At 31.8% G+C, this 72,089-nt stretch overlaps 6 protein-coding genes and 1 long non-coding RNA gene across 7 annotated transcripts in view; 4 read left to right on the forward strand and 3 right to left on the reverse strand.

The window, feature by feature from the left end:
• Positions 1-4,138: 4,138 nt before the first annotated feature.
• On the reverse strand, positions 4,139-12,272 carry LOC11426980 (histone-lysine N-methyltransferase EZA1; the record flags this gene model as incomplete). Its single annotated transcript, XM_039827938.1, has 14 exons — positions 12,234-12,272; positions 11,888-11,995; positions 10,938-11,209; positions 10,642-10,803; positions 10,434-10,518; positions 9,609-9,749; positions 8,820-8,867; positions 8,673-8,741; positions 7,785-8,035; positions 5,148-5,271; positions 4,712-5,070; positions 4,502-4,592; positions 4,363-4,410; positions 4,139-4,270 (listed from the first exon to the last, which is right to left on the reverse strand). Coding segments are annotated over exons 1-14 (1,929 nt in total), but the record flags the coding sequence as incomplete, so codon positions are not given.
• A 1,039-nt stretch (positions 12,273-13,311) lies between these two features.
• Positions 13,312-22,858, reverse strand: LOC11435941 (cyclin-C1-2). Its single transcript, XM_003622816.4, has 10 exons — positions 22,752-22,858; positions 22,370-22,465; positions 22,180-22,286; positions 21,408-21,447; positions 20,777-20,821; positions 20,190-20,308; positions 19,960-20,074; positions 18,248-18,298; positions 15,568-15,715; positions 13,312-13,662 (listed from the first exon to the last, which is right to left on the reverse strand). Exons 2-10 carry the CDS (start codon positions 22,399-22,401, stop codon positions 13,570-13,572), a joined length of 750 nt encoding a protein of 249 aa, XP_003622864.1. The 5' UTR covers positions 22,402-22,465; positions 22,752-22,858; the 3' UTR covers positions 13,312-13,569.
• A 3,367-nt stretch (positions 22,859-26,225) lies between these two features.
• On the forward strand, positions 26,226-31,381 carry LOC112416237 (uncharacterized). The gene is made up of 2 exons (XR_003006528.2): positions 26,226-26,357; positions 31,064-31,381. It is a non-coding gene; the product is annotated as an uncharacterized lncRNA (long non-coding RNA).
• A 5,481-nt stretch (positions 31,382-36,862) lies between these two features.
• On the forward strand, positions 36,863-38,468 carry LOC11426979 (uncharacterized). Its single transcript, XM_003622815.4, has one exon. The coding sequence runs from the start codon at positions 36,952-36,954 to the stop codon at positions 37,510-37,512; it is 561 nt and encodes a 186-aa protein (XP_003622863.2). The 5' UTR covers positions 36,863-36,951; the 3' UTR covers positions 37,513-38,468.
• Positions 38,469-52,595: 14,127 nt separating this feature from the next.
• LOC25498406 (nuclear transport factor 2) lies at positions 52,596-57,808 on the forward strand. Its single transcript, XM_024771468.2, has 10 exons — positions 52,596-52,739; positions 53,125-53,184; positions 53,452-53,589; positions 54,116-54,392; positions 54,488-54,759; positions 54,982-55,159; positions 55,283-55,404; positions 55,496-55,555; positions 56,081-56,144; positions 57,002-57,808. The coding sequence occupies exons 2-10, from the start codon at positions 53,143-53,145 to the stop codon at positions 57,391-57,393; spliced, it is 1,545 nt and encodes a 514-aa protein (XP_024627236.1). The 5' UTR covers positions 52,596-52,739; positions 53,125-53,142; the 3' UTR covers positions 57,394-57,808.
• A 7,035-nt stretch (positions 57,809-64,843) lies between these two features.
• Positions 64,844-68,123, reverse strand: LOC25498407 (galacturonosyltransferase 8). Its single transcript, XM_039827784.1, has 3 exons — positions 67,785-68,123; positions 66,028-67,278; positions 64,844-65,376 (listed from the first exon to the last, which is right to left on the reverse strand). Exons 1-3 carry the CDS (start codon positions 67,938-67,940, stop codon positions 65,101-65,103), a joined length of 1,683 nt encoding a protein of 560 aa, XP_039683718.1. The 5' UTR covers positions 67,941-68,123; the 3' UTR covers positions 64,844-65,100.
• A 3,685-nt stretch (positions 68,124-71,808) lies between these two features.
• Positions 71,809-72,089, forward strand: part of LOC11432673 (cell division cycle 20.2, cofactor of APC complex) — a 3,116-nt gene continuing 2,835 nt past the window's right edge. Inside the window, exon 1 of the mRNA XM_024769465.2 lies at positions 71,809-72,089. This exon is cut by the window's right edge and continues 222 nt beyond it. Within this exon, the coding sequence (XP_024625233.1) occupies positions 72,018-72,089 (72 nt within the window). The 5' untranslated portion in view covers positions 71,809-72,017.

A 72,089-nucleotide genomic window follows, 5' to 3' on the forward strand; every position in this document is an offset into this window, starting at 1 on the left:
ACCGTTCTTTTTATTTTATTTTTTCTTAAATTAAATTTCAAATCAATTTTAACTCTACTTCAAGATTATTCTCTTTCAATATAAAAAATACAAACCAATTCTTATTTGCCACTTGCTTTTACATTTTAAAACTTTTTTTCAAAACTAATAAAAAAACATACAACCAATCAAATGTCAATTTCTACCCCGAACTACGAGGTTTTGATCCCTTATGGGTACGTAGGCAGAGGACCATGTCCTTTCAAATCAATAAAAAATGTAGATAATTAGGTCTCACTTTCTTTTTCTTTTAATCATCACTTTAATTCCATTTCTTTTAAACAAAGCAAGTTTATATCACATTAATTAAATAAAATCAAGAGGTTCCCGTAGAGTACTACGGACATAAAGGGTGCTAATACCTTCCTTTTATGTAACTAACCCCCGAACCCTAAATCTTTTCAAATGGGGTAGTTTGAACTTTTTCCCCTTTTCTTAATAAAATTAAATGTTCAGTCGTGAAATAATTAGTGAGTCAAAAGCTAATCAAATAGCATTGATCTCCGAAAAATGACGCGACAATGTGAATTGGTTATGTTTGGATACACTCGTTTAAAAATGATTCTTATGAGTTATGTTGTTTGGATAATTTGAATCAAAATTGATTTTGAACATTAAATGACCAAATTACTCTTTTAATTGTATTTAACAAAATTTCCATTCTCATTTTAGATAAACCTTTTTTTTTCATTAATTATTTTTTAAGAATTCATTAAGTTTTTTTTTTTTCACAACAAAAGAAATACTACCCAACCCAATACATTATGCGCATCTCTTTTGTTTTCCCAGAACTATCTACAATGATTCACACCTTTTATATCTCAATAAGTTTCTTCTTCCTCCATCTATCCATAATTTCCTTCCATTCTCTCATTAAGTTTCTTCTTCATCATCATTTCTTCACCCTTTATCTTTGTTATGGCCTTCAATTTAGATAGGAAAATTCATATTTGTGTGTTGGAGTGCTGGATTTGGGTATAGTGAATGATAAAGTTATGGGTGATTTGGTAAAGAGAAATTGAAGGCTTGAATTTAAGGGTAATTAGGTAAGTACCTGCCACTTGAGAAATTAAAGGCTGAAACGTGGTTTTCATCTGCCGTGAATTCCAGCTTCAAGAAAACTGCATTTTGGAGACGTAAACGCGTTTCAGAAACTTGCTTTTTTGTCATCCAAACAGCATGGAAATGAGCAAAACCGCATTTGTCAAAAGTAAACCACGTTTGGAGCCCAAAAACGTGGTGCCAAACAGGCACTTCATTTATTTTCTTATATTTATTTTTCATTTATAAAAAATATAGCTACGTGTGATAGTTTTGTGGGATCCATTAGATGGAGAAAAGGTGAGGACAGGAGGACATGGATTTTACAATCTTTGTTTTGAATCTCATATATTTATTTGTTATCCTACACGATCCTCGATGGAAATGGAAAAATGAAAAATTGAAGATCATCTCTATCCTCGATGGGTTTGAGTATTCTCACCTCGTCCCCACAATGAAATCATTTTTTAATATGTTTAAATGTAATTTTGATCGCTCTATTTTCAAATTGTTAACTTTTGATACCTTTTTTCAAAACCAATTTTCTCATCCTTCTGGTTAGAAAGTCAACAAAAATTGTTGGTCCTCATCCTCTTTAGATGATGTGGCAAGCTAATTAATGATATGGATCTTATGTGACATTGTCTATGTGACACATTTGTTGACACATCATTTCCACTTCATTAAAATTTAAATATAATCATAAAATTCAATAACAAATTAATATTAAAATAAATAAAAAAATGATTAAAACCCTAAACTGTTCTTTTATTTCCAGATTGAAGACAAAAAAATCTCAAATTAAAGAACACAACATATCCTTCAATTTATCAGACCAAACACACACATTCATATCTTCTCCACTGCATGACTAAGGATCTGTTCCATATCCATAGTCAAGTAAAGATAAGAGTTTTGGTTGTGTTTTATTGTGTTTAAGATTAGATTCGTTGAAGGATTTATGGAAGAATACTATTCATTCTCCTCCACACACAAAAAAAAAAAAAAGTCTTCCGATTCTGAAATCTAATGAGAGTGGTAACTAGTAACAATGTGCTCAAGTTCCATGTATCGAAATTGAAGAATCTGTTTATGTGTTCTTCAATTTGGGATTTTTTTTCTCTTTAATTTGGGAATAAAAGAGGGTTTCTAATTTTATTCATCAATTCTTTTTTTTTTTTTTAAATTTTAATATTAATTTATTATTTAATTTTATGATTATATTTAAATTTTTATGAAGTGGAAATGATGTGTCACGTAGACAATATCGCATAGGATTCACGTCATTAATGAACTTGCCACATCATCTAAAGAGGAGGGGGACCAAAAAAAGTTGTTGTCTTTTTAACCAAGAGGGATGTGTCAAAAGTTGTTGTCATTAATAGGATGGAAGTCTAGTAGTTTCCTTCTAGACTTATAAACTAGAGTATCCATGTCTCTAGACTTTTCTTTGTAATCGATATTTTTAGATATTTCTAGTTTGTAATGTAGAGTACGTCTTTCTAGAGTAGTATAAATAAGGTTCGCCACCAAGTGTTCAGGCATACTCAAGTATTCAAAAATTCAAACATTCAAATAATATAAATATAAACTTTCTTTGAGAATATTAGAGAGTTTCTATTTTCTCTACCTCTCCTTTTGACCCTGAGCATTGGCATCATAGCTAGTTATAATACCTCATAGTTGAGTTTGAGCGAAAAAATCAACGGCAGCAAGTTATCCCTTCATGGTCCGACTACAACAAGCTCGCGACTCTAATAGAAACCGACGGTAAGCTCTCTGCTCTACCCAGATTAGCTAAATCAACACTTAGTGGTAAGCCAACCTCTCGTGGATAATGATCTAACTCCACTATACATACATAATGATGTTCAAGCTCTTTTTCTCCTCTTAACTATGCATCATTATCCACACGACTAGATCACCAACAATTGTCTTGATTGAACTTGTCAACAAAGTATGTACATGCAATTTTCAAAATAGTACTCAAGTAACACCATCTTGTATCTTGGTTCCAAAACAGTAGAAACTCGTTATATTCTAGGTGACACTCCAATATTTATCAAATTCATTCATTTAATGTAGGGTCAATAGTGTTTTAACCCCTGCAATATAAATCATTTTCGGGTTTGTCTCCTGTAAAAAAAAATTGGTTTTCGTCGTTGTAAAATAATATTTTTTAGGTTTTGGACCTTCATGAAAAATTTTGTCTAGTGTAATTAAGCAAATTTTGATTTTCCCCCTAGTAATTTGAGAAAATTTCAGTTTACCCCTACCATATCATCGATTTTGTACAGTCAGATGGCCTAAGGGGTATTTTGAAACAAAAAATTTAACTTGCATAAAAATTTAAAATTTTAGCACCAACAACATAACAAAAGACATCATCAATAAATTCTGATATAAATATTAAACAATTCATGTGTTGATTTCCAACAATTAACCTTAATAAATCTTGCCAGCAAAAAAAATCCTTAATAAACCTAGATAAGACAAGTACTTCCCATAGGATGTCAAAACATCCTTAATAACCCTAGATATGTTTTTCTCTGTGACTGTAGATGTAAATTACTCAAATTTCTTGCCTTTGCCATGAGAATTTGAAGATTCTTTTTTCTTGGAAGCATTTTTATTGGCTTCAAGAAACCATGATGGTGCTCTTTGGTTTTCCGTATAATTGTAATCATAGAAAAGTTCCTCACCAGCTTCAATGCGTTCCTTGGCAAATATGGCTACACGATAGTCTCCACCAACAAACATACCCTATACAAAAGGTAAATCATAATTCATTATTCGTCCCATATTATAAATCATTTTAGCAAATAAAAAATTGAGATAATGTGTTTCATATATCTTACAAAAAAGAGTTTGTAGATTACCTGTGGATAACAATTGGGTTCTGATGAGTGGTTTGCAAATTTTAACTTGTCACCCTTGCGATAAGCATCAATACAATACTGAAGAAAAAAAAAATGATAGTAGCGTTAAAAAGAGAAAGTCTAAAGAAAATGATAAAATAGTAGCATAGTGAGAGAAAATATAAGTGATATGAGACACTTGCCTTATCATCCACGTCAAAAAGGAAAGAGAAGTTCTCACGTTCATACAATTTACCACGTTTTTCTGCTTCTTTGTGAGAGATTAATTCACCTGTGTACTCTCCTAAATACTCATTTTTGTTGACGGAGTTCTGAAATAATTATAAATGAAAAAAGTGTTTTAAAGAGTGTATATTGAGAAGAGTTTCTTTTTAATTGTTTTAAGACAAACAAGTCACTATACCTTTAAGAAGGCTCCCCATCCAGCAACATCAGATCTTGCTAAAAGAATCTAAAAAGTAAAGATAAAAGTATGAGAAAATAATGGATTCATGAACTAATTATATATAGATAATTAACTTAAAGAGCAAAATAATTATTACCTTTTGTTTATTTTTCCCCAAAAGAAGATTCATGTTTTCACATTGACCATCACCACGAGGAATTGGCCCTTTAAACGTATCATCGCCACAACTGTATGCAGAATGCAATACTTAAATTTATTATAGTAAAAATTTTGCTCAAAATAAGAAGAAGAAAAACCCTACCAAAATATAGCTTTCAATAAAATTCTATAGTAAAAAATAAATTACCTGGCCCAACAATCTTTACAGACATCTGGGTCACATTCCCGTTTTGCTGCAAAACATGGACATTGTCGAGTTCTGCACTGACTTTTAACACAAAGACATCCTCTGAATCGGTATCTGCATTGCTTGTCACACCCGCAATATTTCTCACAACATGATCCTTGAAGAAGACAAGGACATTCTTTCTTCGTACACATTCCTTGACACTCACAAGGTGTATAGTGAGGCTTATAAGGTTCAGTATCCCCAGCAATCATTCTTTTTCCGCTAGATCGGATGCCTCGAGACTTTGACAAATATCCGGACTTCTTGTTTTTCCCTTTTCTCCTACCTCTCTTGGAGCTTGATGGCCCCTCATGGTCCTAGAAAAATCACTCTTAATACAAAAACAATTTGATGCAACGTGGATGGATATAGAGGACTGAGACATTATACTCACATTATACTGTGCAACAAATGTTCCATTTTCATCTGTAGATCCATTTGGCATCTCTTCACGCATGTATCTATCTATTTCCATGCATGTCTTGAAGCCAGCAAGTAAGTTCCGATATATAAGGCAACTGCAGATCATGAGTTACATATGAGATAAAAACATATGAAATGGTTCAACTACATAAACCAAACATGATACTCATAACAAGTGAATTTACTTAGAACTTAATTCTTTCAACAACAAATAAAATAAGAATAATATACAAATATATAAGCAGATGCCTGATATAAATATTTATTGAAAAATTGTTCAATGCTTTTAACGAAAGAATAGAATTTAATATGCTCATAAAAATTAAATTAAATCATATATATGATAAGTGCTAGGAAGTGTTAAATTCATGATATATTTTAGGCACTTCTGTTACTTGTTTTGCAAGTTATTGAGGGAAAAGCCGAGAGATAAGTGATTATTTCCCTTTTACGCTTTATCTATCTTACTTCACCCATTTGCGCAGGATTTGAACTCAAGACATCAAGCAAAGAGCAAAAATGAAGAAAAGTACAAAGAGGCTGAAAAATGAAGATCACTCGCCATGGCGAGCTTCAAAGGCGAGCAATTCCAGGGAGCACCAGTTTTTCATTCGCCCTCAACTCGCATGGCGAGTGGAAGGCGAGCATACTCGCCATGGCGAGTGGATGTACTTGCGAGGCGAGTTAGGGCAGTCTAACTCTTCACAGATGACGTGGCACAAACCCAATGGTGAAGGAACCTCAACTCGCCATGGCGAATGAAGGAGCTCGCGAGGCGAGTTCATGCAGAATCAGAATTCTATAAATAGCCCACTCAACCATTTCATTAAGGATCTTAGTTTTTCATACTTTTCATGTTATAATATTTCTAGAGAGAGATAGGGTTGTTCTTCATAGAGTGAGAGTGATAGAAAGTGGATTCTTCATATTTTGTTGAGAAATCACAAGTTGTAATGAATCTTTCTTCTTTCAATTCATTCTTGCAAGGCTTCCATGACAATGAGTAGCTAAATCTCTTTTGTTGGGATTAGAGGTACTTGATCTTAGCTTAAACATGTAATCTTTTGATCTATAAATATATGGTTCTAGCATTTGATTTGATATTGATGTTATTCTTGCACTTTAATGTTTATCTTTAATTTAATTGTGATTGAGAAATACTTTTGAATCTAGGTTTAGAATAACCATCTATCAAAACATAGGTTCTAGACATGGAATCGATGTTTTGATAATCACCTTGTGTATCCAAACCTAAAGTTTTCTTATCATTCAATAGATTGAGAAATCATCGATTGAACGATAAGATCGACTCTTGAATCATTCAATAGTTTGAGACATCGACAATTGAGTGATACAATTGATTTCACAATATTGTTTGGACACGAATAGTGTTGTCGAGGGATACGTGATAATATCAAAGAAAAGTTAGAATCCATGTATGGTCATTAGGTTATGTGTGACGCTTGATCAAGGAACTCTAATCCTAACAAGTTTTACGCCCTATTACTCTCAACTTTTACTTTTGCAATTTAGTTACTAAAACAAACAAACAAATTATCTTTTAACTTAGAATGATATTTGGTGTCGAACGGTCCGCGATATCGCACTAGTCCCTGAGGAGACGATACAAATACTTACTATAGTTTGATGCAAAAGTACTACATCAATATAATATAAAGTTTTAGGAGTTTGGTTGAATCTAACACAACTACAAAATTGATATCTCAAGTGTAAAGAATTGCTCAAAATATGTCTCATCTAACGTGAGACTCTCAACACACCACTCTCATGCAGAACACACTTCATTAGGAACAAGAGTTGTAAATCTAAAAGAATGACCCATATGGTCTTATAGGAAATGATCCAATGAAGAATGGATAGTCTTTACCACCATCTTAGAGTTTGAGTTAGACTTAATTCAAACCTATAGAACTTACTTGTAAGATGAGTGATATCTATCGTTGTAAATACTAATTTTCTCACTAAATATAGAACACTTTTCTAATTTTTCCCAAAAAACTTCTAATTAAGTTACATATTTGTTTGTAATCAGTGATAAATATTACGACGAAAATATTAACTAATTTTCTTTTCTAAAAGGTGAAATTTGGAGACAATTTCAATTGTCGCGAAACCCTTTTTACTCAATGAGTCTTATATTAAGGGACTTAGGTGGTATTGTTCATTTCATATCTCATTTAATATAAAATTCTCAAATGCGTTCACTATAGGACCGAGATTCCTTGTTATCACTAATTGTACGCACTCACACATTTAGTAACTACGTCACTATTTGATCGAAATCAAACGGTTCATATTTCGGGCACAGTAATTTTAATTTTTAAAGAAAATCAAAATCTGTTTGATATTTGAACTACCCAATCTCAGTGAGACGGTTATGCAATCATCGACTGCATGAATGTTGGCAATCAATCACTGCATGGAATCTAATTTCTTCATTATGAGGTGACAAATCAGTCCATCACCTCTGCTGAAGTTGTTATCATCCAAGAATTATTCAAAATAATTTAAAATTTTCAAATAATAATACTTAACAACAAATTAAGTGCTACTAAGTGTGATGTGAAAAATTAATAAAGATCGATACCTGTTTTTTCCAAACATCTCTATTCCCTTTAAACATATATCTTTCTCCAAAGGTTTCCATTCTATGATATTATGCATCTTATCATCTTGACCTTCCATTGAGTTGGATAATCGCATCAATTCTATTTTATATGTGATTTCCTTTGAATTAGAGGGTGCCAATATCTCATCTACATTCTCCATTGTTTGAATTTCATTATCCGAAAAAGACCCAGAAGTTGAACCTTCTGATGAGATATTGACATCCTTTATCTGCAAATAGTAAATATAGAATCATTCATCTAAAAAAAATTGGAAAGCAAACATCATTAAATAATTACTAAAATATAGTATATTAAAAAAAACTTATCTTAGAGGTGGAAATTGAACTTTGATTTTTAGTATTAGCTAGTCTCGCAAACAATTAAAAATTTCAAAAGCAATAATATATTTTGGGTCCATACTCAGAAATACATTATCACCAAGGATTTGAATGAATTTTTGCAGTAATGTTTAGAATATTATAAAAATCTCTCTTAAAAAAATAGAATTTTAACAAGATATAAATTAAATATGAATTTTTAAGTCTCAAACACATAAGAATTCTATAATGTAATAAACTTAATTGTGCAAAAAAATTCAAAATTTTGAATAATACATCTAAGTTAACTGAAAAACAAGGACAAAAAAGGGTAATGCACAATTTTTAGCGGATCAAAAATCGAAAAAAAAAATTATAGAAACTAAAATGAAAAGTTAGAATATTTATATGTATCAAAAATATAATTAACCTTAAAAAATTTAGAAAATGTATTATTTTTTTTTTTTTTTTTGAAGGGATGATTTTTTAAATTTGAAATCAAAACAAAGAACATATTATTCTCAAACAAATGAGAAGAATAAATAATACCTTAAGGTAACAATGATCTCCACATACTTCCCTCTCACCTTTTGGTTGCCAAATTGGTTGCTTTTCCCTCTACAAAGTAAATCTATATATTAATTTACTAATAGAAACACAAATTACAAGAAACAAATGTAGAAAATTTCTCCTTACCGAATATATTAATGGTTGAGAACATCCGTGTAGAGGACAATCAAAGATCTGTTGAAGAACATTAAAAAAGCGTAAACACCCAAGATGTTTGATATTAAACACAATAATAATGTTTCATAGACACTCATTTTTCTCATATATATATATATATATATATATATATATATGCAATACTAGATTAATCAAGTGTAAAAATATAGTTAATTAAGGGGTAGTTGATAAGTTAACTTATGAGGGGGATGATTTCTAAGCTAGTTTATAGGTGATAACGAATAAGTTAAATGATTGAATTTATAGTATTTGATAAAATTAACGGTTGAATTAATTTAAAAATATGAAATGACATAAAAAAATGTGCATTTAATTAATATCTAATTTTCAATTAAGATTGCAGGCGTAAAATGGATATAAAAAGTCATAATTTTTAATCTCAAAAACTTTTATAAGCTCATGAAAATGAATTATAAGCTCGTATAAAAATGACAGATGTCAAACGACTTTTTTTATCATACCAACATATAAGTTATAAGTCATAAGATCAGTTTTATATCTTACCAAACAGACACTAAATTATTGATTCAATCTCCACATTTGAAAGTTGTGGTTAATTCATTTAACCGAATTAACCATAATTTCGACCGTAAATTGAATTAATATCTACTCGACTGAATAACCATATTTTTCAATGTGATTAATCTAAGGTGCAAAAAAAAAAAATGGGTGTACATTACTGCAAACATAATGGCTATGACAATAATTGTGAAAAGATAGTAGTATTTTAGTATTTACCAAGCAACGACGACAGAAAAAGTGATCAAAAGTACTTAAAGCCTCACTCAAACTTTTATCCAAACATAGGCCAGAATTAGATGCATTTTCTCTTGAATCTTTAGAAAGCATGCTCTTTTCTTTGAGATATTTATACCTCTCCTGCATAAAAAAAAAAAAAAATTGATTGAGGTTAATTATATGATAACACTTGGTTAGTACAATTTATAAGAAACAAAACTACAATTCATCATGACTAAGGAAAGATATTGATTTCATTTAATATATATATTTCTAAGAATTTAAATTAATTCTACGAATAACTCTATTAATTACTCATACTTCAACCAACTTACTTATATATTTTCTCTCCACAAAAACAATGTCACACATGAACTTTAGCATTTAATAGATTTGAAAAAAAGATCAATATATCTTTTAAAAAAAGGACTAGAGAAATAAAGAATTTTTTTAACAAAGAAATAAACAATTTTTTTTCTCACCATAAGGATGATAGAGATAGAGAGAGTATTATTATGGAAAATGTTAACAAGTGCCCTAAGGATTGTTTAAGAATCTAAAAATAGTAATTTTTGCTTTGGAAATTGTACGGTAATAACTTCAACAAGTGTTTGACTTATATTTTCAAGGCATAATTTCTTTTTATGGATTTTTTAAACAATACCCTGAGAGCATTTGTTAACGAGACCTGTTATTATTATATCAAGAAAACTTAAATAGTACCGGTAAGTCTATGAGATCAGCCATATTTTGCAATCATTGTTAAGGTTAACAATTATATGTCATTAAATTGCATTATTATGTCCCTATATTATTAAATTTTACCTCAATTTCTGCAGTGGTACCTCCAATATAGCTTTGAACGATACTCAACACTTCATCGGTTAAACAGTATTCCTCAATTGCCATCCTGATATATTCATATAAATTAAATTATAACATGAAATATTGCAACTGTGAACCTAGCTCTTATTCACAAATAAATATAAACTTTTAAGTTTAAGTATAGTAACACGTTTAAATTTTGATTTACCATAGAAGTTTATCTTCACCATAAGAAAAGTCACGTTTAACTTCTTTGTTCTCTTGGACCTCTTCATCGGTATCACTGCATATCATTGTTTCACCTGCATGTTGATCGTAATATATGTTTCGTCTTGCAGAAAAGGCATCAGCTTTCGTCATTCTCTCATTTCTGTTTTGTGTGAAAGATTTTAATAAAGCAACACAAAAAATGACACATGCATTGATCAATATATTTAGCATTAAATGTATACTTGAAAGTGGAATTAATAAAAGAATAAACGTGTATTTGAAAGTAAGACTTACCTAATCAAGTGTAACCATGTTGTATAATGAGGTATCTTTTCAACACGTTGTAATCTGAAAGTTTTCTTAAATGATACATCATGAACAACATGAAGGTATTTATTTCCCAAACCTCGTGGGAAACGATCGTACATCTCTAATGGATGTTCAATTTTTAATGAATGTGTTTGAACATTATCCTTCCCAATTATTGATGAGTCATATCTTGACACTGTTGTCATGACCTTGGAAAGTTCACATTGGAGATTCTTCTCATTTATCTGAAGTTTCTTCTGAGAAAATATATTCAAGATTAAATCAAAGCTAAACAAGATTAATAAAAAGAACCCTTATCCATATTGCATATAGAACTAGAGGAAATAAATTTGAACAAGAAATAATAACGTCCCTCCGCCAAAATACCACTAATGTTAAAAACAAGAAAATGGAAGAGTTCTTCATGAAACCCTAATAACCAACTTGTAACATAATTTAATTTTGACAAATCGTTCTCAGCTTTAGAATTTTTCAATTGTCTTCCAAAACATAAAGAGGAACTCGAACAATAATTCGAAAGAAACAAGTTAACTTAGCACTAAGTATATAAATGTCACCGGTAGATCAACTTGATTTCCCTCGATTTACGTCGAAAAAAATCTATAACAAACATACCACTAATGTTAAAAACAAGAAAATGGAAGAGTTCGTCATGAAACCCTAATAACCAACTTGTAACATAATTTAATTTTGACAAATCGTTCTCAGCTTTAGAATTTTTCAATTGTCTTCCAAAACATAAAGAGGAACTCGAACAATAATTCGAAAGAAACAAGTTAACTTAGCACTAAGTATATAAATGTCACCAGTAGATCAACTTGATTTCCCTCGATTTACATCGAAAAAAATCTCTAACAAACATCATAGCACAAAACTAGATCATTTTAAATAATCGGCTACCCAATTGAACTCACTTGAACTGTTTCCATCCGCTCCTTTTGGATCTTTTCTTTTAACTTTTTTATCTTGTTCATCAAGATTTGAGGATCTTCAATCGTCGCCTCTCCCTGTTGTTCCTGTCCCTGAAATAAAATATCACTAATACATAACGAAAAAACAATAAAATACACGATTTACACCAACAACCGGAAGAATAAATTTTTTGGTTACCACCCTTCTCGATCTAATCATAAACAAAATAATGTGCAATCGTTTGAGTTTAATTTTGAAAAATTGTTACCATATAAATGAAAAACTAAAATGAAAGGGAATTAAAGAAAAGAAGAGATCAAAAGTCGGGGAATGAAAACGAAAACAAACTCTAGGTCTAGAGGCAGAAGTTGCGATGTTAGACGCCATCGATGAATCGAGAATGGCACAATGTAACTTCGATAAAAACAAGAAGAATATGTGAGAGTGATAACAGAATGAAGAAAACAATAACGCTCATATATGAGGTAGAAAACAAAACTTGACACCGCGCAATGACATAACCTAATGTCAGTAATTAAAATGTTTGTTTCCGAGAAAAATATATTTTTTGATAAAAATGAGAAGAATATAAGAGAGTGATAACTGAGTGAAGAAAACAATAACGCTCATATATAAGAGGTAAAAAAAACAAAACTTGACACCGCACAATGACATAACCTAACGTCAGTAATTAATTTTTTTTTTTTCAGAGTAAAAAAATGTTTTTCAATGCCTTTTGATGCAGTACTTCTTGGGTCACCACTCTAAATACAGAAAAATAAATCTTCAAAAAATTATATATGTATCTATTAATACCATATATGAAATTTAGTATATGTCATTTTTTGTCAAAAGAAAAGTTTATTTACATTGTAAACAATACCATTGGAATTGGTCTTAGTAGAATGTTGTGTGTCTATCAAATCTGCTATTTGTCATTTGAGCCACCACCAAAGAGACCAATTTAAAGATAAATGGAGACAAATTCATGCTTTTGGTAAGCCTTATACCAAGCAGGATGCCGTAGAGTTCCTCCCCTACTAGGTTGCAACTGGTGAAAGCCACAAATTTATAGCTATCTTTGATGAGGCTTCCACAGGTTTGCCCTAATTAAACTTGAAGAAACCAATAGGAGGAGGTGACCAAAGCTACTTGGACCTCATGTCTATTTCCTTCAACTAATATAGGGAAGAGGCCGCATATAATTTCATCTAAGGCGACTCAAACAATGAAAGAATTGTGTTTTTTGTAAATAACAAATGTTAGTATGTTAGTATTATATGATCGGAGTGAGGTTCAAATTCTCGACCTCTTTATCACTTCACTCTTTAACTCTCCAACCCCGGATACCAAGCTAACCTTATATCCCATAAGAAAGAACTGACTTGATTAAGTGAGAACAAAGATTAACTAGGTGGGAACCTTGTTTTCCTCATCAAGAATCACTTTTTTTCCAATGAAATTTAGCTCTTCATAATACATTGGTTGACCCCAATAGCCAATATTATTTGTCCATACTATTGGTAATGATTACAAAGCTTTTTAATGTATAACATGACATAGATAATAAATATATAATTTTTTTCTTTTTTCTTTTCTTCATTCATACAACTACAAGCCACTATAGCAAATAATTTCATTCAAGTTCCACATATTCCAGGTTAGCACTTTTAGGGGATCAAGATCATAGCTTCTGGAGAGCAGTATTGATTCTCTCATCAGTGAACATTCTGTTGTTTTCATAAAAATCAAGTATCTCCATTGATATGTTTTTAATCTGCCAAAAAACAAAAACAAAATTACCTTAGCATACAATTTGTTTTCTTTATCAAACAAATGAATCAAAAACTAGTGTACCCTGTGCAGAAAATTTACATTTAAGTGATTGTAAGCTAGTGAAACAGCAAAATTCAACAATGCATTTTTGACATCTACCATAACTTGGTATTTATTATAGCATGCAGAGTGGTAAAATTACTATAGTGACAACCAAGTTTCCAAGATAACTCACTGCAGTCTTGGGTGGCGCTTTTCTCCTCACTTCACTTCTCTGTTTCTTGCCAGTTGCTTGTGGTTCCTTTGTCTGTTGTTCCTCTATTTTGAGTTATTTATGAACTTATAAATTATGAATATATGGTTACACAGTTATGAATAAGTTCATAAATAACTCAAAACAGATGAATAACAGACAAAGGAACCACGAGCAACAGGCAAGAAACACAGAAGTGCTTAATTAAGCTATTTATCCTAACAGATCTTATGTTAGGGATTGAGTTTGGGCCTAAGCTCAACAAATGTGATCAATAGGGGAGTTGGTTACATTTGCTTATGTGGTTAGTTTGTTAGAAGGGAACACCAACTATACGAAGGGGAGGATTCACCAAGACCGATCAACTCTTGCTTCTGATATCTATTCTTTGCTGCAAATGCATATGCAATTCCTGCTGAGTCCAATATAGCCACACCATCGATTGAAATGAGGCTGTAGTTCTTGAAAAAGAAAAAAAAAAACATATGAGGCCATAGTGGCATCCATAATAATTTCTTTTGTATGCCGCCAAAGCTAGTCTCAGTTTGGGCTGGCTCATTAGATCAAGACTGAGAGACAACTTAAAGAAAACTGATTTTGCTTCAAATTTTTCTAGAACCATTCCAACAATAGCAACGGTGATATGGAACTCTTGTGAGTACACAAGACAGCTTCGCTTTCACAATTGCATGGGTGGTAGCAACCAATGCCAGAAATAGACTAGTGTTTGGTGGCTCCGGTGGCGGTGGTTGCATGCTCAGTTGATGCATCATCTGGATCTTTTGCATTATGTGTTCTTCCTTCCGCAGACTCGGAACTCCGGGAGCCAAAGCATGCTCCCACGGTGATTCGTTTACCATTTCCTCTAACGGCAACCAAAGGTGACCGACGACAGGTGACTATGGAGGAGCCACCGCTAATGGATCGATGTCTGACGGTTTTGGCAGTGGTGCTGAAACCACTGAAACCACTGGACCACATGGATTGGCATATCATAAAATGTAACCAACTCCCCTACTCAACATCACATTTGTTGGACTTAGTCCCAAATAGGATACCTTCCATCACCATGTTTTACATCTTAGTGTTTTTCAGCAATATCATACATTATATATCTAACCAAAGTTTTCAATATATAAAAAACTAGTGTATAGTCTTGATTTGTTCATTTAGAAAACTTGTTTACGATCTTCATCCGAACATGTAGATTTGAATCTATTAATTTTCTTTCATTTTACGATTTTGTCCAGTTATTCTGTTTGAGGCCAACTTTTGCAACTGCCACTAGCAGGCTACGACGATTCAAGTTTTAAATTGCAATTCATCATCATAGCCAAAATTACCAAGAAGTTTCAAACAAAAAAAGCACGATGAGAGAAAGGTTAAGAGGCAACAAAGCTTAGTATATAATGAGTTAAATATGTTTTTAATCCTAATAAAATACTCTTCTATCAAGTTTGATCACTACAAAAAAAAAATATCATTTATGTTTAGTCTTCATTTGGTGATTTCAAGGGCTGGATACAGATGAAAACTTTCACCAGAATCACCAAATGGGGGACTAAACATGTATGGAATTTTTGTAGAGACTAAACTCGATAAGAGAATATTTCATAGGGACTAAAAATATATTTAACCCAGTTGAATACTCACCACATTCATATCAACACGAAGTTCTTCATACCAGACAGTGGTATCTTTCTCCCTGAGTACACTAGCAATGTATATGCAAGCTAAAGCAATCAGATGTGGTGGATGTACCAGCATTAGGTCCATCTTGTATGTATCATTTACAAGCCCCCTGTAGGAATTCAACAAAATCAATTATATAATAGAAACTACAATGCCAAACAGCATTTGCAAGATGGCACCATAACAGAAAATCATGATTAACGGCGATGTTAATAAAATGGAGCTTCTGGTTAAAGAAATTCATTATCTACTGCTTCAAATCAACTGAATGATTAATCTACTTCACATTTTATAAAGCAGTGAGAGATGATGCTCACAAGCAACAACAGGAAAGTTGGAACAATTCCGACAATTATTTTATGACAATGATATTTAAGCTCCTTAGTACGAAACATTTGTGTTTCGTAATTAGACATGTCAAAAACAATGAGCGTAATTAGACATGTCAAAAACAATGAGCCAGCATTCATTGTCATAAATATAGCAACTTTATGCATTAACAGGTAAACAATAATTAGTATTAGTCTAAGCTTTGAACCATCTCCGTCTACTTTTTCCATGGGTGGGGGGGATCCGTTAGAATTTGGCAGTGTAGGCCCAAACAGGCAATTAGCTGATCAATTGGCCAAGGCCATTATGTAGAGGTGATGTTATGAAAATATAGGAAAATGGGAGGGAAGGAATATAACGTGGCAGAGAGTGACGGCTGAACAAAGTGTGTGACACATTCTGTTATAAGAGGATGTGAAGAGAGAGAGAGGTTATCATTGATCATTATTCAATTATAACCTTAGAGGTCGGACAGAGGGAGAACTTGTATCTTCTCATCGGAGCTTTGCCCTGATATTACAAGGATTATTCTATAATAGTTTATTTTTTTAAAACAATACTATTTTTCTGTTCTTTCTTAATTTGGCTTCCTACCAATTGGTCAGACATGCCGTATCTTCAACGGAGAACCGGTGTTTAAGACGGATGAATCGAACAATTGGTTCATAAACAAAGGGCTGCCAAAATTTGTGGGGGACGACCCCATTGAGGAGCAGGAAATTCATTCATCTGATAAGGTACAGTGAGCATTCATAAGGATGGAAGGCTTAGTCATGTTGTGGTTTCAATCTTGGTGCCAGAAGGACGTAGGTGGCTAGGTTGAGATTGGGAATCATTTTCCTTGGCTCTAATCATGGGATTTGGAGAGAGAGAGAGATGATGATAGTATATCAAAAGAAGAAGACACGGCTAAATTTGAGCCCGATTGTTTTGATACACTATAATCGTCCCACTCTGCAAATCCTTCAAGTGTGTGTGTCGCCTCTGTTCCAAAACTTGATATACTCTACGATGTCTTGGGTTCCACTTCTGCCGGCAAAACTTCTGCTGACAAAGCTGCCAGACTTGTACCCGTCAACAATATTTTTCCGTCCAAAGGGGATGTGCATGCTTGCCGAAAGCGACACCAAGGTGGTGGGTGGCTAGTCTAGTATACTGTCCTACGGGGAAGTTGTGGTGGGTGGGCAGAAAGCGCTTCAACGTTGTTGTTTTCGATGAGATCAGAGGCACAAATAGGAAACAGACTAGTAAAGGGGCAGAAACGGGGTTTCATATAATAGGTTGGTTTTGATGGAAACTAATCTCTGTGGAGATTTGACCCTTGCTGATTTTGATGGTTTACAATCAGACCAATCACTTATGTCCCTTGGGAAGGACTGTGGTTCAAAGGACAATAATTTAACCATGCCACTGGATTCTTTGATTGCTCTTTCATATACGATGAAGGAAATCACAAATGCTTTGGAAGGAGCTGGAACAAAACCAATAGAAGCTGAAGGTTCCCAAAAGGTTACGATGATGTCTCAGACAAATATGTATGTACTAGCCAACGGTGTTACTTAGGCTGAGCTTGTAAACCATTTAAATTGGAAGACAAGTTTATGACATGGTGAGTGGGAAGTAAAGGTGTGTTCCAAGTGTTATGACAGATAAAAAGCTTTGTGCCATGGTGTATGCAAAAAGCATGATACATGGGAAAAACAATCGGTGAGTACAAAAATATGGTTGAAATTATTTATCTAAAACAAAAAATACATCTACGGAAGTTGCAGCAGTTAAATTTCATAAAAAGATACTGGATCAAAAGTTTTTAAGCCTTATTCAACAAAAATGCATGGTTTATATGCAAAAGTATAATTTAACAGCAGATAATTGTGTAATATCTCAAGAATCAACGTTAAGAACTCTATTGATGTACGGAAAGAGGGTAATGCTTGAGTACACAAGACTTATTCTAACCATTTTAGATACATCTAACTCAAAGCATTCAAATAAGAAAGAGTGTCACCTACCTATATACTAGTTTAGAAAGTCCAAAGAAACATGAGAACATATATTGTATATTTTCCCCCTAGTGTTGGGCATATATGTCGGACAATATAATTTATCTTTGTTTCTTTTCAATAAATAAAGGACAATTATAATGTCGGGCATATATGGTCAACTAGAAATTGCAGAACAAAAAGTTAAGTACAAGGCATATATTATAATAAAGCGGGACGAGGAGATAACTGGAGAATTATAAAACAGGAAGAAATGAAACGAAAACGTATTCGAAAACTGTTCTCATCTGTTCAACACGGATTCTTACCAAGTCAGTTGCGTCATGCTTAGATCATTCAGACCTGCATCCTGAAGAAACCTGGAGAATTATAATTAGAGTAAGTGAGAAATTATAAATAAATGTAATCTTAGTGAATAAAATGAAGGACCATTCGAGACATAACAGTATTTGATATAGATAGGAGCTAATTGGCTAAAATGTTTATTATTGGTATTCATTTGATTTGTAGACAGTTTAGAAATATTTCAACAAATTTAGGCAACTTATAATTGAAGGAAAACATGAAAATAATGATCCAAATAGGGTTTCTGTTCTCATTTGTGTAGTACATTTGTTGTATCTTGTCTTTCATGAACATTAAATTTGCATGTGACATAACACAATAAAACACTAAAACTGTGAGAAACAACACAAACTAAAAATGCAACTAAAAGATGAGTTATGGTCCAAGTCTATGTGCAGGGTTGCGCTCAGGAAATTTGCACATAAACTTTGATAATTAAAATACAAGTTCTATCTAACACCATCAGGCTCCTCTAGATCTAACTCATGTTTCAATATTTTTTTTATAACTTTCAGGGTTGTAGAATTCTAAAAGTTTGAGGCGAGGAAGTGAGAGATGACTGGAATCCTGTTTTATAATTCATCTAACAAATTTGCGTTTGATATTAGGTAGAAATCCTGTTTTAAAATTCATCTATATTGGCTTCAACATACAAAATGATCTGGTTATGTGAAAGAGAATGATTGCACTTCCCTCTAACACCAGCAAGGCAACAGAATCATAGAATTTCGCCAGAAAGGTTGACGACATGTGGCTGACCCTATCCAGTTGCAAAAAACTGTTAGCAGGCCTCCTATTAAGAATGTTTATATGAGGTGGAGGCCCAATGTAGTTTAAGGATGGCATCATGTCTGTCATTCGGTTGTTATTGTGTTGGTTAGATACTAGGCTCTCTAATTCCTAGAGCTTGAAGTTGGTTTTCTAGAAGTTAAATTCTGCATTTGTAATTCAGTTTTCATATTTCCCTTCTGTTTGTAACTGCCTCTGCGGAAGTTACCACAGAAAGGCAACAATAAACAATGTCTTTATTCAGTATCTATATTCTTAGAATTACCAGAATCTATCAAAGACTTGACTGTTGTTACTGTTGTTGAACAGTTGATTGTAAAGTGAAATGAACAAGAGTTTGGTCTTTTGATAATTTTGGCAAAGGCATGGCCTCCCTTGGGCCTTGGTAAGGTTCTATAGGAGGCTCCTAACTCAAGGTATCACCGGCTATAAGGTCTTTGTTGGCATGAAATCTTGGTGGTATTATGTATACTGTCCTGTAATGCATATTCTTAATGGTAACATTTTCTTTGATCTCAATTTGGCTTGATATTTGAAATCTGATGAGTTCGCCAACCATAATAGTCTATGGAAAATGCTAAATGTTACAAATGAAATTTCATGATAAAAATATGAGAGTTACACCATATGAGTTGGCCATATAAGTGGACATCATTGTGTCTCTCTCTTCACTAATCTTAAATAGAATTAAATCCTAAGTATCCTAAGTATTAAAGTAAAATAGATTGCAGCCATATGAATTATTACTTAAATAAAAGGAAATCCTAAATGAGTTGGCCATACGAATTAGAGCTGCGTATTAAATAGAATGTGACTGAAACAAAACATGGATAATGCATGTCTGGCAAGATCAAAGTAAAAAAGTATTTGCGCAATTTGTCCTTACCCGGAGAGGGAACGGTATGGGTGGAATACAACCAGGTAATACTTCAATGCTTCTAAAATCTTCATCTCCATTTCAAGTATGTCCTTGATTTCGTATCTATACTTATCATCAGCATCTGCATACGAAATTGTGCTTTCAGAACAAAAAGGAAAGATACCAGCAAGAGACAACTTCGAAAACAAATAGTTCACTTTTAAGATCAGAAATTATAAGGCTAACTAACAGCTTACATAATTTCTTAATGTAAAATACAAGCAGCCTAGCTTGCACTGTGCTTTCTTCTGCTTTTGATGCAAGGTACAAGCATGCTGGAGCTACAAGGCGTGGATCATATTCTGTCATACTCATCCTTAGAACAAAAGAAATGAAGAAAACTCTTAGATGAGATGCTATTTGTTAAGTATAGTTTATTTATTAAGCACATACTATTTCCAAGGTCAGATGAAGATAGCATTATTATGAATTGGAGGACAGCCAGGACATCCAAACAAGACAAGCATATAGATTCAACTTTTATGACAAAGGCAACTTGTTACTTTTCCAATTTCAAAATTCAGATTCAAAACATAAGTTTTATGCTTATAAATACAGTGTAAAATACTTGTTTGATTTTGCATATTGTCTTCTGTTATTTCTACAGAAGCACGAAACGAAAAAGCAATTTATGAACCTTAAACTGGCAACAATACTGACTCAAAACTTCATAAATACAGCATAGAGCATACAAGCTATCCTCCATCTAAAAACTAAAACAAGAAATTCTTATGATCTCAGGAATATTCCCTTTACCACAGACTAACAAGGTTATAACACATACCTTGTATAAACACGCCTCATGTATGTAACTGCAGTAGCAACAACCCTAAAAGATTGACCAACATATTAGATGGTGCCATAACAATTAATGTAATAGACCGAAGATTATCTTAAAGTTTTGGCAAGATGATGAAAATATATATCACTTTTTTAACAGAAAAATTTAAGAAAAAAAAGTTCAACTCTTTTACACGTTCATATATGCTTATCTATAGGGGACAAAAATATTTCTTAAGTTCCTTAACCATTATTATTAACGACGATATGAATGTTATAGTTCCTTTACAAATTTGAATGATTGTCATTTAAATCTAATGAGTTTCATCTAGTCAAATTTGCAAGAATCAATATAATATCCCAATGTTACATAAATAACCAACTTCCGATAAACATAGATAAAAGCCTGAATTCTACAAATAACTTCATATTCCGTTTCTCGAAGGACTTTTAGTCTCAAAGACTGCAATTCAGGCATTGTGACGACATACATTTTAAGCCAAAACAGTCAAACCAATATACAAATCTTTCTCTAGTAACCAAATGTATATTTTGTAACTCCCCAATATTAGGATATGATAGATTACAAACACAAAGGAACAAAGTTTCACATATTCAAGAAATACAATTCACACCTTTGCCTCACTTTTACTTGTTGAGCCAATTTCAAAATATCTGCACAAGCAAGAAAAAGAGGGAACTCAGCAAAGTTAAATACTATGAATCACTTTATGGCAAATGAAAGACATCAATACTAGATTCCCTAGTGATTTACTTTCATGAAGTTTTGAATTTCTAAGTCCAGACGCAAGAATAAGAAAAGAAAAGTATAAAAAATTCCCATGGCCTGTTGCGGCCTCATAAGAGCTAATGCAGTCTGCTATCAGAGCTGGATACACAGTGAGATGTCACAAGTGCATCCAATCGTAATAAGAAAAAACAGTTTTTAAATGACACGTGACCCGCTTTGGGAGATTTTGCAGTGTTATTGATTGCAAATGATACTCGTCCTGCTATGCGAGATATTACATTATCATCGATTGCAAATGGCAGCCCATGGCAGAAGCCAATAAACCGCCATTAAACGCCATAATGTCATCCTTCACAAATTTACCATGTCAGTTGTCAAAAAAATCTACCAGCGCAATCCACCGTGTGCGATATTTGACAAATATTGACTTCCTATGTACAGCCACGTGGCGTTACACTTTCACCCCGGACATTTTTTTCGCAACAGAAAGTACACAATTTTACACGAGCATTACTACTTACTACACTAATAAAAAAAGTAAAATAAAAAATGAAATCGCTTAATTCAAATATATAAATTTCACCCTCCAAAACCCTCTATCCAAACATCGAAATTGAAGATATGCATATAGATATATAAAAAGTGAGCATACATACAATTGGACATATGCATCTTAATGAGCTTAAAATCCTCAAGGGTGACACCCTTTTCTTTATCAACTGGATTCACCTTATCCACATCTTCTTGAACCAAAAGATGCGTGCTGCAAGATTCACACAACACCAAATGAATAAGAATTCCAAATTATAACACAAAAAAAGGAAGAAAAAAAAAGATTAAACATACTAATGAGATGATGTCCAGAAATTGGCAGCCATGACTGAATTCTTCAAAGATCAAAGAAACAACAATCCACAGTTAAGCAGAAACGGCGGATAATCACTGTCCACATATAAAGCAAATCCATTAATACAATTAAATAAATATTGAACTCAATTAAATGTTACATATACTTTAAATGAGATTGGTCTCACAAATTATTCAGTTTCAAAAAAATAAAAATATTCCAACTTAACACTGTCAATCATTAACACTGTCTCAAAAATTATTGTAAAAGATAAGAAGTGGGTGCAGATAAAAAAAATCTAAGATTATTGTTCTTGGTCGTGTTCTATGTGTTCTTGGTGAGTTCTTATGGAGAGAGAAAGAGAGAGAGGGGAAAACTTACAGAGAGAGAAATATAAGAAGAACAAGAAGGGGAAACTAGTAGTTCGTGTCTTTTGTTTCTGTTCTTAAATCTAGGATCATTGATTATCGTGCTTCTTTGTTTTATGTGTTGAGAATTGCGGTTGACACATATGCATTGATTGTGTCACACTAGTAATTTACCGAAATATCCCTCGGCAGTTAACTGTCGAATTATGAAACCGGCTGCAGTAACTTCCGAGAAAAACTACGGCAGTAAATTACCGACGAAAACTGAAAACTTCGGCAGTTAACTGACGAGGAAACCTCAAACCTTTTTTTTTTGGACAAAAACCATAAATTATCATTAATAATATCTATTGATTTTGAATGTTTCAATCATTATTTTGTACGTTTCAAACAATTGTAGTATTCGATCACGTTTCTTACTAGTAATAGAAAAGAGGTTTTATTTCTATAAAAAAAAGGTTTTATTAATAGAATAATTACAAATATAATTATTTGAAAGACAGATGATAATATCTAAAATATTATAAAGTAATAATAGGTTAGTCAAACCTATTAATAATGACACACATCAATGAAATTAATTATAAATATAATTATTCTATCATTTATAATGTTTTTTTGTTGTTGCATTTTTTTTTATTGAATCACCATTTTAGGTCCATTAATTACCGATGGCAAACATTTTTATTTTTTGTTGTTGCGTTTTTCATGTTAATTAAAGTAATAATATTGAAATATTAGTATAAAGTAATAATAGGTCAGTCAAACCTATGAATAATGACAGACATCAATGAAATTAATTAATACTCCCTCCGTCCCTTAATAAATGACCCAGTTGACAATATACATTATTGATTTGACATACTTTGACCATACTTTTATACTAATTCACAAAGATAAATAATATCATGTAAGATGTTGCTGGATTCGTCTCGATGAGTATTTTTAAAATATTAAATTTTTATAATTTTTTTTAGTAGAGAATTGAAGATATCAAAGATAAAACATATGCATTGGTATGTGTGTCAGAATCAACTAGGTCATTTATTTAGGGACGGAGGGAGTAATAATTACAAATATAATTATTCTATCATTTGTAACGTTTTTGTTGTTGCATTTTTTTATTGAATCATCATTTTAGGTCCATTAACTACCGATTGCAGATATTATTCATCTCTCATATTTCTTCATTTATGGCAACAAAAATCATATGAATGAAATCATAAAAATAATTATGTTTAATTCCTTAAAAGGATTAAAGAATTAAATTTAATTAAGGAAAATTTATATGCATTTCCTTATTTAATTTCATGTTTGAAAATCCTCGGCAGTTAACTGCCAAAGTTTTCCTCGGCAGTTAACTGTAGCCGATTCTTTAAAATTTTGGCAGTTAACTGTCGAGGGGCATTTGAGTAATTTACTCGTGTTTCTCAGCCGAACCAAATGTGTGAACAGCAATTCTCTTGTGTGTTAGCGATAACTAAATAAATTAACTCTGATTTATCTAAGTTTAATCGGAGATACTGAATTCGAATCCAATCTTAAATGAGTAAATAGTCAATTTCCCCCTGAAATTGTAGGTTTTGTCAATTACCCCCTGAAATTAACAAAACTTCAATTACCCCCCGAAATTGCATAACGTTAATCAATTTACCCCCTCCGTCAAATTTTTCTGTTAACTGTTTACGGTTATGGTCAAATACCTCCCTGAAATTTTGCACTTATGTGCAAAATGCCCCCTAAACTTGAAAATTTATATTTTTTTATCCTTGACTCAAATGATATTAAAGGCAAACAAATTAACAATTATTGATCATATAAATATGTATGGAATGTATGTTTATGCAGTTATTGGTCATATAAATCTTTATGGAAGGTATGTTATGTGTTTTAAATATATACATATATAGAAGACTTTTTTTTACACAAGTTGGTAATTATGTTAGAGTATGCAGTCATAAAGTACAGAAGTCTTTGATAATTGTGTGTCCATATGTTAATATCTGTAGAAGGAAGAAGAAACAAGGCTTGTTGATAAATATGAATGAAAATGCTGCACATGACAAAACCATGATTTCTTTGGCATATATTCATTCATTTTCTTGTGAATAGAATTTATATGACAATAGGTATAATATACTACTTGAAGAACTAAATGTATGATTTTTTGTAAGAAAAAAAAATCTAAATTTTTAAGTTTAGGGGGCATTTTGCACATAAGTGCAAAATTTCAGGGGGGTATTTGATCATAACCGTAAATAGTTAACAGAAAAATTTGACGGAGGGGTAAATTGATTAACGTTATGCAATTTCAGGGGGGTAATTGAAGTTTTGTTAACTTCGGAGGGGTAATTGACGAAACTTACAATTTCAGGGGGAAAATTGACTATTTACTCAATCTTAAATATTAGATATTCTGAAAAAATAATTTTATCATTTATTGCGGTTTTATTATTTGATTATATCTTTAAATAAGATTTTTTTTTTAAATTTATCTAAGACAAATATTTGTCTTGTAATTGTGCTCTTATTCGTAATGCAGAAGCAATGAGTGTGATATTAACAGGGAAAGATCTGCAATAATGCGCATATTGTATCATATTTACTCTTCGTAGATGATTGCTTTCTCTTTTTCGGAGCAACACTGCTCAAGTTGTGAATATGAAGAATATATTGAGTACTTATAAGAAAGCATCTGGACAAGTTGTGAATCTTCCAAAGTCGAAAAAAAAATTGTAGTAGAAATGTTTCGAGTATTGATCAGAATACCATTGCTAATATTCTTGGAGTTTGTTAAAAATTTGGAACCTAATGCATCTTTACAAAACCGGCTTGTGAGGTGATAAGTGTTCATACTTATAAACACATGCTCAGATCATATTTGTCTGATGGGAGACATTGTTGACACACCCTCTCACGATCAGCACTGTTTGGCTTTATTTGTGGACATAAATGGTGGGTGGATCAACAACGGAAATCTGATAGCATGTGGCTCAATGGATCATAGCAGAGGCTCTAATACAATGTTGAATTTTGCGGTCTAACTCATCCTTACAAATTCGACTTGTGAGGTGAGGATTGTAATAGCCCGATTTTCGTTAGATTTATTTTAATTGTTTTTATGTGTGTTTATTTATGCTCGTATGTGATTGTTTGTCTATGTGTGTATTTTGACATGTTTAGTGTTAGAAGGGTATTTTGGTCATTTTGTGGGCAAGGGTAAATTAGTAATTCATCTCTGATGATTATTTTTAGTATTTCAAGTGGGAACCATTTATTTTTACTAAGTTACTAGTGGGTTGTGGTAATTAGTTGTGAGCCGGTAAATATTCGATAACTTTTCACCATTAGTGAGTAAGACTTTGTGGTTTAGTTATTTAGAGGTCTTAGGCCCATTAAACTTTTAAGGGTTAAGCTCATTAGTGTGGACACTATTTAAGCTCTAGTCTTTGTAGAAAAATAGGGTTCACATTCATTTTGCAAAAATTTGAGAGAGGTAGAGAGAGAAAGAGCATGAGGAAGAAAGAAGAGGGTTAGAAGAGGAAGCTTGAAGAATCAAGAGGTGATAGAAATTCTAGGAGTTAAATTGAAGTTTTTGCTAGGATTATTACCAATTGAGGTAAGGGGGTTAGATTTCATTCATAATTTATTAGTTGTAATCCATTCTCTAATTATATGCAAAAGTGCTTATTTGAAATAAATGATCATTGTGAATTTAATTGGTGAAATTCGTGCTCATATGTTGATGCAATGTTTGGATATATGAATTTGATGGTAATTAAGTTGTTGATGATGAAATTACATGCTCAAGTTATATATATATAGGCTTAATTACTTTTTTGGTCCCTTAACTTATTTTTTGGTTTCATTTTGGTCCCTTAACTATTGAAAGTTTCATTTTGGTCCCTTAACTTACTTTTTGGTTTCGTTTTGGTCCTTTAACTTACTTTTTGGTTTCGTTTTGGTCCCTTAACTCTTCCTCCGTCAACCACTTTGGTCCTTTATGTTAGGATGAATGTAATAAAGTTAAGGGACCAAAATGAAACCAACAAATAAGTTAAAGGACCAAAACAAGACCAAAAAATAAGTTAAGGGACCAAAACGAAACTTTTAATAGTTAAGGGACCAAAAGAAAACCCAAAAATAAGTTATGGGACCGAAACGAAACTTGTAATAGTTAAGAAACCAAAACGAAACCAAATACACCAACTAGTTTTTATTAAGGTGTGTTTTAGTAAAGATATAACTAAAAAGTTGTTAAATACACCTTAAGGTGAATGTTGCTAAAACACACCTTCTAAAATATAAGTGGGTTTATGTTAGCAACTCCTATAGCTATTTGCTAGGATACACCCACTTATTTTTTAGAATGTGTGTTTTAGCAAGTTATAATTAAAAACTAGTTAAATACACCTTAAGGTGTAGCTTGCTAAAACACTCTTACATAAAAACTAGTGGGTGTGTTCTAGCAAATTCAAATATATATATATATATATATATATATATATATATATATATATATATATATATAGGGCATTTCAAAAGAGATGACTTTTTAAATGAGAGGGTGAGAGGATTGATTAGTAACCATTAGATATTAATTAACGGTTGAGATCAAGGTTGTCATTAAAAACTACAGTGTACTGGATCTTCCTTTTTGCATCAGAAGCACTTTCATCTTCCTCCCTCCCTAGACTTTTTTCTTCCGTAACTGCAATTTTCTATGTGTTATTTGTTGGGAATTTACCAATTTTCTATGCATCAAACACCCATCAATTCTTAGACCCCACAATTTAATTGTTCTGCCGTTGAATTGGCAAACTAAAACTGAATCGTCTTTCTTATTAAAATAAAAAATCATCCTTTTCATTCTAATTGAAAAATTCCAATATTCAATCCCTAAATGTCACTTCCGACTATTCAATCCAACTACTGAATAATCAAAAAAGTTGGTAAAACCAAAAGATTTTTTAATGACACAGTGCCATTACGGCGGAGGCGACGATGGCTTCCTGAAGGGATCCTCCCCTTTTCTTTTTGGAATGAGATTGGAAAGTTAAAGTCTAATCTATGCTTCTTTCATGAAGATCCTCCAGAGGACTCAAAAGGATAGTAGCAACAGAAAAGGAGAGTAGCAAAAGATAAAAAAAAGGTCGCAGCAAACGAGGGAAGAAATAGAGGTTTATTTTTCTTTCTGAGGAACGGAAAAGACGACGAAGAAGATAGTCAGTCTAATGCAAAGGAGGATCCAGTACACTGTAGTTTTTAATGACCACCTTGATCTCAACCGTTAACTAATATCTAATGGTTACTAATCAATCCTCTCACCCTCTCATTTAAAAAGTCCTCTCATTTGAAATGCCCTCTATATATATATATGAGACAGGATCCGTTGACACCAGGTGTCAACGTATTCGTTGACACCAAATTTCAACCGTTGATTTTATTTGATCAAAGGATAATAATAAAGTCCATATTCTATTTACTGTACATCCTTTTTCTCAATCACACACTAACAAAGACCATCTCTTCCATGGACAATTCTTTGCTACTGGTCACTTGAGATCGTCATCCACAAACTTAAAAGAATCAAATAAGTTCCACAACATTGGATCCTTTCAAACTTAAATTATAACTTTCAAACTTTATATTCCGTAAAAAAAAAACTTTCAAACTTTATATATATACATTGATTGATTGGTCAATAGATCTTACAAGAAAAGCTCCCAAATATTGAATTTTAATGGAGTAATTATCTCAATGGTTGAATACACGTTGGGGAATTTTAGTCACAAATATATATGTGTTGATACCAATGGATTATTAAGATGAAACGGAGGTAGACACATGTATTTAGAAAAGCAAAATCAGCTCTATCTTGATTGATTTATGAATTTATTCTTTCAGCGGCATCGTGATTTCTAGAAAATTGGAAACATGTTCATATCAAACTTATGAGTTTTGATAAAATTGAACCCTGTAACCTAGATTAAATTGCTTACAGAAAAATCGAGATTTGTTCTTTTGGATATTAATAGCGGCGATTCTGTTTCTATAATTAAGAAGAAGATTGAAAGAAATGATACATAATAAATAGAAATGTGGCATTATTATTGGCCTTTGATTAAATAAAATCAACGGTTGAGATTTGGTGTCAACGAATCCGTTGACACGTGGTGTCAACGGATCCTGTATATATATATATATGTATGTATGTATGTATGTATGTATGTATGTATGTATGTATACTTTGTGTTTTGCTCAAATTTGGTTGAGTATGATGTTGTTGTTGATGGATTGTTGATAAATTCATATCTAATTGATGTTGTTGTTATTATCAGATGTTGTTGATGATTGAAACATTGGGTAATCATAATCATAGAGTTATGGTGTGAATTTGAGTTGTTTTTGAAAGTTTTATGAAAAATGGGTTAATTGATGATTTGTGATAGAATGATGTTTTGATTTTTATATGGATTTGAGTGCCTTTTTATGTTTATAAATGTATATACAAACTTTTTGGGACAAATTTGGGGTTATGGGGATCAAAATTGGGGATTTGGGGCTGAAAACACAAGAACGGGGTTGCTGTTCTGTGCAATTCCCGCCACGGCGACAGATGGCGTGCCCGACAGGATTGCCAGAAACAGCAAACCCCGTTTTTGTTGTTTTGGATACTTGGGACCGATCCGAACTTTATAGTATGCTTCTTTCAACATGTTTAACTATTGTTTTCATTCTTTGATCTACTGGAACATCTTATGGATTGGATTTGATTTGATTTTGTGATTTTTAACTAAATTTTTGAAAAATGTCCAAGAACGTCGATTTTTCCGAAACTCATTTTTCTCGAGGAAAAGGGGTAGGGTTAAGGTTGTATACTGATTATTTGATTTCTAAAAATGTTTGTGATTGCTTTTAATGAGTTTTAACTTTATTTGCTTGGAAAATGGAATTTTTTGGAAAAATGTTAAAGAGAGACGGACTTTGCATTTTTCTATGATTCCGTTGTAATTAGCCGGTGAAACGCACATGTATACTCTACTGCACTTATATGTGGTCTAGGTGTATACATAGTTGAGGCATTGGATCGTATTTGCTTGGTCTTGATTTACTTGTTTCAATTATTTTAAAGTTGTAAAATGAGAGACGAACCTTGTCGAAAATAATATTTGAGGACCAAATACTTGCAAAACCTTTGAGAATAGTTTGTGATGATTATGTGGAGATATGTGAATGATTGTTAGGTGCTGAACATGAGGTTTATCATAATGTGTTGTATTTTTTCTTTTACTTGAATTGTGAGAAATTGCATGATGTTGTCGTGATGATTGGTTGATAATTGTGATAATGATTATGTGATGATGATGAGGTGATGACTCCTTATTGACTTGTGATTTTTTGATTGTGTGGATGTAAATACTTGATAATGCAATTGTTGTTGAAGTTGTTCAATATAAATGGAGGTTATCCTTTATATTGTTGTTGAAAGTATATCAGGTGATTTGCATTGTCGAGTCTTTGCTTGTATGTCCATGCATCATAGTCATGTTGAGGTGTTGATGTCGTAAAAGGGGTGTGCTCTTTTACTTCGGCGAAAATGTAAGACGGACGTGAAATCTTACATAGGATGTTTTGTTGGCATCTTAAGGTGACGACCTTTGTTGGTGACGGTACCGCATGCATCTAGAAGAGTCTAGAACATTGCATGTATTTGAGTAATTGATGGGTCATGTAATAATTGAAAATGTGACTTGATGAATTTGTGCATTGGTGGAATTTGGTGTATATGTACATTGGTGGATTTTGTTGACGGTTGTGAATAATTGAATTATGCTCTAATTACACGTCTTACTTGCTTGTGCTTATACACTTGGTAAATCCATTTGATGATAATTATTTTGGTAATAGTAATGAGGTGAAGATTGTATATGTGTATATATCTGATGTGGTGATCTCTTTGAGGGTGATGATTGCTTGCTTATAACTTTGAAATGATGAATTGTACATGTTGAGTTAAGTATGCTAAATGAGGAATAAGGTGAGTAATCCTTTCATTGATTGATGTTGATAAATGATGAGCTTAGGTCGATGACTTGATTAGAAAATGAATATGCTTCTTAATCTATGTTAGAATTGTGATAGCATGATGAGTATGGAATGGGGGATGATATATATCGGGTGGTAGTATTCTAGGAATGTTGAGTATGTATATGTGATATGCATGAAATCCTTAAATGCTTATGTTTGTTTATGATGATTATGATTGATGTGAAGCTAACCCACAGTGGTTTTGACCGCCTACTTGTTTGTATTAATGGGTAGACGGAGTGCAGGAGTAGTTTGCTTGTCGGTGAGTGCTCGAGGATAGCGGGAGCTACCTCTATTTTTTTGTTCGATGTCTTAGATTAGGCTCTGATCTAGGATGTCCGTCGCTATTTGTTTATTTTGAACATGTTGTTGAGATTTTTACCTTTATGTTGGGATTTGGAGATTTTATGTATTGGTGTATATGGAGTTTTGACATGTCTACTTGGAGATGTATATTCGTTGCGTAGTTGCTTGAATTTTTATGCATGTTATAATTTGGAGAACTTTTGTAGATGTGACATCTATTTCTTGAATAAATGTTTTATTCGCGTGTTTTATCGCTTTAATAGAAATAGTACGTTACAAGGATTGTCCACACTTATAAATACATGGTCAAGTCATATTTTATCTGATGTGAGACTCTTTGAACAGAGTTCAAGCAGTCTTGGGTATTGGTGAGTATCTTGGTTTGCCCTATATGATATGCATAAGTAAGAAAAGCAACTTTCATCAAAGATAGAATTCATAACAAAATAAACTCTTGGTGTAATAAGTGTCTATCTAAGGATGGTCGAGAGGTTTTAATTAAATTGATTCTTCAGTCTATACCAACTTATTTTATGAGCATGTTTACTCTTCCTCATCCTTGTGTGATGAAATTGAAAAAAAATGATGAACTCATTTTGGTGGGGTCACTCAAGTTCACAAAATAAAAGAATTAATTGATTGTCTTGGGATAAACTCTCCATGCACAAAAAAGATGGAGGCGTGAGTTTTATAACTCTTGCTTGGGAAGAAAGGGTGGAGAATTATGACTAATTCTGACACTCTCATTGCTAAGTTATACAAAGCTAGATATTTTGTGAGATGCAATTTTTTTTAATCCACTTTGGGTCATAATCCTAGTTTTGTTTGGATAAACATATGTAACTCTAAGTTCGTCTTAAAAGTCTATGGTAGGTGGAGAATATGTGATTGCACTTTTATACTGACATAGAATAACGATTGGATGTTGGCGAATATCAATCTTACTTTTCTAGTTAGTGATAATTTTCTCTTAGCTGATTTGCTATTAGAGAATTTTCTTCTCCAAGCTTCAAAAGCTTGGAATGTTCCCCTTTTGCACACAATTCTCACGATAGTGTAAATCAAATCAATAAGAAATATAAGTTGTGATACCTGATGTGATTTTGGAAACAACGGCGATTTTTACGATGTCTAGAATCAAACGAGCGGTAGCGATTCTCACGATAATTGGAAACGGTGGCAATTGAACAATCAAGATGGGAAGAAGAATGAAGAAGAAACTGCAGGTTATGTCTGTTTTAGGTTTTGGAATGGAATCAAATTTATGATTGATAGGTTGAATTTGATGTGAAATTTTAATTGTTACAAGCCTTATAGTGTAAATTAATTAAAATTGTATACCTAAATATAATTAAATAAAAATTAAAAGTTACCTTAGGATTAAAATTGATTTTTTTTTTTTAAAAAGAAAAAAAATTGAGTCATTTATTTGACATTTAATGTTACATTTGTATATTGCATTTTGATTGGTTGATATCTTGAAAGGGTAAAATATCCTCTAAACAAGAGAGGGTAATGTAGAAAAAACCAAAATAAATACACACTGTTATGCTCTTGCATACAAATTCTTTTATAAGAATTTATGAGGAATTGCTTAATGAGTAATATTTCTATAGATTCGCAATCGTATCACAATCTTTAAATATATTTCTTTTAAAAAAAATCTTTGCAACACTTACATATCCTCACCTTCAAAATAGATTTACACTCAGAAAAAATTACTAACCTTCTTATACAAAAAATTACCTTTACTCTGAATCTTATAAATTAAATTTCATCCAAAGGGTAGATATAACTACATATGTCTATGATAGCTTTACATAGAATGAAGAAGAGATGAAGATTCAATGCTTAGATCCATGATGTCTCAACAAATTTTAGGTTGAATCTACTCCTAACACCTTACTTTGTGTTTCTCTAGAAATACCATCTCTCTATCTCTCCAAAAATATGTGATATTGCTCTCTGCCCAAAGAGTGATGTGCCGCTCCTTGTTGTCAACGTGTTTTTCTTTCCTTCCCTTTTTAATCTCAAGTGACCTAGTTCTCTCCTATTTTGATATCGGGTAAACACAACAATATCACTATCATTGACCAATAAACCAAGCCCACTTGTATCTACATCTTTATACACCCTCCAAGAGTTTCTTCACGTGGCCAATCTATGTACTTAAGTTTCTTGGATTTGCTTCATTTCACATGACACTAACTAATAATAATAATAATAATAATCTCTTATTTGACTCAATAAAACAAAAATAATAATTTATTCAAAAACACTCTAAATTAATACTAGACTAATAAAAATAAACTAAAAACTTAATTAAAAAGACTCTAAAAATGTGATATGACGAACTGTCATCATCTATCCAATCTTCTTATTGTGCTAATGCATATAAATTATGAAGAGTAATTTTTATGAAATTTTGATTAAAATTATAGGTATAAAAAATATATATTTTGCACTTTAACAAACTATAATTATCTTTTTCAATAATACCAACAATATAACAAATATAATGTTTGAAAAAAATATTACAAACATAATATATATTTTTAAAAGACACCAACAAAATAACATTCTTATAGTCAAATTTATTTAAAATATAATTAAAAGAAAAAAAAGTGAGTCCAAAACAACCTATTTTCTTTATATATAATTTAGATATAATTTATTAAATATAATTTTTCTCTACTACCACAAAACCAAAGACACTATCTTCTTTTTTCTTTTTGCTCATAAGACACTATCTTATGAAGCAATACCAACTTCAATGCCTATCAATTTGCACTAAAAAAAAAAAAAATCAATTTGCATTATATGGGTCTCATAAACCGGCAATAATACTACAAAGAACACTGATTTGTTATAACTATAATTAAGCTGGCACACTGATTTGTTAGAATTATGTGGGCCAGAGGAGAAGGTTCTTTTTGATAATACATGTAATTGATGTTTTCAAATTGTTTGCTCTAATTAAAATTTGTAAAAGCAAACTTTATAATACTATTAAATTTATACTTTATTAAACTTTTCCAGCGATTCTAGTAACCTGATTTATTTTAAAGATGAATCCACTATCATTTTACTATCAATTGTCTTTTACATTGATTCTTTAAAGTCACATTTTACTAAAATGTTTGAAGTTCGAGGATGGATTTGAGATATAAAATAAAAAAAATAAACGTGAGGTTAAGGTTGCAAGAGAATAAAATTTGAAAATTTAAATCTGAATTTTAAGTGAAATAATGTTATCAACAATTTAGTAAATTAGAATTTGAAAGTTAATTGTAAAACTTAGAGGAATCAAAGCACAATCATTTTAGTCGATGATGTGCAGATGATGAACCAACTGCAGTACGATAAATCTATATAACAAAGTAAACAAAAACAAATGGAGAAAGGGGGCAATAACCAAAACCATTGTCAACAAAAAAGCTACACAAATAGTGGGACAAAAACCATACATAGAAAAAACAAAATGATAAGAAAATAAAAAGCATAGCAAAGCAAGAGCAAAAGAAAAAGAGCGGGAAAATAAAAGAAATCTAAAGAAAGATTTTGAATCATACTGCTGATCTACCCGTAGAGTGGGTATTATACGAACTTTTTTGTTTTTGACAAAAGAACGAATATTACAAACTTGAAAGACTTTTCTCTATAATAACAAAACAATTCTTCGAATAACTGATATGTACCACTCTATTTTCCTCATCGGTATAAACCTAAGATCCGCAATCTTTGACATCATTGCCCTTCCTTACATGTTGTCTTAGTATCGCCAAATTATGGGAACAATGAAATTTGTAACATACATCATAGACAATCAATGACTTTGACAAAGTCGTACGGCACCAAGATGAAGATCTTTAAATATAATTCAAACTCATCACAGCGTCACTTCAAAGATCAATAATACACAAATCAAGAATAACGTTGCTATATTGGTTCACTCTTTGTTTTTCAGCCAGATTCATTACCTGAACATCTTCGACTTGTTAGATACGTAAAAGCACACATACCTCAAACTAGAGGAACCAAAGTTACGATTAAACTTTCAATTTATTACTATAATTTCTCATCATATTATCATATTTCTATAATAATAATATAAAAATGCTAAAGTCACGTAGAGAAGACATCACGGACAGGCAAATACAACTTGAAGACTTGTCTATAAAAAATACACTTTCCATTCAACTTGCTTTCAATTTTTTTGTTGTTAATTATCAACTTGTTCATCAGTTCATGCATGACCTTGTTCATGTATGATAAGATCATACGAATTATTATAGTCAACTAGAAATTATATGATATTATCTTTTTTCTTCTCATTAGGAATCAGACGTGATAATATCAGTTTTATAATGAGGGATCTTAATTAAGCTAAGGTAGAAAAAAATAAAATATTTATTACCTTTCATCAATCAAACTAACAACAAATTCATAAAAAAAATTAAGTAATTAAATTCAAGTGGTTAATAAATTTTACTAAAACGCAAATCTTTCGGGAGAGTCTGTATTTAATTTTTAGATAAAATGATTCTTTATCAAACTTTATTTACCTCTCCGATCGAACTTAAGATTATTAACTTAGACTTTTGCCTTAAAATTAAAGGGTTAACGTATAAAATGAAAAATAAAACAAAATACATAAAATAGAGGAAGAGCAGGGCTACTGCTAGGTTCCTCTTCCATTAAATGTTCATTGGAGGGAGTAAAGTGTATATCTAAACCTTTCATTTGTGTTTAATGTATTAAAAGTGCATGCGGTAATAAATAATGTGTGATTTTGATTCTACTCCTTCCATCTCAAAATAATTATTTTATTAATATTTTTTCTCTATCCTAAAATAATTGTCACTTTAGAATATAAATGTAATATTTATTATTATTTCTTTATTATTATATCCTTATTTGTTGAATTTCATCCAAGTTGACAAATTCACTAACTACAATTAATAAGTATAATAAATAATATTAATTTTACAATTTAAATCAACACAATTAATCATTTCTTTCAAAATTATACACAAACTTTAAACGACTATTATTTAGAGACGGATCCAACAAACATTGTGAAACTACAATGACACAGCATAATTATTAATTGTAATTGCTAATACAATCATTCTTCTATCCCAATTCTATCATTTTGCAATATGCAGGTCTGTCCATCCCATAGTGGGCAGAGGATAATTAGATTATAGTAACTTGTTTGGAAAATGTTCCTTTTGATAATAATAGATGATGTTTTAAAATATGGCTGTTCTAATATGGAGGCTCTAATTAAAATGTGGACTTTATGGCTGCTCTAGATTATAGCCGCATTATTTTTGAATTAATTAATAGTTAAATAAAATTGTAAAAGAAGAAGCAAATAGTTAAATAAAAGGTCATGCTACATACCAATATCGGAGTCTGGTATGCTCAATTTACCCCATTTAAAATATTGGATGAATGACATGTGGCTAAAAAATATTCAAGGGTTGAGATTTAAAATTAAAAAATAATTGTTTATTTTAATATAAGAAAATAAGAAACCAATTAAATCACGTTTCTTCTCATCGGAAACCTCCGCCCCTTTTCCTCTTCACAGATCTAACAGGAAAATGGTTTTGTGTTCATGGTAATTGATATAATTTCAAATCAATTTTAAAGCCATTGAGAACACACGACACTCTACCAAACATTAAAAAACGTTAGACAATTGCCTATATATAGTGGAATAATTAAGCTTTTACCTACAACACTCTACCTAACATTCAAAAACGTTAGAAAATTGCAATTGATCATCCACAATCAAATCAAAAAAAATGAGTATTCCCCAAAAAAATCCTTCTAAAGATATAGAATGGTTAAAAGATATGAAAAGTAGCATAAGTTTAACAGCTTCCCTAATCGCAACTCTGACATTTTCACTTGCCACTAATCCACCTGGTGGCGTTGTGCAAGCTAGTGTTGGTGATAGCAACGAATGTGGCAAAATATTAATATCCACAATAAATACCACAATATGCGTAGGAGAAGCTATCTTGGCAACTAGATCTCATGATAAGTATCTAGCTTTTTTGATATGCAATACAATTTGTTTCATTGCATCACTTAGTGTTATTCTTGTGCTTGTTAGTGGAATTCCTATCGACAATAAGTTTTCAATGTGGCTTTTATCAATGGGCATGTCTATCATACTCTCAAGCCTTGCTCTTACCTACTTGTTTGCTGCAAACATGGTCACTCCGAACTCCATTTGGAATTCTCTTTCTGGGAATGGGTTTGGTATTTCTCTTTTTGTTTGGATTGCCGTAGTTTTAACTGTTTATATCATTCTCGTGGTTTGCGCCTGTGTGAAGTGTTGCAGAAAATGTGGCTCGTAGTTGTCTTATAATACTCCCTTCGGTTTCAACTATAAGAGATAGTTACTTTTTAAGTTCATTTAGTAAATGATGTATTTAGTTCTTAATATAGACTAAATGTATCATTTATTGAATGAATCTAAAAAGTAAATATTATCTTATAATTAAGATCGGAGTAGTACTAATTTGTTTGTGTTTGGCTACCTCATTTGATATGGTGCAATAAGTGGCAGAAACTACAGTTCTGGTGTAGCGTAAGTGGTTGCTGTGTAATATATACGTTTATTGGAGAGTTTAAAGTTCGATTTCATGTGTTAAAATACTTAATCATAGTAAGTTCATTGCAGCAATTTGTGATTAGCATTGAATAAGATGCAATCATAATTGAAATCATGATCTTCATAACTAACTTATTACATACCTTATCTCCTTTCTTATTGTCAGCTGGATATTATCTGAGTGTCTAGGAAGCGAAAATATCACAACTATAGCTGAAGAAAATGTTCAAACTCTCTCCAAATCTAATGCATCTGAACTATTAGACTCCGTGGTTAAAATTGTGAATGATTGCCTAACTGAAGCGCCTTGATTTGGTGTTCAGAAGACAAGAAGCATGGTGTAGATTCTTTTTTTAAAAAAAGAATAGTGCATATTGCAACATTGTTTATGAATTTGTGGTAAATGTAATAATAACATGACCCACATAAATGTCTTCAATAGCACACAAGTCTCCATCTAATCAATGCAAGAAAATAAAAAATGCAAGCAGAATGATTTGCATTCAAATGAAATGATGGTATGAGCACAGTTAGGCCCCATTGTAATCATCAATTGTGAACATTAAGTGGGATTTTACTACTCTAGGGAAAACCCTTTCAATTGGGACCATTAAGATTAATATGCAGTGGTGGCCAAGAAAGGAAAAAAATCATGAAACCAAATATGACCAAGAAATGGTCTAAAACTCTTTTGTAGAGCATTCTCTTTTCTGTCTTTGATATAACTCAACGTTACACAAGTGATAAAACTCTTTTGTCACAAATACCATATGTCTCTGAAACACTCTAGCAAGTGAAGCGGCTTTACGTCTAGCTCACTTTGTCCCGGTAAATAGTAGGGTTTGAAGTAATCCGGCAATAGCTGGTGCCTTAACCACCCTTTCAGTTGCAGCTGAACCTCCACTCCGGCATAACTCGAGCAATGCTGCAACTGCATTCTCCTTACCCATCGGTGTTCCACAACGCATCATTCCTATCAATCCAAACAAAGCAAACAAAAAGATGTAAATACAATGATATAAAAGTATGTTATTCAACCCGACTCAACAGTCCTGAACAAAGAAAAAAATTGATGGTTCTAGTTAACAACACATTTATAAGAAGCACAAAAAGTTTATCACTGCAAATTAGGAATTGTCTAATTAAGCAATAAGTTAGTTAAGTCTTAATACTGCACTAATGGAACATGTTTTAGTTCATATCACTTCAGAAGAGTATATTGAAAAGGTAAAGCATGTATTGTGAAACTCACTTGACAGCATTTGTTATAACTTCATAAGGATCTGATCCAGCCCCAATAAACACCAAATGAGTCCCATCAAATTCCTCCACATCAGGACATCCTACAATCACACATAACATACATTAGTCTTGGCATTGTGGTCCTACCTAACTCCGGGGATTTGTTTCTACCATTGTGAGCAGAGAATACACGATTTACACAGACAAAAAATACTAACAAATTTATGATTGTCTGTTGTGTTGTTCGAAGAGTACATACCACTTTCGACACAAATCTCAATTTCATTCCCCTGAAGAGCAGCCCTGAAATCTCCTTCCAGAAGTGGTAACAAAACCACGTAGGTAGAACCATCTTGCCATTAAAATAATGTAGACGAAAATGAGAACATGCTAGACAAAAAACAAACAACAGATGAAGAAGTTATTTGCTAAAGGAGTATTCAAATATAAAACTGTTTAAGATATATGAACCCGTAAAGGATACCTTGTAAGAGAACCGTTGCCCGTCGTATTCTACTTTTGGTTTTTTTTCTCAGACTCTCAAAAACATCTTTGTTAGCCTCATATCAACATAGCATGCTTCATTTATTTGCTCTGGTATAAAAGCTTGTCGTGTCTATCAGCAAACCAAAACACCAAATCAATATGGTTTTGACGAATCAATTCCTAATTGTGGACTTTCATGGGTAAGCTATCTTAAGTAACATGGCTAATTTGCAAACAATAAAAAAACGTTTTTGCTTCTTAAATGAAGTTCTCAATATGTTTGGTTGGGCGGTGAGTTTCACGAAATCACAGTGCGTAAAAGCAAAATCACAGGTCCACAGTGATTCCGCCTAACTCACTGTTCAGCCAAACATATTAGTTTCAATTTGCAATTGGTGACTTTGAGCTACAATAGCTCAATTAACCTCAAACTTAACAGCTAGGCTTCTCACAGAATTTGTAAAATGAGTGTATACATTCTAATAAAATTCCTTTTTTCCCTCATCTCATGCATCAAAATCAATACAATAAAATCGCCAGTAACTAACAATAATTAAAAAAACAAACAACGGAATCGAATTGAATGTGAAAGCCAAAATTACCTCAAGCACTAGATCAATAACACGCTTCATCTGAGCACCAACGGGGGCTTTCATATATTATTAATCTGCTGAAGCCTCTCAGTATTATTTGAGAATTAAACACCAGTTTTTGAATTTCTTCCATTTGAAGATGCATTTGCAGCCACCACCGGAGTATTAGGTTTTCTGCTACCAACTTTGCTCGACGCAATTCTCAAGAGTGTCGATTGACACTTCTCTTGTTGTTTCTTGAACCTATCTAGCTTTTCCGCCGCAAACATTTCAAATGTGCTTCTCCACCATGACACAATGTGCGGCTCGGCACTATATCAGAAGTGCGTCGCAATTATCATCAACTCAAAAACTAACGCTGCATATAGTGATGAATCAATTCAATATAATTCATTCCACTGAAATAACTCATTAAACCTAAATCTATTAGTCCTTCAGAGAAAGTTCAAACTTTTTGGGAAAAGGTTACCGAAGTATCCAAAGTTTCAAACATTTATGTACCTTTTTCTGTCTCCTTAAGATTATTGTGCTGCTTTAGTACCAATTTATATCCTTTCTTAATGTTCCATACATGATATCACCATGTATCTTCTTCAGCGCTACTCAAACTTGGCAACAATTTCTGATTCAAATGGAAGCATTATACTTAATGTTCGGTCAAAATTGCCATCCTTCTAAATATGCACAAAGGAAGAAAAAATCAAATCTTAAAAACACAATTTTGAAGAGATTAAAAAAAGTTCACATTGCATGTATTTTACAGAGAAATAAACAAATGGTTTTCACATGAAAAAAAAAAAATGAAACGTTGGTACTGACCTGCACTTTTATATCATAGTTCCAATCTCACTGAACCATCAATCCTACAAAACTTCAAAACCCTTATTCAGTAAAATATTAATCCATTATATTGGGCACTTTAGCCCACTAACTAAAAATTCAAATCTGATATCATGATATAGCGTAGTTCATACAAATAAATTGTGCATTTGAACAAAATATGATTGTGAGTGGTTTCAAAAATTCCAAATCATGGTTCATCATCAAGATTAATTCAGTTTAATGAATCATGTAACATGCCATTGAACATGTTTATCAAAGGTCTAGAAAAGTTACAAACCAATTGTTTAGCATACTTTAATTTCAGGAATCAAACTTGAAGTCTGAAAGTAAAGCAATGCAAAGCCTAAAATTCAAAACTTAATGTTGTTGCACATGGGAATCCCAATTTGGAATCACAACCAAATGAATGTCAACCCAATTTTTAACACAATGAAACAATCATCAATGGAAGTAACCAAGCAAAGGCTAACAAACAATGTAACAAAGCACAAACCTTTTTTCAAATTATTCTACTTTAATTTCAAACAGGGCAACAAAGCTACAAAATTGAACAAAAAGTTTGATATCCATCGATGGAGTTCTAAGTATGAAGTTCAGGGTTTGATCCTTGGAAACTAACATATATCTATCCAAAAAAAGAAAGACTTAACTACTCACGTTGTTTTTTCATATGCTTTGCCTATCTCACTTGAGACTGTGTCACTCAACCTGGTACAGAAACTTGCAACAAACCCAAGTCTCCAAAGCTGAGAAAAAGCCGCTCCTCCAACTCCAAAAATTGTGAGGAAAGCACAAACGCAACCGGCAGCACTGGATCCAATTACACTCCCTAGACCCCTTCTACCTTTTCTTTTCTCAGCAACCCCTTTTGTTGCAGCTGTACCCTAAACAAACCCCAAACCAATCAACTCTAAAGTATAAAAAGCATCAACCCTAGAACCAAAAACAATGAAAATTTTCATATTCATTATCATAATTGCATAGACAACACATATTGTGTGTCCTTGTAGAACTTGAATTTCCCAAACTCGAATCCAAATTGTGATCTGCAGCATTACCTGATGATATGATTCTGTCATTTAATAATGCAATTAATTATTAATTAGCTATAAGTGAATTTGAATAATTAAAATGTAAACAAACACTTCCAATTAAAAGTGCTTACCAGAATTAAGTTCATTATCATATATGCTGGGATCAAAATTGGTGTCAGCCTCTTTGCCATTGCATTTAATTGTTGCTTTATCATCCTTAAACAAAATGAGCCACAAAAACTTTAAACCCTAGCATGCACTCTATTGATTTTGGCTACAATCTTTAAACTGAAAGCGGAAAACAACAAATTAAATTGGCAATAATAACTTGCAGCTTCAATCTCAGTGTCAAACAAACCCAGATAAACATACCTGGTAAATTGAATCAAAGTAATCTAATTAAATTTTTATTATCTATTTCATTTATAGGCACATAAAAACAGCATGAAACAAACATTTGAAAAATAATACAGTGTATAATAAATGAGGATTATAGTAGAAGATATACAAATGTATACTTTTTGCCCAAGAATTGACCCATCCGAGCCTCCCATCTTCCACATTTGTGCAAAGTCACACCTCTATATTTAGAACTTCCTCTTGGAAATCCAGTACTTTGTCGCCGTAGTACATGCACAAATTCTTCAAAAAAAAAAAAAAGATACATCATAAAAGCTAAAATATACGAAAGAATAAACCAAATATGAAATTAACATATTTGTTGTCAAGCCTATTTTTGTTACGGCAATATGAGTAGTAGACATGTAGATGACAAATATGTTTTCAAAGAATGTAGAACCCTATAAATTTTGCTACTTGCATAATCATAACCTTTATAGAAAATACCCATTTGATGTAGAGCATGAACTTCGGCAACAGACCTGAGGAGTTCCCGTTCAAAGTTTCATATCCTACCCTCAAGTTTTTATTTTTTATTTTTACAATTGAATAAAAACTCATTTGTGTAAAATAAATCACAATTTCAACTTAATGAATTTAGTGGTACACATCATATTCATTGCTTTAGGTCTCTAAAACTGCAACATAGTAGCTTAAAAAATCTTAATATACATCATGCTAGGATTAACAAATGAAGATATTTGACAGATAAAAATGCAACAAATGATGCTTGTTAAGTGATACCAAACTTCAAAACAACTTATATTCATAGTTGTTCCTTAGCAACTTAAAAATACCTATTGTTAAGTGATACCAAACTTTAGCACATCAAAACAACTTATATTCATGGTTCAGCACAAAATCCTACTTCTGCCCCCAACTTCAAAATCGTCTACAGACTTCAAATCTGGACCAAAATCAATGAAACTGGTACCAAAACGTCCAGAATTTCGTTAGCTAACCATAGCATCAAAAATCACTTGATTCCAAGTTACAGGGAGTGAGTTCTTACCGATTTAGTGGAGCCCTGTCCCAAATACGGGTTTCACCAAACTTCTTCCAAAAACAGCTTATTCCTAGCTTGTATCCCAATCAGCAGCCTAATTACAATTTATCCACTTCTGCCCTTGCCCTAATCCTCCATAATCACTTTCTGTCAGCTTCTAAAACAGCTCAATTATGATTTAAGGAATTCTGTCAACTCTCAAAATAGTTTATCAGTTCACCAACTACTCATATGGTAACTTAAATATAGCATTGGTAATATAAAGAACACACAAACATACCTGCAACAACTTGCATTCCAACTTAAGCTTCTGCAAAACAACTTAAGTGACAGCTTATTGCTTCTAAAGACTTCAATTTTAACCCAAACACTAAAACATCAATTCAAACATACCCCAAAACAACCTAATTGCTACTTTCTAAACAATCTGATGGCAACAGTTCAAAACTTATGAGCTTGTGGTTGAGTCCAGCTAAGAGGGAAAAAAGGAAAGGAAAGAAGAATTTTAATCTTGCATAAGGTTTAAATTGTTCGAAGGATCAAGATTTGAAGCTTGCATGTTGATTTCCATTAAAATTGAGCTAAGTTTGATGGATTGGGGTGGAAGAAGGAGTGAAGGCGTGAGAGGTTTAGAGAGAAGGAAGAGAATCTGATTTCTAGAGAGAGGAAGAGTAGAGAGAAAATGAGAGAAAAAATGGGGTTTGACATATATATATATATATTTCTCTCCTATCTATTTGTGAATTACCAAAATGCCCCTCAGAGGGGCAAAATGGTAAAAAAAACAGTCATCTATCTATCTATATTATTACTACTATAAAAAGAGATGTCCATTGAATTTCCAATTTTGCCCCATATGAGGGGCAATTTGGTAATTCATAAATTCACCAGTAGCCTATGAATTTCCATTTTTGTCCCTAATTATATTTTTAAATTATTTTTTTATTTTTATATTTTTAATAACTTTTAACTATTTTTCCAATTGTAAAAAAAAAAAAAAACTATTTTTCCAATTTTTTCTTCCAAATTCAGTTGCTTCTACTCTACCGTTGTGGGAAATTAATGTACCGTTTGACCCTGCTTTTTTTCAACTTCTCTACATTTTTAAGGATAAATTAGGCCAAACACAATATTAATTAAGTACTTACTAAAAAAAGTACTTTTGTTAAAAAAAAAATTGAATGAAATGAGCTTTGACCAAAAATTGTTAAATGCTGCTTCAAAAACTACTTATCGATAATTTATTTCACAAGCACATCTCTTCAACTCACGCTGGGAACCTTTTCTTTTACTTTTTAATGTTATATTTCAATATGTTTTTTTCTTCCATTTAATTGTATTTTATTTTTTTGAACCGTTTCATTTAATTTTTTTTAAGGAGGTTCCATTTAATTTTATTTTTTTTTTCAAATGAATTTTATTATCTTTTTATAACTATATAATTAATTTCAATATCGTTTAATCATCACAAACTCACAAATATTTCAATTCTGTTGCTTCTACACTGTCGTTGTGGAAGATTAAGGTACCGTTTGAATCGTTTTTTTTTTTTCAACTTCTCTACATTTTATAGGAGAAGTTAGGCCAAACATGATATCAATTAAGTATTTTAAAAAAAAAATACTTTTTTAATGCATAAAATTGAATGGAATGAGCTTTGGCCAAAAGTTGTTAAATGCTACTTCAAAAAACTACTTCTTCGACAATTTGTTTCACAAACATCTTTTTTCAATTCACGCTAGGAACCTTTTATTTTATTTTTTAATATTATATTTCAATATATTTTTTCATCCATTTTATTTTATTTTATTTTTTTGAACAGTTTCATTTAATTTTTTTAAGGAGCATCCTTTTATTTTATTATCTTTTTTTAAAGGAATTTTATTATCTTTTTTATCACTTATATATTTAATTTCAATATCGTTTAATCATCACAACCTCACAAGTTTTTTTATTCACGCTGCCATTTAATGATAATGATATCAAATATTTTTATTCTTTCTCCAACCTCGCAAATACACACACACACATATTAACGTTTAGAGTAATATTTTATGTTCGTCTGTCTGTTTTTTCGTTATTGTAATGCGTATAATTTTTTTTGGCGTTTCATAATGCGTATGATTATTTTTATAAAATTTTGGTTTTAATTAAAAGTACAAGTATATATGCCTAAAAAAGTTATACTTATATATATATATATATATATATATATATATATATATATATATATATATATATATATATCGTACCTTTATATTGTAACAAACTATGCATATCTTTTTTCTAATTCAAAAAAACAAAACATGCATGTTTCAATGACACCAACAATATAACAAATATAATATCATACAATATAATATCTTATCTTTTTTAAAGACACCAAAAATACAGAATTCTTATAACGAAATTTATTATAGTGTGTAATTGAAATAAAAAAACCAACTATTTTGATATTATTTAAGTTATTATTTCAGCCTCCTTAAATTATTTCTCCTATTCAAATATTTAATAAGTCGTTTATATGACGATACTAATTTGTATTCATGTTACACAAAATAAACGTCATTGAGTAAATATAGTATTTGTAAGAAAAAAATATCTTTTATATTTTAAACATTTTTAGCCTTCAAGAAATATTTTAAACATTTTTTTTATTTATTATGCTAATTCATAATAAATTCAAAGATTTATCCTCGTGAGCTTAGCCCAGTTGATAGAGACAATGCATAAATATATGCAAAGTCCGGGGTTCAAACCCTGGACACCATAAAAAAATAATTCAAAGTTTGTACAATATTTTGTCAAACAACTTTTAACTTAAAAATAGCCTTAAAACTATAAATAAACAAAGAAACCAAACAACTTTAACTTCTTTCTTAAAGGCCTTTATTTTAATTTTATTTTGAAGTAACTTTTGGACCGCTAAAAAGTTTGGCCAAACTGTACCTAAGTTCAATTTTAACTGTAACAGCCCGATTTTCAACTAGATTTATTTTAATTGCTTTTATTATGTGTTTTATGTGTTTGTGTGTGATTATTCATCATTGGGTGCATTTTCATGGGTTTTCGTGTGGGAAGGGTATTTTAGTCATTTTAGACTTAGGGGTATTTTGGTCATTTTGTAAGAACGGGTAAAATTATAATTTTTAGTGGGAATTACTTTTAGTGATTAGTGAGAATAATTATTTCATTAAGTTACTTGAGTAAATTGAGATTTTACCGTTTAGTGACCGTTAGTGGTATTTTACCGTTATTAGTTAAATATCGTTTGGAGTGTATAAATATTTTTGGTTTGAATAGAAATGGGTTAAGCTCACTAGAAACTAGGTTAAGCTCATTAAGGGTCATACCTAAGGAGTTGTCTTAGGAAAATATCACTTCATTCATTTCATAAGATATTTTCTAGAGAGAGATAGAGAGAGAAAGTGGGAGAAGAGAAGAACAAGGGTTAGAGAGAAGAGGGAGAGCTTGAAGAATCAAGATTGGAGTGAGCTTACGAGCTAAATTGAAGCCTAAGTTGGGATTAATCTTCATCTAAGAAAGGAAGTCTTTGTAGCAATTATTTTTTAAGGGATGGCTGATTTTTTATTTTGTAAAATTAGATTGTATTTAGATCTCTTCAATGTTGCTAACATATATACACGGGTCTATTTTAACTATTTGAGATAATTAGTGGTGTATCTAAATAAATAGACCTGACTACTGTCTCGAATGTTGATTATAATATATGCTCTTTTGATGCTTTGGTAAATATTTTAAAAAGATGCACATTTCTAATGTTCGTGTAATATGCTTACTTAATTCTCACATTTATTATCAACAACAATCTCTTAGAAAAATGCAACTATCTCCCTTAATTTGAATATTTTTCCTTTAAAACAATTTTTTTACAAAACACGTTATTCAACCCGTGCGAAGTACGGGTTTGTAACTAGTTAACTGTAATAAATAGTATAGTAGATATAACATAACACTCTCCAATTTGTAATTTACTAAAATACCCCTAATAAGGGCAAAATGGTAAAAGAAATAGACATTAATTTTTCTAAATAGTATAGTAGAAGATAGATATATATAACCCCTTGGAATATCAGAATTAGGAGTAAGAGTTGTTTTTCATGAGTTGTCTCAATGGTCAGTATGGTTGCTGGTAATTTTACATGAAGAGAGTAAGTGATGTGAAGATGAGAAAAAAAATCTACTAAAGGAAGATATTTGTTCACAAAAATTATCCTACCAGCAACACGTTTAGGAGCTCATTTTGTTGTAGTGTTATATTTTACTATCAAATTCAACTGTGGAAAATACCAACTAACCAAACATTTATGGCCAAGACTTTACAGGGGAGAATATATTTAAGGATTGGAATTTAGATAAGGATTTTTTTTATTTGATAAGAACATATATTTAGGACTTTTTATATTTGATAAATAGATTGACTTAATTGCCGCCCATAACCCAGACAAAGACCCACCAAAATCAAATACACGTTTTTTTGTCTGAAAATGATCACATATAATTTTTTAAGATCAAATATCTCCCACAATCCTTTATATAAGAGGTTTATAAGCGTCTAATATTGAGATGGTAGGTCAAAAAATTAACATTAAACGTCGACATAAACACTTTTTAATTGAGTTTGATGAAAATAAAATCATTATGTAGATATTTTCTAACTTAAATGATCGGTTTGCAATAAAAAAAAATCTTAAAGAAATTTGTTATGAACATCTAACAAAAAAAATCACAGATGATATTTGACCTTTTTAAACGATCACATATATGTTTATTAAGTTTCACAAATTTCTCCCCTACATTCTCAATCCCCCATCCTTTTATTTGTTAGTTTTGTCAGAGTTTAATATTGAACCGTCATCTGTCTAAATTATTATACAATTCAAACAGTTATGAGAAGTCTAATGAAGAAGTTTAATATTTTTATTCGACCTAATTTTCATATGTGGTGGTCAAGCCCTTTTGTTTGTATGGGCATTGGCTAACCCATATTTTTTCTTTTTTCTTTTGACCTTGTAACCGTACTTCTGAGCGTTCTTTGAGCACACCTTGTGCTTGAGAATTCTCTTGCGTTGCTATTATATTCTATTTTTTATTGTTCAAAAAAAAATTATGAGAAGTCTATTAACATTTAGAAGAGAAAAAAAAATAAAACGCAACGAAATTTAATTTTTCAGTTTTCTTTTGTTACCATGTATCATTGTATTAAGTTTTCATCACCGCTTAACGGATATTGATAACCATCAGAAAACTCGTGATTCGTTAACGCGACCTAACATATTTTTTTTCATATTATTTTATGGATAATATCCAGATGAATCAGATACCACTTGCTTAAGAACTACTTAAACAAACCCGTTGCATACTAGTACTAACCCGGCAAAAAACCTCCTATTGTAGAAACTTTTTTTTTTTTGAAGAATTCCTCCTATTGTAGAAACTTAAATTAAATGCACTGCAGATGCAACATTCTTATTACTAGTAAAATATAATGACATTTTGGACTGACATGCATTAGAAATAATAAAGGGAAATTAATTACTTTTAAATAAAATATGCACTTTGCGGGACCCATCTAGTTCAGTAGGTTGAAATTGAAATGGTTCAACTCATTAAATATTATTCATCAGAATTGAACTAAACTGAAAAGCCAGTTGATAACAAATATTCTTAGTTTTTTTTTTGACAATAAATATTCTTAGTTTTGTTGACACACGCAAATACTTTAGCAGTTTAGCTCGTATTTTGGCTAGACCGTCTAGACTTTAGGTTTAGTCACCACATATGGATTTAAGTCTAAAATTAATATATTTTCCTTTTAAGTCTAAACTTGATGGATACAAGTCATACTCATATTATATTGTAAATACTACAAATATAGTATTGCAATTATGCGTCTCCCATTATCTCAACTTTTCTCATAGAGAACAAAAATGTTATATTTGCCATTCTTTTAGTATGAGTGAGTTGAGTGGTGCTTACATGAATTTGCAAAAGAAAATAAATATGGATGGGAGGACTAAAAAATTAAAAGGAGAAATATTTGGGATCAATATCGGTAAAATGATTAAAATAATATTTAGCGGTAAAATGTTCCATTAATACTGTCATATCAGTCCTTCAATATATTTACTGTCATATCAATCTTTATAAGGAACAGTCGTGTATTTCAAAACACGGCTTCCACTCACTTTACTCTTATTGAAAAAGTGGTAGTAAGGTACCGAGGAATACTTGGTGAAAAATTTTCACAACGAAAAAATGGCAGTTACTGCCATTTTTTCCAAAAAAAATTCTTTTGTTTTTTGTTTTAATTCATTATGGCATTGATGTTTATGCATTAGTTAGTTGTTAATTCATATTTATGTGTTGTTTAATTATAGTAATGGTAGAGAACGCGGAAGATGTTACACGAGAGACAAAACCAAATTTTGTCGAATTTTCCAGAGATGTCAAACCGCCTAAGGTTGAAGCGAAACCAAACATTGATGGAGCTTCCGTCCATGTTGAAGCTTCAAAATATGTTGGCTCCGGTGTCCTCCCACTTCAAGCCCACGAGGTTGACACGACTAAGTTTTTTTTTCAGACGACGTTAAGTCGAAAGATAGAGAAGAATTGCTTGAGTGGGCACGTCGCCAAGCAAATAAGGCGAAATTGCTAATAAGCTCCTTGAAGAGAAGCCAATTTTATTGGATGAGATATACCACCATTGGCATAGGTTACATATGGGCAAAGAAAGTAACGAAGTTGGTTTTTCTGTCGAGGTTGAGTTGAAGGCTATTGTAGAACGTCTCAAGAAACTCCTTTTCCAAATGAAGCTTGAAGTCAAAGAGGGTTTGCGGCAGTTGGCATTTCCTGAAACCACCACGAAAAGTACCAACCAAGGGAGCCAAGAAAAAAGTCGACATTGCGAGGTCTAAAGGAAAAATTACATCGACTAGTCGGATCCCTTCTTCGTGGGAGGTTGTTGATTCCCAAAATCCGGATAGTCAACCGTCACCATCACCAACAACATCGTCATATAAAAGGAAAAAAGGTGCTCGTCTTGGTAAAACATTGCTTAACCCATTTCCACCACCTACTCGGTATCCAAAGCCTAAGGTTATCCCGGTTATGAGGCCTATTGATTATATGCCACGCTTCATGTTTTCATTTATTGCAAAAGTGGTGGATGTTATTGGCGATGGACATTGTGGATTCCGGGCTATAGCCGAGTTCATGGGCTTGACCGAAAAAAATCATCTCATGATCCGTACACATCTTATTCAAGAGTTGAAAGATCATGGAGATGATTATGTTGAAGTATTTGCGGGTGAGGATCGTTATAACTACATTTTAAATGGCTTACATCCTCCCGCAAATACAAAAAGTTGTGCACATCTTGTTGATAAGTGGTTGACTTTTCTGGACATGGGACACATTATTGCTAATTATTACAAAAGGAGTGTGGTCGTGTTGACAAATCTTGAAGCTGAAAACTCATAATCTTTTTTCCCACTAAGAGGGCCACCACCGCCGGGTAATCAAAAAACTCTCATCTTGTGCCTTAGGGAAATTCCAAATCATTTCGTGCTTATTTATTTGAAGAATTGTTGTCCACTTCCTCCATCATCTACGCAGTGGCACAATCATAAGAAAGAAGATGCGTTGACTTGGGAAGATGAGTATTTGGATTAACATGAGTTGTTCCGACAACTCATGGCTATTGAAAGTGGAAACAAACTGCCGAAACCACAAAAGGAGTCAAACAAAGCGGCGCCTATTTTGTTGGACACTCCCAAAAAACCAAAGCAACAATTTGAAGTTATTGCGGAAGATGAGGAAGATTCTAATTCACTTGATCTTCCCCAATCACTTGGTCTTTAATGAGTGATTTTTTTGTCGGTGTTAGTCCTTTTTTTTGGTAGAAATTACACCGACGTATATTTTGGGGTCGAAATTGTAACACCAATTTTTTGTGACCAATATATAATTAACATTATGTAATTTATATTGATATATATGATAATATGACTTTTATGTGGTGAAACTAGTGCAATACTGATTTATTCGTTATTAGTGTTTACGCATTTGATTTATTCGTTATTACATTTCATTTAATTTTGTTCTAATCTATGATTCTTTTCTTAAAACTTTTGTCAAGTGAAACATGTTCGAGGTTGCAAAAATTGAAGTTCGTGTTAGGTACTTCACTTTTAAAAAGACAATTAAGGTTATGATAACGCTGACGGACTCTCTTGATGATTTGAAGACACAACTTAACACTTATTTTGAGCATCTTGGTGGAAATCAATATACACGTCACTTGTTTGGTCAAATGCCATGCATAGACCTAGGAGAAGATAGAGAAGAATATGCATGGAAAACGGCAAGTTATATGCCTTGGCTTATTCGCGACGATAGCGACGTCAGATTTATGTTTCGAAATATGGTGGAAGATAATATATTATATATGTATGTTCGTTCCATATGCAATTGCGTTGAATGTAAGTAGAGATTTAATTTAATGATGTGTAATGATTTGTTTAATTATGGACACTTAATTATGGACACTTTGTAATGTTTTGATGAATTTCAAACGTTTGTGTAATTTGAACCAAATGTCGGTTTGATTTAATTATGGACAACTGTAAAAGATATTGTATTTTTCTTGGTTATGACCCAATTTCAATGTTGTATGATTTATATTGCCTTTGGAAATTCTCTGGTTTAATTACAGGTAAAAACTAGCCGAAAAATGGCTTGGAAATGCATTAGAATTATGCAAAACCCACTATCTGCATAATTGTTTTCCTCGGCAGTTAACTACCGAAGTTTTCCTCGGCAATTAACTGCAGTCGGTTTCAAATTCCTCGGCAATTAACTGCCGAGTGAACAAAAACGTATTTTACTCATGTGCCTCAGCCTTATGCAATGTGTCAACAATAATTCTCAAAAAATGATTATGCCAACTTGTACCCGAATGACACATATTAAACATTAATATCATTGAATTAATGGTAAGAATTTAATGAAAAAAATAGTATTAAACATTTTTACTTTTAAGGGCAAAAGTACCAAAAGAAGTTGAAAAGTCGAATTAATTAATCCAATATATTTGAGGGCAAAAGTGGAAATAAAGTAAAATACCAATAAACAAGTATTATTGTATTGACCAGTATATAAAAACCCGCTCGAATTCTATTCTTTTTCTATTCATATTCTTTCTCTCTCTAAATCACACATTCTGCACTCTTCTTCTTCTCTCTCTCTCTCTCTCTGCAAGATCCACAAACCCTAGCAAACCCCTTCTTCAGAGAGAACAACACCCTCTCGCTCCATTCCTCTTCTCACCACTCTCGTTTCTCAGGTAAATCTTTTCTTCACCATCGCTTTATCTTCTCTTCGCGTTTTTCGTTCCCATTTCCGTTTTTAGTAAAAAAACAAAACTTTTACTTTACTTTCTTACTCAAATCAATGTTTGTTAGTTCTTATTCTTGATTTTACCGATTTTGTTGAAGTTAGGGTTTTTCTTTATGTAATGTGAAATTTTAGTGTTACTATGGTATTTGTTAGATCAATAATGTATATAGACGTAGAACAGTTAAATATACCTTTTTTTTCGTTTTTATTAAAAAGGGTATTTTTTGATTTTGGGAATAATGAAGTTTTACTCTTGTTACTAGGTTATAGTTTTGATTTTTAGGTTTTTTTTAGAGTATTGATGATGTGAAGTTGGTGGTTTGATTTTGCAGTTGATTGAAAGGATTGCAATGGCAACTTCAGAGAATCAAGTTCCTCCGGCACCTGATGTTGTATGTATATCTATGTTCTTATTGTTTTTCATACAATGTTGTGAATCACGGGTTATGGAAAATAGCGGTTTGTTTAAGTTCTGCTACGGTGCAGTGCTATAGTGCCGCATTAGGCGTTATTTGAAAAACTTTGTACAAAATAGTGTTTAGCGGAACAATAGTGCCATAGTGATGCTATAATCTCTATTTGACAACATTGGGATGATGCATGATTTGATTTCTGTTAATGATAACATAGCTGACTGTTTTTTAATGTTACTGGTTTAGGTTGGTCATGCCTTTGTTGAACAGTACTACTACATGTTGCATGAAAGCCCTGAGCATGTGCATAGGTTTTACCAAGATGTCAGTAAGCTTGGTCGTCCTGAACCAAATGGTATCATCGGTATCACAACCACAATGGCTGTGAGTTCTCTCTCTCTCTCTCTCTCTACATATATATATATATATATATATATATATTGACCTTTATAGCTGTCTATGTATTGGTTGTCCTCTCATACCTCATGTGTACCCCTTGTTTCTTGTGTGCATTTTCATATATATATATGTATTCAATATTCATATCTCCGATTGGTTTGTACAATTTCTTGTTTGACATTGATGTAACCATGTTGTAATACACTTGGCTCTTACTCTACACCCATATTCTTATGCATTGGTGTTATTTCTTGTTTATTTCAAACCTCCAACATTGCTCTGGATATGTATTGAAAAGATGCTGTAACTCCAGACCCCACGTAATTACTTGCTGATGCCTTTTTAATTAATTTCCATTGTATGATCCTCTAAATGCCCATTTGTTAACTTAGATTCTAATAAATATGGATTGAGTGTTAGAAGTGGTTGAACTTGAAAACAATGAACTTAATCTTAATATATCTCTCTAAATTTTATATCTTAATGTATCCTATTTCATTTCACCAAGCAGGAAATTGACAAGAAGATACTGTCAATGGGTTATAGTGAACTTAGCGCGGAGATCCTATCTGTGGATGCACAAGAGTCTTTTGGCGGGGGAGTCATTGTCTTGGTCACTGGATTTATGATAGGAAAGGATAACGTTAAGCAGAAATTTACTCAATGTTTCTTCCTTGCTCCTCAAGAGAAAGGCTACTTTGTTTTGAATGATATTTTCAGATATGTTGATGAAAATGAAATCAAGGAACCTGATCATGCAATCAGATCTCCTGCCTCTCCTGAGAATGGTAACATGATGCTTAAGGCGTGGTTTTATTAAGGGTATTTGTTTCATACATTTGCCTGTTAACTTAAGTTGCTTATTTCCTCAACCTTCTTTCAGTGTTGGATCCTCTTGTGCTGGAGACACAAGTTCCAGAGCAAATATCTGTGGCTGCTGAGAATGGTGATAGGGGTGAACTAGAAGTCTACAATCCAGAAAATGGGCAAGTGTCTGTTGAAGAAGAGGAAGCTCCTGTTCCTGAGGTTCTTGTTGAAATTCCTAATGATTCACAGAAAGCAGCTGGTTTTGATCATGTTCCTGATGATTCACAGAAGGTAGCTGAATTGGCATCCCAAATTGAAGAAGTGCCGAAGAAATCATATGCTTCCATTGTAAGAGTCTGTTCTATAAAATTCCCTCTTCCTTTCTTGCTCTTTCTAGACTCTTACCGAGTTTCCATTGTAAATGTTACTTGTTATATTCTTGACTTTATTACACTGGTGAAAATGCTGAAAATTAAACAGAATGATACTTTGATTCATTTTATCTAGAAGAGTAATAATTTTTAGAAGAATACTAATTATATTCCTCTGTAACTGGTGGATCTGTTGTAGCTTAAGGTAATGAAAGGGGCTGCTGCTCCGTCCTCCGTAATGACAGCTGCTTCTGTGAGAACTTCTATTAAGATTCAAGAACAGCAGAGTGCTGCTGCACCTTCACCATCCAGTGTGCCAGAAACAAATGGTTCTAGTATAAGTACTAATGAAGGTGGAAACAATCAAGAAACTGAAGGTCTGGTGAATCATATATGTATATATATGTATATGTATGAGACTATTACTTGAATAGTTCAAATTTCCCTGCGTTTATCATAGTGTTATTTATTGATGTGTTCAATTGGTTGCCTTTTGACAGCTGAGGGCTATTCAATTTATTTGAAAGGGCTGCCTGGAAATGCTACGCATGCCCTTGTTGAGAATATGTTCAAGAAGTTTGGCCCTATCAAGAGTGGCGGTGTTCAAGTTCGGACAGCAAAGGTATTTCACTTGGTGATTCCCTGTTTTTTTTGTTTTTTTTAAATGTTTGCTGCTAGCTAGTAACTTTTTGGCATATTAATGGGTTTATCAGGGATTTCACTTTGGCTTTGTGGAGTTTGAAGAGGAAAGTGCTGCGCTAAGTGCAATCGAGGTATTTTATTGGATTTAACTTATCTTCAGAAATTCCATATTCAATCATGATTTTCGTTAGTTTCTTCTTTCTACAAATCCACAGGCACATGTTGCTCCTTTGCCGTCTTGTTCTACAAATTGAGTTGTACTTCAGTGCTTGTTACTATGATTGTTGTACTTTTCTTATGCTTCTGAGCTGTGGCTATCCTTTCTATTCATTTGCATGTAGTGTTTGTGTGGTGCAGATGAAATAGAAAGTTTTGGCTCCACTAAGTTCTCATTGTGTTTGTCCCTTAATTTCCATGTGTCCTGGCTGATTTTAGAAGTTTTGTTCATTACCACTGGATTATGTTGTCTTTAAGGCCCTAGAGGGTTAAATTCTTTTTTTATTTTGCCATTTTTACACTTTGTTGCTTTTTTATTTGGTTTTTGGAACTGTTTTGTGTGCAATCTTCTGATTTGTATTGGTATACAACTGCTCTTTATATTTTATTCTTTAATTTGTATCTTTATGTGGTAGTCGATACTTTTATCTGCATTTCAGGCTTCACCAATTCTGATCAATGACCGTCAAGTTGTGATAGAGGAAAAGAGGTCAACTAATCGAGGCAAGTGCTTTTTTATTTAGTACTGGTTAATTTCACATCAAGGTTCCAAATTCCTGTTTCTGCACATGATAACTATGAAATTTATGGGGTTCGTGTATGGATAGCTTATTCCTTGTTTGCATGCCATAATCTGTAAAGAGAATTCTCTCACATTGGACTCTATTTGACTATCAGTTGAAGCATTCCCTTCAATAATTGCTGTCCACCATTTCTCATAATTACAGGGTAGCCTCCAAAGACATTATGGAGTTAATAACTTTAATAAAATGTTTTTCAAGCTTGGTTGTGTTATGTTAAGTGTTTGTTTTCCTTTTTTTCAATGACTAGTGTAGATTTGAAGTCTCAAAGGTATTGATTTGGTCACTTTTTGATGGTTTATATTATTTCTAATTCTTAATTTTTCAAATCCTTATACACTATTGAGTGTTTTAAATCCTTGTACACTATTGCGGGTTTTAAAAAGGATACAAAATGGTTATTTGTTTGTCTGTTGCATATTGCCCAGAACCTAGCTACAAAAAAGCATATTACTACATGATATTTTTTATTACAATTTTCTGTTTTCCAACTTTGTTGTGATAGCTTTTTATTATGTTATATTATGTGGGGTTCATTGGTTGCTTGGTCTTGTAATAAATTTTTCAGCAATTATTATACTAATCTTATTTTCAACATTTCAGCTCTACTAAGGACTTGTTATTTTTGTTTTTAAATTTTTTGCTTTGAATTTACTTCCCAGAAAGGAATTATTTCAGAGGTCCTCCATTGCCAAACTTTGGACATACCACTAGGGTTCTACTTAGCATTGCGTTGATTATATTGCATGTAGATGTCAGCTGTTTGCATTTTCTGTTCAGGTTATGGCAGGGGGCCTGGAAACTATGGAAGGCCGCTCAGTTTCAGGGATGAGGGAGCAAGAGGGCATGGAAACTATGGAAATAGCCGAAGTTTTGGCCGTGCAGACTACAATGGTCGTGGAGAATACAATGGCCGTGGAGACTATAACAGCCGTGGAGACTATAACAGTCGTGGAGACTTCAATGGTCGTTCAGACTATAACGGAAGAGGGGAATATGGATATGGTTATAGGAATGGCAATCGGGGAGGGTTTTCTAGTCGTGGAGGCGATGGATATCAGAGAAACGATCACATGGGAACCAATGGTGGCCGCATGAATCGTACTGGTGGGTCTTCTGTTAATTCAGCACCCAAATCTACCACTGCCCTTCGTGTTCCTGCCTCTGCTTGAGGAAGCTATACATCAAAGAGTTAGACTGATTAGTTAAGTACAATTTGCAGTAACTGAAGAAATTGGAAAGAATTACATAGCAAACCTTTTTTAGAAAAATTGATTTTACAAGATTCCCTTTTTTGGTCATTTTGCTGATATTGGAGGTCTTGGGAAAAAAAGTAGTTTTCAATTTCTATTCATTACCTAATGAATCTAGCGGTAGTTTTTGTTTTTCCCCAGTTTTATGAAAATATATATTTGGGGTATCATTTTTTGGTACATGCTAGTATTTGGTAGTTTGACTTGATATGTTTGCTACCACCATGACTTTGAGGGAATGATTCTGTAAAACTCTAGTTAATGACTGTTAAATCTGAATGAAACTTCCCTGTTAGTTCTTAAAGCAGAGGATACAGTGGTAGTGTTTCTCAAATGGTTGACCTGGCACGGTGTAGCCCATGAACGAATTAATTTTTAATTGCTTTCACATTGCTGTTTTCAATACCTTTATATCTATATATATATATACTCTATTAAAATTGATGCCATATGAAATTCCCATTTTGTCCCTGGAATGGGCATTTAAGTAATTTTCTAATTGGTGGGTTTGGTTTGGTGCCACCTCATCTTTTTTATGCCAAATTTCCCATTTTGCCCCTCAACAATTTTTTAAATTATTTTCTAATTTTTAATAACTTTTAACTATTTTTCAATTTTTATGTTTTTAACTATTTTTCAATTTTTTCTCCCAAATTCAGTTGCTTCTACATTGCCGTTGTGGGAGATTAAGGTATCGTTTGACCCGGTTTTTTTCCAAATTCTCTACATTTTTAAGGAGAAGTTAGGTCAAACACAATATCAATTATTTTCATTTCAATATTGTTTAATTATCACAACCTTACAGATATATTTATTCACGTTGTCATTTAATGATATCAAATATTTTTATTTCCTTTCTTCAACCTCGCGAGTATACACACACATTAATGTTTCGAGTAATATTATATGTCTGTTTGTCTATTTTTTTGTTACGATAATGCATATAATTGTTTTTTGGTGTTGCTTGGTTGGGTCACCGATTTTTTTATTTTTTAGTTTTAACTATTTTCCAATTTTTTCTCCCAAATTCAGTGGCTTCTACATTACCGTTGTGGGAGATTAAGGTATCGCTTGACCCGACTTTTTTCCAACTTCTCTAAATTTTTAAGGAGAAGTTGGGTCAAACACAATATTAATTATTTTAATTTCAATATTGTTTAATCATCACAACCTCACAAATATTTTTATTCACGCTGTCATTTAATGATACCAAATATTTTTATTTCCTTTCTTCAACCTCGCGAATATATACACACACATTAACGTTTAGAGTAATATTTTATGTCCGTCTGTCTGTTTTTCTGTTACGCTGATGCATATAATTTTTTTTAGTGTTGTTTGGTTAGGTGCTACCTCACCGATTTTTTTTTAACTATTTTTCAATTTTTTTTATTTTTAACTATTTTCCAATTTTTTTCTCCCAAATTCAGTTGTTTCTACACTGCCGTTGTGAGAAATTAAGATACCGTTTGACCCGGTTTTTTTTTTCAACTTCCCTATATTTTTAAAGAGAAGTTAGGTCAAATACAATATCAATTAAGTACTTTCTAAAAAATGTACCTTTTTTAATGCATAAAATCGAATGCAATGAACTTTGACCAAAAGTTGTTGACTGCTTCTTCAAAAAACTACTTCTCGACAATTTATTTCACAAGCATCTCTTCAATTCACGTTGGGAACCTTTTTTTTTATTTTTTAATATTATACTTCAATGTATTTTTTTCTTCTATTTAATTTGAAGCGTTCAATTTAATTTTTTTTAAGGAGGTTCCATTTAATTTTATTACCTTTTTTTCAAAGGAATTTTATTATCTTTTTATCACTTATAATTTCAATATCGTTTAATCATCACAACTTCACAAATATTTTTATTCACGCTGTCAGTTAATGATATCAAATATTTGAATTTTCTTTCTTCAACCTCGCAAATATATACGCACATACACATTAGCGTTTAGAGTAATTCTTTATGTGTGTCTGTTTTTTTGTTACGCTAATGTGTATAATTTTTTTTAGCGTTGCATAATGCATATGATTATTTTTATAAAATTTAAATTTTAATTAAAAGTAAAATTGTAGATGTCTTTTCTTCAAAAAAGGTATAGATGCCTAAAAAGGTATATATATATATATATATATATATATATATTGCACCTTTATATCGTAACAAACTATGCATATCATTTTCATGTTCAAAAAAATTAAACATATCTGTTTCCATGACACCAACAATGTAACAAATATAATATCATATAATATAAATTCTTATCTTTTTGAAAGACACAAAAATATGGTATTCTTATAACGAAATTTGTTATAGAGTATAATTGAAATAGAAAAAATCAAATATTTTGATATTATTTATATTATTATTCCAGACTCCTTAAATTGTTTCTCCTATTCAAATATTTAACAAGTTATTTATATGATGATATTAATTTGTATTCATGTTACACAAAATAAACGTTATTGAGTAAATATCGTATTTGTAAAAAAAATATCTTTTATTTTTTTAACATTTTTAGCCTTCATAAATTATTCTAAACATTTTATTTATTTATTATGTTAATTAATAATAAATTCAAAGTTTTGTCCTCATGAGTTTAACTCAGTTGATAGGAACAATGCATAAATACATGCCAAGTCCGGAGTTCGAACCCCAGACACCATATAAAAAATAATAAATTCAAAGTTTGTACAATATTTTGCCAAACAACATTAAACTTAAATAGCTTTAAAACTAACAAAACAAAAAAAGCAAATAATTTTAGTTTCTTTCTTAAAGGCTTTTATTTTTACTTTGTTTTGAAGTAACTTTTAGACTGTAAAAAACCTTGACCAAACGGTATCTAAGTTCAGTCGGGAACACTGTTTCACTTTCTTCTTCATAAGAGGTCATTTTCTTCGTCCTCGTGAGCTTAGCTTAGTTGGTAGGACAATGCATAAAATATGCAAGGTCTGGAGTTCAAACCCCGGCCACCATAAAAAAAAAAAAAAAAGGTCATTTTCTATCTTTTTTCATGGTTCTGAGACCATGCATGACTTGAGTTGACTGATTTTTATGGCTTATGGGCTTCATTTTTCGACACCGTTTTAGTTTTTGCTTCATCATAGATGGTTTTCTTCCTTTTTTCATGATTATGCATTTTAAGGGTTTTTTATTTTTTTTTCCAATTGTTATTGGATTATGTACCAAAATTTGTTATGTTGCATGGCTGTAGAAAAATCATCTTTTGTTATGTGGAGTATAGTAGAGGTCATGATGACTGAATTTTAACTGATGGTAAGGTTTTGACACAATTGTTATTTTAGCTTCTGGTACAGGAGTTGAAAATAATTGATGCATTTCAATTATTTTAGTTTTTGTGAGTAATCCTAAAGCTGTAACAGTTTTCATATTTTATTTATTCTTTCGTATATCATTGAGCTGTGCAAAAAGTTGATTGGTGTAAATTTGTTTTGATCATATCATTAGGGTCTAGAAAGTTGATGATAGAAATTTGTACATTTAAGATCAGGTTAATTTGATGATACAAAAATTGATCACATAGAAATATGTTAGCTTCTTTCGATATCAGAATGAACAAAGGGAATAAAATTAAATGATGTATTATTGTATTTCTATATATGAATTTCAATGTCAAGGGATTATGACTACATTAAGTATCTTAAAAATTATTTAGACGTTTGGAAAATAGGATTTGGAGTACTGGATTCTTGAATTGTGACTGGTAGTAATGAGAATCAACATATGAAACTCATTATTTGTGATGCAAAAGTTAGATAAGTTAGTTAAGATTTGTAGTAATTTCTTTTATGATTTATCAATGTTACTTATTAGTATACATTTTGATTTATTTATATTTTTTGGTTTCTTTCTCGGATTTAGGGTGATCGAGTTCATGTAATAACTCGATATAGAGATTTAGAGCATTGGGAATATAGTTGATGTAACATTATGGGTAAAATACTTTGTAGCTTTATCATTTACCATTTATTTACCTTGAATTCTTTGCTTCTATTTTGTAGTCAATGACAACGCAAATAGATGTAACAATTGGTCAGGTTCGAGGCTGCTCATCAACCTACATCATCCGATTGTTGAAAAGTTTAAGACTTAGTAAGTTTGCATTATGATTTCACAATACAGTGTTAGAGTAACTTATTATTTCACAATATGATTTGATTGTTTATTGACCATGTTTCTTGAATTGTTGTCGTGAACTTAACACTTCTCAAGCTCAGATAGATTAAAAAGTAAAGTTTAAAAAGTACTTCGTAGAACGATTTTTCCAATCTGTCTCAAGGTAGGCCAATTGATGAATCTATAAACTTAGTCAAGGTCTGTTTTTTTTTTTTTTTTTTTTATGCACAAACATGCTTTGAGTTTTTTTACGCACAAATTAAAAATGCATATTGCACTATTCTTTATTTCACGTGCATAATTTGTGTTAGGATACATACTCCATCACTATTTGGAAAAACAACTAAATTCAATCCTAACCAGTTTGGATGGTATTATGAGAGTTGCACCAAATGTTCGAAGACATCAATGTCAAATGGTGTTAGCTATAGATGCACATGCGGGAGTGATGCTTAATTTTCATTTGTTTCAAAAATGTTAATTGGTCAACGGGGTACATATAATGCACATGCATGCATTTCTCTAGACTTTATAGGAAGATAATAGAAAGATAAATTAGAAGTCATGGTACATTTTCTTTAGCTTAAAATCAGTTATGTTACCTTCATTTCATAAGTTATATATAACTATATTCGCATACATCTTATCCATGTTAATATGCATTAGATTAATATTACAGTTATTTCCCTGTTTAGCATTTCCCAAACTAGGTGTCAAGAACAATTCTGAAAGGAAAGCGCAAAATAATCACTCTCATTGATGAACAAACATAGAGAAAGTATAAGTGTCGCCTCTATGCAATTAGAATCCATTGATTATAGGTATTTAATATGCTTCTTTTTTTTTGTTTGCTTGATCACTATAGCCAAATATGATTTCATTTTTGACGATGCCGTTTATTTGTTTATAGTGTTTCTTCAATAATTTTTGTGAATTTTGCGGTTTTCAAACTCAGAGTCATAACTTCAAGCCTGATAAAAAAATTATAGAGAAACTCAATGAAGTCCAATATTTTTTTTGGTCTAAATTGTAACAAAAATAAGTTTAAACAAATTGTTAATTCTTTAATAAATTTATTTCTATACCCTTTACTCTTTTTAATTCTTTTATCAATCATCACAAATATTAATGTGTATTAAAGACTTGATAAAGCTTTCATAAATATTTTGATAAAAATTTATAATGTTTGTGCAATATTCATTAATTTGCTCATTTTTCTTTTAAAATATTTTTTTTTATAAAATACGTTATTAAACCCGTGCAACGCACGGGTTTGTAACTAGTTGCAATTAAAAATTCTACTCTATACCTGTTAGTTGTTACTTATTTATAGATGTGATCTCTAACTCAAATGCCAGCTTAAATATAAATACCATGTCCACTTGCTGAGCTTTAATTAAGGGCAAATTATATGATACACTGAAAAATTTGTGTGTACTGGTACACCATCTTTATATTAATTGCCTGATGAGTTGTCTTTTTGGAATATTATTTTTTAATTTTAATCATTTAACTTTATAGTAGTCAATTTATTGATTTAGGAAGCAAGAGTCAATTTATTTCATAAAAATGATAGTCAATTTATTGAGTTAGGAAGCAAGAGTCAATTTATGATTGTACCGTGGAAGTTTTTAATTATTGTTGAGTTATATTATAAGATGGCTTAAAATTAGCCTTTTTCCTCCACTCCCCCCAGAACCCTCTCTATCTCCCTTCAAACTCCCACACTGAGTGAGAAGAGTGACAGAGAAAGGGTTAATATTATTATTTATTTTTTAAAAAATTAAACCATTTGGGAATTATAAAATAAATTAAAATTTTTTTTTAAGGAGCTTGAGGTGTGGGAAGGTCTTTCACAATGAGAAACTATAATTTTCTGGATGATCTTGGTAAACTTTATATCTCATGTGATATACTTCTCGTTGAGTGGATAATTATGAAGGCTCATAAAATTTCATTATGCACATTAGACACATTACACATATGCTTCATCTTGTTGTTTCTTCATAATCACTCATGGAGATTCCTTGAAGCATAAGATTCATCTTTGTCAAATATTTATGTAAGATGTTTAGACTTACATATATGCTCTATTTCTCCTTTAATTTTGAGTTATCTCGTTGCTTTGTGAGCTTAATTGCCTAAGATCTTTTTCAACATAATCCTTCGTACGTAAAAATTAAAAAAGTAGATGATAAATATACCAATCCATATTTCTGTAGTCAAACTTATCCTTTATATAGAAAAATGGAGATGAATTATTATATAATAATTCAAATTAATACTTATTTTACAATATTTCACAAGAGTAAAAGTCAATCACTTTCCTCTACAGTAACTATATATCAGTGAGTTTAACATAAGGTTGAGTATATCCCACTATCCATGCTGAATTAGTCCATAGTCTCGTCTAATATTCAAAGAAAATTTGATTATTTGATTCGTTGCCACACACTCCATTCAACATGATATAATATATGCTTTGTGCCTTTGTACCTAAAACCTTAAAAGAGGAAATTGAGTAAGAAGGCTGCATTCTATGAAACTTGGTGCAGATAAGTGTTTATTTGCCTAAATTTGTTCTGAATGCAAGGGGCCACTACCACTGCAAGCACAACAATCTATGGAAAGTGCCAAACTTGACTCTGTCTGTGTGTGTAATTTGATAATAGCACTTAGAATTAAGTTCTAGATGTAGCTGACAAGGTTGAATGGTTTGGTTAAGTAATAGTAGTATTATTAAAATAAAGGTATTTAATTTTCTAACTTAGAATGATTGATAAGTAAAACCTGTATGTTGGGGGTGAAGATGATGTGTGCATGAATTTAATAGGCTGTACATGTATATTGAGAAGGAGGTCCAAAATTGAATTTTGAATAGTAACAGAACATACTAACAACTACCATTTGGATATATGATATAATTTAAGAAAAGAACAGAGCTGCATTCTATAAGGCTTCATGATTATGATATTTTAAGATACTTCAACTATTTGATTGTTGGTGTTTTTATGATTCCTTTGCTTGGTGTCATGTTTTGTTTCTATGTTTAGCTAAGCTTAAGTATGTTCTCATGAGGTTCAATGTGCCTCAGGAAAGTTTGGCTTTTTGCAACCACGTTTGTGTAAACGAAAGAGAAAATGACAGTTAAATGAAAGAAAAACTTCTCATTTTTTCTCCATTTTCATCCAAACAACCTCAAATTAAGCAAGTAATTGTTCAAGATGAACGACAAATTTAATATAACATTATTGCTTAAACGTTAATGATATGAATAAATAAGAGGAAGACATGTTCTGATTACTATACTAAAGTATTTTACAATTAGAGAACGAAGCAAGAATTTTTCTTGCAAAACTAGAACCTTAGCTAAACGTATAGGCATTGTATAGTAAAAAAATAACCATAAAATAACTGTTGCAAGCATATGGCACAGCATCATCATCATTGCCAAGTGAGAAGAGAAGAAACTTCACCATTTTTTAGATACCAAAATTGCAGGCCTGAACAAACTCTAACTCGACGTCAACATACTTTGACCAAAGTGGCTTGAATTGAGTCATTGCAATATCAAGCCATGGTTTCATGTTACCATTGAAATGCACCACTGCTGCATTGTTAATCTCATCCATGCTGATGCTTGGATTATAACCAAGTCCCAAAACATGCCATGATTTATCCAGTGGCTTCGTTGTTGAGTAATATGTGATTAGACCAGGTGGTAAGGTTCCTAATTTCCATAATGTTCGGTTCTCATTCTGCAGCAGCATGAACATATCATGTTATAATACATGGATATATTTGCATTTCTATTTAAAATGGTAGAAAATGAAATAACTTCGAGAATAAGACTATAGCATACATGGACAATGATTTATATTACAGAATTGCAAGATGCAGCCTCTAGAACAAATGCTAGTGATGTGATGATTAACATGACATTCATTTTAACATACCAACCAAGGTTTTAAATCACGATCTGATATAGTGGAAAGTCGTGACAAAATACAGATAATGTGGCTGCAAAAAGAAATTGACATTACAGCCACATCAGTGTTGTCGATCATGCATCGCGGAAATTAACACTTTGTTCAAATTCTGCTACCCTACAGTGTTATATTGTTGCTATAGCTGCTATTTGACTACACTTTGCACTTAACCATGTATGGCCAAACGATAACAGTTTTGTTCAAATTCTATTAATGAAATAGCGGTATAGCAGCTATTTGACAACCCTGACTCGCAACTGTTTTTAAAACCTTGGTATCAACAGGAAACAGACTTAAATGGTGCCATTAACAATCTAAAACCTAGGATTGTATTTACTACTATTACATGATTTCGAAGAATGCAGAAAAGTTGTGGTATATAACACAAGAATAGTATAAATATGAGCATAAAAGTCTTACCAGATTCTGCCAGTAATGATACTCTTCTGTGCATTTCACCCTTCTCCAAGCATCCAAATCAAAAAAATTCATTCCATAAGCCCATGCACAAGCCTTCGGATTAAATTTAGCTTTGATCAACGGATGCGAGAAATTCATGTACTGTGCATATCTATGAAATGACCCAAAACATGTTTCTACAGCTCCATTCACCTTGCCATCCATATCAATCTTCCATAACCCAGTAAGGTCCTTCTGAACTACTATGTCATCATCCAAAAATAAAACTTTATGCAACTTTGGATACATTTCCGGTAAGTAGAATCTCAAATGATTCAAAATGGACAAATATTTAGGATTCCTAAACTTCATATTTGTTGTGTCCTTGGTAGCATTTTCAAGCTTGTTCTCAAAGTAAAATTTCTGCAGGTTAGCGGATTCCAGTTGTCGAAGGACCGGCACATAAGAAGAATTCAGGAATTTGTAATCTTCAACTGCCTTAACCTCAATGTGTGCTCCATTGTAATCCTTCAACTTGAACATCACTTGCATAGCTCCCAGATTCATCTTGTCTGTTACAACATGAAACACATGCTTCCACGGTTCCTTTGCGTTCTTTGTTGCTGAGTTAACCACAACAGATGCGGCTACAACATTATCCGAGAACAAGGCGTAGTGATATAGATTAGGATCTTCAACTTCCGGAGGAATAGGCTTCCCCTCATCGATATACTTCTCTGGATGAGCAATCCGTTCTTCCATCAGCCTCATTGATAGACAATGCAAGCTCTTCGGAATTGACTTAGCAGCAATCAAACTTGAGAAAGCACCCTGCTTCTTCGCCTTCGTTAACTGCTCATTTACAGCAAAAATAGTATCCTTCAACTTCTGAATCTTCAATTGGTTATCGAAGGACTCTTTAGCTTCACCAATGACCTGGCGCGTAGTTTTAATCCGCTCCTTCACTTCCTTCTCCAATTGGCGAACCACCGATTCATCAACAGGAACTGCATCATTGCTGAAAAGATTTCTGTACCGAGGTTTGCTCATCAAATCCGAAAAGTTCCGTGATAGTTCCGCGAAAATCCTAACAAGCTTTGAGCTCTCAAGCTTGAGCTTCCGTGCATAAGAAGCATACATAAGAGCCAAAGACTTATGATCCTCAGCTTGCTTACGGATCTGATCCAACCGAGGCTTGAGCGGATCCGTTTTCAGTGCCAAAACAGATCTCCTTATCGAGTCGAATCCATGAGCAACACCACCATCAGAATCCTAGTACAAAACCATAACAACAGATCAACATAGCTTCATCAAATCTTTTTCCTTTCCTAGATAAACTATATCATAAAATAACAAACATTTTCCTTTCTAGTTACATATTAAACAAACTTAAAACACATTTATTTCCCAACAAAATAACCAAACATCATCCTAGTTGAAAAACACAACAACAAATTAATCTAAGTACATCAAATCTTTATACTATCCCAGAAAAGAAATGCAAAATTTTCCATATTTATTTTCCTGAGAAAATTTACACGCATCAAACCCTAAATGGTTCTAGAGAGAATCAGATCCGACCCATTTGAACATAGTCAGTAAGATCCAAAACTAACACCACCCCACCAAATTTTTCCTCAAATTAAACCAACCCAGAACAAAAAAGAGAAAAATTAACAAACTTTAGCAAAAAAACGAAATCACAACCCTATTTCCCGGGAAAAAAAATGAGAAAACAAAAAGGGTTGTCAGAAAATAAAGTGAAAAGTAAAACTTACCAAGTTTTGTTGTTGTTGTTGTTGTTGATGATGATGAGAGGAATATGAATTGATAGTGAAGAGAAAAGAGAGAGTGAAGAAAATGCAGAGAGCGATGAGTGTGAAGAAGAAGGTGAAGGGTCGGATCCTAAAGCGAGGAAAATGAGGATTAACCATGTTTTGTGAATCAGAGATAGTAGGGATGATGGTTTGATTCAGAAGAAGTAACACTTGGTTACTTGTTCACACTCTCCAAATCTTAGAATCGTGTATGTGTGTGTGTATACACAAAATAACAGATTTTGTTTCTCTAACACACGGTCTTGTTCCTCAAGTGTAGAGAGGTTTTATATAAGTGAGAATAAGTTGTATTAGACTATGTAAGATCTATAGTTGTAATCAAATGAGCAGTTAAACATCCTTAATGTTACACCTTTTTTATCGCACTTGAAAACTTTCGATTAAGGAAATATATAGTCTCTGTGACCACATTTGTTCTACTTGTGTGACCATTAGTTTTTCAGAATTTATTTAGTTAACTAAGTAGAAAAATAATGGTTATACGTATTTAGTTGCGTGACTATATTTTTTAATTTTTAAATAGTGATCGTACAATTATTGAAAAAATGTGGTCAAACGTGCAATATATTTAATTAACTAAAATTTTTTAGAATTTTACAAATGAGTGTACATATTGATATTAAGTGTGTCTACCAATATAATGGTAAAAACAAAATGGATTACTAACTCAATATAATAATAATAGATCTAATTTCCTAAAAACAAAAAAAGAATAGATCTAATGTAGATTAGATTTTTTTGCTCTCAAAATCGTTTGACATATTTTCACCCCTAATTATTTGTTGTATTTTTTTTTATTTACTAATATAAGTATTATATGAGAAACAAGTTGTGCATATTTATTGGTATCTGTTAGACACTTTATTTACTTATGAACGATATATAAATAAATATCAATTGGCATTTTTTTGTTGTTTAATGTATTCACACCTTCAAACTAAAGATCAATCCTTTGAGATGAAACAAAATTGTATAAAGAGTTCTTTTTGTTGAATAATATTCTTATCTAACATTTTATAGGCTAAACTATTTAGGATTTCCATGAACCACACATTTAAAAAATTAAGAGTTCACTTGTTTACATAACATCTTATAGGTTAAACTGCATTGATTTAGTTAGAGAGACAATGCATGATTTATGTAGGATTTGTAGTTTGAATTTTGACACTCTACACATATAAATTTCTAGACAGTAGAAAACTTAACAAATTTTTTTTTTGGCTAAAAGTCTGATTAAAGCAACTTAAAAATTAATTCAATGTGTCCCTAAAAAAAATAATTCAGTGCGTCTTTGTTGATATAAATTAGTGAACCAGCTTAAAAATAAAACTTCCCTAAAAAAAAAACAAAAGCTTAAAAATAAAACTACTAAATGAGCATTATGATTTATGTTCCAAGATTTAGATTGAATATGACAATACACATTTTTCCATATTCTTTAATCTACCGACATTCCATTGAACTTGAACCGGCAATCTCCGGTATTCAGGACTCTATTTCCCACCGTCACTCTCTTTGTTTTCATTTCCGCGTTACTGCTATTTCCGGTTGCCCGACGAGTTGTTTATAGGCTGGGTCAAATAGAGGTAAGCAAGTGGCTAAATTTTATTTTATTTTTATGCATAAAGCAACGGCTAATTATATTGATTTAGGGCCCCTACCAAGTGTGATTTATATTGATTTCGGGAACATTTTAATTTTTTTTAATAGACAAAATGACAAAGTCATTATAAACTCAAACACATAAGTGGAGGTACCGGGATTCTAACCCCAGTCATGGCATCCGGCCTATCAATTTTGACATTTTTCCTGTTGAGCTAGGATTTCTGAATAAGACATTAAATTTTTAATAGAACAACATATACAACTGTGATGTTTCATCTATTTAATACCAAACTAATTAATTCTTTAAAAAAAAATACCAAACTAATTAATTACACATCTTCACTTTTTGTGTAAGACATTTAATAAATTAGCATTGTACAATCAAAATTGAACAACTAATGCAATATCCTTTAATATTGTTTAGAGCACGTAAATCGAAATCACTAAAAAAATAGCAAAAAAGTTGTTGGTTGTACAAAAATGATGTTGATATATAATTCCTCTTAATAAATTGTTTAAAAAAAATGAATTTGTTAAAATATAACGATATATATTTTTTGGTCAAGTAGCTTTGTGGCCAGAGCTCACACAATTAAATATGGAGAAATGAGATGTCCGGACATGCAATATCCTATCAACCGAACTAAGTTCACAGAGATAAATATAATTTATTTTAAGTGCTCAGTTGAAGGAATTGGATGCTTATTAAAAGATATTAAATTAAAAAATAAATGATGTGTACGTGAGACACACTTAAAAACCTAAATAAAAAAACTCCAATCTAGATGGTCTAATATCCGACAAATATTGGTTGGATGGTCCAAGTGATGCGATAAGAAATAATTTTATTTTGTATTCCTATATAAATACGTGAGTTAAACTTCACTTTTGTGTTTGTCAGAAAAAAGAAAAAAACTCTTGTGAGCATCAAAACCTAGCTCACCTATATATCTTATCTTATAATAAAGAAAGCTTTTGAATTATAATAGTAACACACTTTCTTTTTACACATTGTTATATTGGTTGAAAGTGATATATATATATATATATATATATATATATATAGAGATCATTAAATATAAGTGGCACTTATGTGATTTAGTAGAATTTTATTTGAAATAGAGAAGAAAGTATATTGGAAAATTTAAGTTCTGTTAAAAAAAAAGTTATGTAATTTAAATTTTCCAAAAACAAACTTTTAAAACTTGTTCTATTGGATTTGTAAAGCACTATGTTGAACTAAACTTATTTTAATTTAATTCAAGTGTCAAAGTTTTAAATTGTAGAATTTTGTGTATAGTTTGCATGTTTTATAAAACACGTCTAATGGATTTGACAACCCAACTTGTATGCATGTGCAACGGGCGGAGTTAAACCTAACCTAACGCTAAATCCGATGAGGTATGATTCCAATAAAGATTTGACATCACCAAAAAAAAGATAAATTGGTCCCAAGACAAGTAACCAATAAATAATTATTTTTTGGACAAAATAATTAACCAACGATCTTTTTAATCATAGGACAATACCATAATTGCATGAATCACACGTGTGTCCGGCGGTTATAAAATCGTAAGAAGTGTAACCGCTGGTGAGATATTCGCGGGAACGTGGGAAAAGACATGTTACTATTCGTTTGAACAGGTCTCAGTTGCTCCGAGCACCCCATCGCGGGGAAGGAGTCTGTTGCGAGTAAATTGCTAAATACAACATTTTGGCTTGGTTTGGTCATTGAGTCTAAGTAGTTAAACCCAAGTCTTTGATCGATCCAAAACAATTTTCATCAACAATTTTAGTTCCTATCAGCAATTTTGATCCCTAGAAATGTTGAACAAAAATGTTATAGACTTAAAAAGTGATTTTATTTTGTAAGGATTAAAAACTAAATTATGAATATTTTTAAGGACTAAAAACAAATTTACCCCTAACTTTATACAAATTTTTTTTTTTTTAGGAATACCGAACTTTTTAAAGAAAATAATAAACTTTAAAGAAAGGAAATTGCAAAAAAAAAAAAAAAAAGAAAAAAAAATAAATTTACTACCGTTTTTTTTGAAGAAATAAATTTACTACCGTTAAAAACATAAACAAGAACAATGAATTAGGTTTTGGTAGGAAATACGAAGAAGCACACATACATATATAAATACGCATACGCGCCGGGTCAAGATCCTCTTCATTTATAACTTTTTCCATTTGTTGCAATTTGGAGAGAGATAGATACATAGAAAATAATGATGGTGGGATCCACTTAGTGATAGGACCCACCATTTATTTTTTTGTGTCTATCTCTCTCCAAATTGTAACAAATGGAAAAAGAAAGTTATAAATGGAGAGGATCTTTACCCATACGCGCCACTTCATTCACTCTCATCACACACACTGCTATTCTTCTTCTCTCTACTTTTCTCAATTCTCTCTCTCATCGATCGACGATTCGACGCATTCTTTCTCGCTGAAACCCTAAACCCTAATTTCAATTTTTGTTCAACATTATTTTCTTTATTCTTCTTCATTTATACCATTTCTATTTTAGTTCAACATTAATTTTCTTTTTCTGTGCAGATTATGGAATCGCGACACCCTCTCCGCCGTAGAAACCAAGAGAATTTCGATAGATTCATACCATGTAGATCAGCT

This window comes from Medicago truncatula, chromosome 7, assembly GCF_003473485.1.
Source record: "Medicago truncatula cultivar Jemalong A17 chromosome 7, MtrunA17r5.0-ANR, whole genome shotgun sequence".
Lineage (NCBI taxonomy): Eukaryota > Viridiplantae > Streptophyta > Magnoliopsida > Fabales > Fabaceae > Medicago > Medicago truncatula.

Excerpts from the sequence above, each read along its gene's own strand:
- LOC11435941 (XM_003622816.4), bottom strand. The coding sequence starts at position 22,401 with ATGGCTGCCAATTTCTGGACATCATCTCATTA. Across the intron at positions 21,448-22,179 it reads TAAGATGCATATGTCCAATT|ATATTTTGAAATTGGCTCAA; the intron begins GTATGTATGCTC and ends TTGCTTGTGCAG. Across the intron at positions 15,716-18,247 it reads AGCATGACGCAACTGACTTG|GGGGCTTGTAAATGATACAT; the intron begins GTAAGAATCCGT and ends GAATTCCTACAG.
- LOC25498406 (XM_024771468.2), top strand. The coding sequence starts at position 53,143 with ATGGCAACTTCAGAGAATCAAGTTCCTCCGGCACCTGATGTT. Across the intron at positions 55,160-55,282 it reads AAACAATCAAGAAACTGAAG|CTGAGGGCTATTCAATTTAT; the intron begins GTCTGGTGAATC and ends GCCTTTTGACAG. Across the intron at positions 56,145-57,001 it reads AAAGAGGTCAACTAATCGAG|GTTATGGCAGGGGGCCTGGA; the intron begins GCAAGTGCTTTT and ends TTTTCTGTTCAG.
- LOC25498407 (XM_039827784.1), bottom strand. The coding sequence starts at position 67,940 with ATGGTTAATCCTCATTTTCCTCGCTTTAGGATCCGACCCTTCACCTTC. Across the intron at positions 67,279-67,784 it reads AACAACAACAACAAAACTTG|GATTCTGATGGTGGTGTTGC; the intron begins GTAAGTTTTACT and ends GTTTTGTACTAG. Across the intron at positions 65,377-66,027 it reads ATCATTACTGGCAGAATCTG|AATGAGAACCGAACATTATG; the intron begins GTAAGACTTTTA and ends ATGCTGCTGCAG.
- LOC11426979 (XM_003622815.4), top strand. The coding sequence starts at position 36,952 with ATGAGTATTCCCCAAAAAAATCCTTCTAAAGATATAGAATGGTTAAAA.